The 72,089-nt window shown below is 37.8% G+C and overlaps 1 long non-coding RNA gene and 1 pseudogene across 1 annotated transcript; one reads left to right on the top strand and one right to left on the bottom strand.

The window, feature by feature from the left end:
- Nucleotides 1-12,500: 12,500 nt before the first annotated feature.
- On the bottom strand, nt 12,501-29,180 carry LOC139438208 (uncharacterized). Its single transcript, XR_011648018.1, has 2 exons — nt 29,099-29,180; nt 12,501-12,757 (listed from the first exon to the last, which is right to left on the bottom strand). It is a non-coding gene; the product is annotated as an uncharacterized lncRNA (long non-coding RNA).
- Nucleotides 29,181-38,153: 8,973 nt separating this feature from the next.
- Nucleotides 38,154-39,494, top strand: LOC101446032 (endoplasmic reticulum resident protein 44 pseudogene; annotated as a pseudogene).
- The last annotated feature ends 32,595 nt before the right edge of the window (nt 39,495-72,089 follow it).

Raw genomic sequence — 72,089 nt, 5'->3', positions numbered from 1 at the left:
TATAAATGTTTGTTGCTCTACTATCTATTTCTTGTAATTGATTATATTAAATCTAACCTGGCTTTGCACTCTCTCTTAAAATTTGTAATTTCTTTCCATCTATTATTCTATCTATTCTACAATTTTACAATAAAGGTCTTTTTAACAGCTAAAACCAGCATTGATTAAACAATTTGGATAGATCATATGATATGTGAATATAGCTCAATAAAATTGCTTAATAAAGAAATAAATAATTGTACCAGAATAGCCAGAAATAGCTGTGTTTAGCAGGGGCAACAGAGAGTTTGAGAGGGGAGAATTTCCTTGTTTTTTGTTTTGTTTTGTTTTTTGTTTATTATTATTATTGAAAATAATGAAAGTGACTTAATAATGATTGAAGTGATGAACACACAGTTATGTGATTATAGCAAATATCACTGATTATACACTTTGTATAAATTGTATGCTTTATGAATATGTATCAATAAAATTGATTTCTTTAAAAAAATAGGATGGGTTGGGGAAAATATACCAAATATAAGATACAGACTATAGTTAGTAGTAATATTTTGATGTTGCTCCTCTATAATTTGTCTCAAATGTATCACAAAAACGCAAGGTATAGGTGGAGGGGTGATGTATGGGATCCCTGTATGATATACATGTTTAGTTTATTTTGTAAGTTCAGAACTTTTCCTATACACTTATTGTTTATGTATGTTCATATATGAATGTACTTCAATAAAATATATTTTAAAAAATTCTAATTATGTAAAACCCTAAAATAGTTTCAACTCATGGTGAATTGATAAATTCACCATTATTCTAATGGATCTTAACACAGTTATTTTGATATATCAAGTGGCCAAAAAAGGCAATTGTATGAAATATCTGGAAAAACAAACTTGACCTACTGGGCAAATGCAGAATTTTCCATCCAGCACTAAAAGAAAGTACATTCTTTTAAAAAACCCATGGAAGATTCAATAAACTGATGATTTACTATGTGAAGAGCAAGACTCAGCAAATTCCAAAGACAATGCATCATATTTTCCATACATTCTAATTTCCACACAATGAGAAGTTAATAATGAAATGATTTAAAATTCCCTTACACTGAAAATTTAGCAACACAACACTAAATAATCATAATGGAAATTTAAAATATAACTTACATATATGTAGTAATGAACATAACACATTTGAAAATTATAAAAAGCAGTGAAAAGGAGGGAAATTCAAAACCTTCACTACTCATTATAAAAGAAAATAGACTGAAAATTAATAAGATAAATGTCCAACTTAAAAAGGTAGCAAAAGAATAATAGAGTATTTGCAAAAAAGGAAGCAGTTAATTATAAGAGCAAAATTAAATGAAATAGTAAAAGAGTAGAGAAATTCCTTTGTGAAACCTGAAGTTTATTATTTTAAAGAAAAAACAAAGTCAGCAGACCTTTAGCAAGACTGATTAGGAGAAGAGAGGAGCCACAAAAAATATTCTGATTGAAAAAGGGACATAATAACAGATAAAGTAGAAATTAAATAAGAATTCTTGCCACTGCAATTATAAAAATGTAGACAAAGTGGTAAAATTCTTAGAAAACATAGTTTGCCAAATATGATTTTAATGTCACAATAGTCCTATAATAATTAAAGAAATGAAAAACATAGTGTCAGATAACTTTACTGGAAAATTTTACCAAATATTCAAATATGTAATCTTAAACAAATTCTTCTGAGACTAGAAGAGTAAAACTCCCTAAATCATTTTGCAAAACCAGAAAAATCTTGATGCCAAAACCAAAATATATATATATATATATTACAGGCAAGAAAAAATGTCAGGACCCTTTTGCTCTCATGCAAAATTCTAAAATAATATATTCACAAATGAATTCCAGGATTGTATAAATACTGTACTCAGGTTGGCTTTATCTCAGATTTTTAATGCCATTTTAATTTTGGACAATCACCTTATTGACAGATTTTAAATGGACAATTATATGATCATTTAAATAGATGCAGAAACTACTTGATAAAAATCAACATAAATATTTAATAAAAACTCAGTAAATTAGGAATAGTAAGGAAATTACATAACCTGATAATATCTATTTAAAATACTACATAACAGTTACTCTACTCCAATTTTAGAAACTTTCAAACCAGAAACAAGATAAGGATGATCACTATTATCACTTCAATATTGTAATATTGATTGTAGTAAGTAAAATAAGGCAAGCAAGAGATATTAGTGAGAAAAAGTTAAGAAAGGAAGAAATAAGTGTTGCTATTTAGAGGTGATATGATTTCTTATGAAGAAAATCTTAAAGAATCTGCACACAATTTAGTAGAAATAATAAGTGAGTTTAGCAAGTTGGCTGGATGTTAGACTAATTTACAGATGTCAACCACATATGCTACATACAAATAACAAGGAACTCAAAATGTGTTCAAAGAAAGGACCATACTTACACTAGTATCATAGAATATCAAACTCTGGGAATAACAAAAGATGTGCAAAACCTTTATGGAAATAACTATAAAATGCTATTCATTTTATAATGGATTTCTAAATAAATGGAGAGATATACTTTATTCCTGGATAGAAAAACAATATTATAAAAATAACAGTTGTTACATAATTTTAACCCTAGATTCAATGGAATTCTCATCAAATCCTAATAGCAGTTCCAAATAAATTTTTAACAAATTTTAGCAAATTTAATAACCTGATTATAATATTTATAGAAAAAAAGACACATCCAAAGAAGAAGAGAAGGAAGAAAAAGCTTGCCCTAACATATTGTTAGTTGTTATAAAGCTATATTAATTAAATGTATCATTGGCAAAGGGATAGACAGATTCACCAATGGGGTACAACACAGAACCCAGAAACAGAATATATTTGTATGGGTAATTTGAACCCAGAACCCAGAAATACAACATATTTGTATGATAATTTGATGTATCATAGAGGTTTTGATCACTGGAGAAAGAACTATTCAATAGATGAAGCCCAAAATATATTTATCCACATACAATAAAAAAATAAATTTGCAAGCCTACCATACACCTTATGAAAAGGCAACTTCCCATAGTTTAAGGACTTAAAAGTCTTAAGCAAAACTTTCAAATACACACTATATGTCCACTGCAGCAAAAGAGCTCTGCTCATAATTACTCAGGGAACCGGGTTGACAAAAGCCTCATCTCGAAGAATGTTTTCATGATTATAAAAGCATGGAAAAGAAAAGATATTTAATTGTATGTTGGATCTCAAACCTTCTGCCTGGAAGTGACAACTGTCACTCAGATAAAAGAAATCACATGGCAATCCATAAATTCACTAACAGGATAGTAGTGTATAATCTTTTCACTTGAGGAATATTCAGTATTTGTGAAAATAATGTAGTTTTCTATGAATACTACATTTTTGATTATGTTAAAATTAAGAAATTTTGTTAAAATTCTGCAAAAGTTAAATAATTACAAGGAACTACTGTACTATTCCCCATGAAAAGGAACTAGGGCCCTTGGAGAAATGGCTGATTCTAGATCTTGGACAGGGAGAGTATAAGATAAGCCTGAGACTTCTAGTTACCAAAAAAGCAAGGAGGTAATCAAATTTTAATGGAGTCATGCTAAATGATAGGTTTCTTGTAACCTAATTGAAATAATTTGAAAATTTAAAAGAATATTGACAGTAATTATCACTTTAAATTGAAAAAATAAACAAGTTCATAATAACATGTTTTTTAAAAGATGGTTGGGGCTTTCTATAGGAGGTTGCTACCTAATAAGTTTGGAAGGAATAAGAGAATTTAAAAATCACCATTTTACAGCCCCTAGAGCAATAATTTAATAATTAATTGATGCTAAACCATTAAGGAAATTTGGTCCTAAAGTACCACCCCAGAGATTATTTGTTAATTACAAAGGGATAAATGTATCTTTACAATGTAGACATCTGGGCAACAGTGCTTAAACTTGGTAATCGAATTCCGTATCAACAACAGTGGGACAACCAAACTTTATGGGTTTCTGATGTGAAGCAATAAAAAGGCAGTAAGACATTCTTCAAAACATTTTGCCAAAAATGCTTGACCTAAATCTAATTATGAGGAAGCAATTAGTAAAATTCAAAATGAAGAATATTCTAAAAGACAACAGATTAGATTCTTTAAAAATTCGGTATCATGAAAAACAAATATAACAAACAAGCAACAAGGAAAACAAAAAGAGAGAACTGTTCCACATTAAAAATGACATAAAAACTTAAAAAGAAATGGTGAGATCTGAATGGATTAAAAATTAAAGAAATCAATATGGGGACATTTGGATGAATTTGAACATTGCCATTATATGAAATTATAGAATTTGAAAAATCATATTAAATGTGGTAATGGCACTGAAGCTATATAGGACAACATTTTTGTTTTTAGGAGATACATGGTGTAGTAGTTAGGAGTAAAGTATCATGATGTCAACTACTTTCAAGTGGTTTAGCAGGATAATATGTACATATATGTTAATATATGTGTCAACATGTTAACTATTGGAATATCTAGATAAAAGGTGTATGAGTGTTCACTGTAGTATTCTTTCAATGTTTCTGCAGATTTAAAAATACTAAAAATTATAATGTGGGAGGCATTGGGGATGGAATCATGTCTGCCACAATAGGCATGTTCAGGTCCCAACCCCTGGTCCTATGTGTGTGAATTCATTTGTAAATAGGACCTTTGAAGATGTTATTAGTTAAGCTGTGGCCAAACTGAATGAGGGTGGGCCTTTATCCAATATGGCTGAAGTGTTATAAATAAAGGAAATTGGACACAGAAGGGAAAGCTATGTGGAGGAAAAGAAGCCAGAAGAGAAATGGGAATGCATCACTATGTGAAATACCATATGACAGAAAAGACAAGGACCAAGGATCACCCACAGCCAAGCCCAGAACACCAGGATTTTGGGGAAGAAAGCATTGCTTTGCTGACACCTAGATTTTGGACTCCTTCTAACCTCAAAACTGTGAGGCAATAAATTCCCATTATTTAATTCAACCCATTATTTGGTATTTATTTTAGCAGCCGGGAAACTAAAACAGGGGAAATAACTTTTGTTCATTAAGAGATACCTAAAGGGAAACGGACTTTGGCCCAGTGGTTAGGGCGTCCGTCTACCATATGGGAGGTCCGCGGTTCAAACCCCGGGCCTCCTTGACCCGTGTGGAGCTGGCCATGCACAGTGCTGATACGCGCAAGGAGTGCCCTGCCACACAGGGGTGTCCCCCGCGTGAGAGCCCCACGCGCAAGGAGTGTGCCTGTGAGGAAAGCCGCCCAGCACGAAAGAAAGTGCAGCCTGCCCAGGAATGGCACCGCCCACACTTCCCGTGCCGCTGACGACAACAGAAGCGGACAAAGAAACAAGACGCAGCAAATAGACACCAAGAACAGACAACAGGGCCGGGGGGGGGGGGGGGGAATTAAATAAATAAATAAATCTTTAAAAAAAAAAAAGAGATACCTAAAGGAAAGTGAAAAATCAAGTTAAATTAAAAAAAACTGGAGGATACATTTGCATTCACACAAATGACAAAAGATAAATATAGGGTAATATAAAAATCTATAAATTGCTAAGGAAACAAAAACAACCCAACAGAAAAATGTGGGGGGGAAAGGCAAGCACTTGACTAGTGATAAAACACTTTGACTAATAAATTTGTGAATACTTGTTGTGATCAGTGAAATGCACATCAAGATCAAAGTGATATATAATTTCCCCATTTATACTGATAAAATTAAAATAAAAATGTTTGACAATATCACATGTTGGAGAGGATGAGAATCCACACTATCACTTTTAGATTATAGGTGAGAGTCTAAGTTTGTACAACTACTTTGTAAAACATTTTGGCATTATTTCATAAAATTGGACATAAACATTTCCCATGATTCAAAAATTCCAAACCTAGGTATATTTCCAAGTGAAACTCTTGTCTATTTACATTTGGAGACATATTTACAAATGTCCCAGTAACACTTTTTTTAATTCATTTTTTTTAATATTACATTCAAAAAATATGAAGTCCCATTCAACCCCACACTTTTCATAAGAGAAAAAACCTAGAAAAAAAATCCTAGCATTCATTAAGAACAGAATAGACTAATACATTGTGGTATGTTCATGTTCACACAAAAGAATACTATATAGCTGTTAAAATGAATAAATTACAATAAGACATGAAAATATGTACAGATCTCAGAAGTTTTAAGATCCCAAAAGTGAACATACAATCTGATATATATACATATATGTATATATAAATATATGGCTTTGTATCTTTGCATACAGTATTTGGGAATATATATAGATAATTTAACTCTGTATAAAACCCTGACCAAAAGGATAATGAACACAGGATTCAGATGATGTTTTTATAATTGTGGGCTGGCAAGAGGATGATTTCGGTAGGACCACATATGAAGATTTAAGTTATTAAGCCTCTATTTTTCGTGTTGAATGGTTGTTTCTCAGGTTTTTATTATATTATTAACTCAAATAAATACAAATAAATGTATACCTAATTGAATAAATAATAAGAGGGTTATGTCTTACCCAATAATAAGAGTATGTTATAAACCAAGGGTGAAGATTAATTCCCAAGCTTATGTCCCTGTAATCAAGAATTACAGTAAGTATTTTACTGTGTGAAGCCTGTATGAATTGCTATTGACAACAGGCAGTAGGAATACAGAGAAAGTTCAATGGCAAGTTTTAAAAAATACTGGGAATAAATTAAGCACTTCTGTTTCTTTCCTGTGTACCTCCTTAAATTCTGTATTGATACTTTGCTCCTTATTAATTCCATGAGGATCACTGAATATCACTTTGTCTTCTAATTTCTGCAAAAACCTACTGGCTGTGTGGGTGGATCTATTCCAGAGAGCACCGACACTAATAAACCTGGATGTTTTGAGCTGTTTGTAACAGCAATCGGGAATGGTTTGAAAACCCTGGAGCAGGAAAGAGCAAATTAAGTTTAGAAGGTATTATTACCTTTTTTTTGCCTCCAAGTACAACTCCTGGACTAAGGAGTCAGATGCTTCACCTTCCCTCCCATTTTCTTCTGTGATGGGGCAAACTTAAAGTGCATGTTTCAAAATAAGGCTTTGCCTTTTAAAAAGGTTTTTGTAGTTCTCTGGCTGGTAACATACAAAGGCAGATGTATTTCTAGAGAATACTCAACAGCAGTATAAGTAGCAATTAGAAAGGTAATTTTATTCTGGAGAATTTTCACATTTTAAAACCTACAGGGCTGAACACAGTAATAAACATATGCTTTTACTCATACTATTCCCCCACTCTACTTATTGGATTATTATTCATCTTTTTGAGGGTATTACTCATGTGTATGAGGTCTACTGGGCGTTGGTGAGGTGTCTCTGTGGACGTTAGCTGACAACAGCTCTGCTCCACATGCCTCTCATTCTCCAACACACTAGCCAGGGCATGTTCCTATAGTGATAACAGAGTCCCAAGAGGCAAGCAGAAACGTGGAAGACTCAGTGTTGGTACACTGACAAGCTGGCATGTCACATGGTCAAATCCAACATTAAAGGAGGAGGACATTTCAATATCTGGATATAGGAAGAGGAAATAATTGGGGCAAGTTTTGCAATCTACCAATGGCACTTAAGGTCTGTAAATGCAATTCTGGGTCAGTGATTTTGATCACCTCACATCCTTTTCCACCTTTATCTATAGTACTTTAGATTGGGGTTTTTCTCACTTCATCCTTTTCATATTTCTCTCACGCCTCAGGCCTGATGGAGAGAATTTTAACAGTTTGTTGGCTAGCTAGGTTGACAAATATTGGTCTATATTCCGAATTTGACAAGCGTCACATAATTTTTGTATTATTGGTCTCCTAATCTCAAATAAATATGCCTTCCTCATAATTAAAATTATATCCTTGAGACCAAGGACCATATTTTAAATATATTAAATTTACTCAGTATATAACTTACTCATCATAGGTGCTCAATAATTACTCATAGTAGTTGCTCAATAATTGGCCATCATTTAATGTATATGTTACTTCTGAGGCTAACAAAAAGTCTGCCACATCAAGGTTAAAGGTTAACCTCAAGGTTAACAACAAGCCCAGGTTAAAGGGAGTTTTCAAATAGGGGTTTCTTTAAAGGCAGGACAGAAGTGTATTGGTTAAAAATAAAAGACTAAAGCACTCAAATATTAATTTCTTTATTTCTTGATGAAACACCTTTTGAAATGACCTAGCAGAAGCTTATTATGAAGCACAGAACAGTTCAAGCAATTGATGTTATTATAAACCAGTGTTTTTCAATTCTGGCTTCATACCAGACTCTCCTGAGGTGCTTTTTAAACAATACCAATGCCTGGAGCTTGTTCCAGATCAATTAAATCAGTATCTCTGTAGGTGGAGCCTAGGCTTCGGTATTTTTAAAAGCTTCTCCAGATGATTTTAATGTGAAGCCAAGGTTGAGAACAGATCCTTTAAACTCTTCTAAAATCACTAACAAGAAAAATTGGAACGTGAGCAGTACACCTGGAAGCAACACATGCCTGTTAACTTGGATATAGCTAAACAATCCTGACAGATGAAACAGTATTCTAAATTAATTGATCTTCCTAAATCCATTAAGGGCCTTCACCTGGCAGCATTTTCAAAACACGGGTTTTGGAAATGCTGACTTTCAGTTATTAGAAAGCAGTTCGCAGATGCTAGCCAAGCAAACTTTCATTTTGACTTATATTATGATATAAAATCGATTTGATATCACTAGGATGCAGATTTCCTGATGAGTGCTGACAAAGACCAGCTGAGGCTTTAGCTAAATGATGTGTGAGAGCATGGAGGAGCAGACAATTGGAAACTAATGAGATGATAAAGGCTTTCAGGTATGTGAGTTGATCAGTAACCTGCTGAGACCCTCTCAATGTGGAAGACAACTTCCTGGCAGCAGGCCCTTTCTTCCAGCATGGCTGTGATATTCCCTTAAGCATCCCTGCTCATTTTGGAGGCGAAGCCAGAGAGGAGGAGGAGCCAGTAAGTATGGATTCCACCTCCCACTTACACTCGACTCTCAGGAACATTATTTGCTCTTGCATACAGTCGCACAGGGATGACAGCTGATATTATTTAAGAAGGGATTCTTGGACCACAGATCCAAACCCCTTGGTCACTTGGCATTGTGCCTGCTGCCCCATAAAACCAATGACCTTGATTGAAACACCACCACCACCCTCGACCCAACCCAAACTGGTAGCTCTTTGTACCTCTTACCCAAAGCAGTATAGCTGTGGTGGGGGGAAAAAAAAAAAAGAGGAGTGAGGCTGTAATTTAAAGTCAAGCAAAATCAGTTCTTCAATTCTAGGGAAAATTCAGCTGGATTTGACAGCTCCAACTTCAAAGAATTTAAAATACCTCATGATTGAGAATATATTGAATTGGAAAATATAGGCAAAATAATAAGAAAATTATAAATAAAATAATCAGAGGGTATTGAGTTATTGAAAAGTGTGAATAAATGAAAAGTCCTGTTAAGACTGGACTAAAGAAGTAATTCTCCAAACCAGCCTTAATAAGTGCTCCAGAGAACAAAGTTTCCATTGTCATACTGGTGTAGAAAATGCTGCAAACCATATTCCCTTCTTACAGTGTCACCATATAGATTATCAGAGTAAAGGCCAGGAGAAGTATTTCAGGAAAGAAGTCTAACTTTGCTTAACCCAGGGTTTTTAAAACACTCTTAGAACACTTTTGTCCTATATTATATAGGAATCTTGGGAAACACTGAACTTGTACTGTTCATGTAACTGATCACAAGCAGAAACGTTGGCCAATTAAATTAATGTAAATGAAAAATAAAGTCGTGATGATGGGTAAAATTGGATGATTTACTCTCCCTTGAAATAACAGCTTTTAGGTATGGCGATTATTTCATTGTTTTAGGTTTCACCAACCATGGGAGTATGGCTACTGAACTACACTTCTAGATTTAAATATAGGTACAGCTTTTAGAAAACCAATGGCAGAAATTCAAATATATGACATCCAGGTCACTCACCTCTGAATGCATTCCAGTTGTTCAATGTCTCTTAGCAAATATGACACTTAGAATTTTACAAGGTTTTTTCTTTAATTTCTTTCTATAAAATAGTTTCTTTTTCCCTCCTGTTCCTTTTTCCTTTCCTTCTTCCCTTTTATATTATGTTTTCTTTCCTTCTAAAAAGAACCCATTTTAAAACATCTAATTCAAATCCTTTAGGTACAAATTCCTTATTAACAGGTTCTTTTAGATTATATTTTAGTGAAAACCCATTATTTCAAAGAATAACTGTTTTTACTGTATTCGGTAATGATAGTGTTTCTGTAACATTTAGCTTACTACTAAGTGTTACTACTAGAAAGGGAAGAATTATTTAATATTGTGTATTTTCATTAATAATGTTTGAATATGAATGCAGAGTAAATTCATTTTTCTCAAAGATAACAATAAATTACTTTACAATAGAATATCTACATATCACTTCAGCAGGGCAGTTTTGATAATCAAATGCAATTTTGGAAGTTGTTTGGGGTAAGGAGAATTTAAAAAGATTTATCATTATTTTTTAATATAACAGTTTTAAAATTTTAGTTTTTCTAAATTATTATGTATGTTATATCTTATGTTTAAATCTATCATTATTATTTCATTTTCCTATTAATTGTATTAGGCGATATTCTTGGCTTCATTTTTGAAGAAGTTTTGGATCCCAGTAGGGTTACAACTGTGGCAGGGTAGCACCCAACTTGTGTGGAGTGTCAGTGATGGTGGATACATGGGAGGAAGTTCACCTGGGCATATATTTGAGGCACATAAATGTGTTCAAATGTTCATAGGGCATTTTCACAATGGGTGGAGATTCACACAATAACCAAGAAAATATTCAGTTCTCATCCTGTAGAGCTCTGCCATGTTCTCTAATGGAACAGCAACAATCCCACAAGGGCAGGAAATGACTAGTGAAGAAGGATGCTCCATTGATGGACCCATGATATTGACAATTATGCTTATGAACCTTTGCTCTTGAAATGGCAACTTAGCCTAGTGCTGTAGGGTGCCTGAGAGTTATCTCTGAGAGCCTCCATGTTGCTCAAATGTGGCCTCTCTCTAAGCCAATCTCAGCATAAAAATAAATTACCTTCCCCCCAGCATGGGACATGACTCCTGGGCATGAGCTTCTGTGGCACCAAGGGATTACTACCAAACACCAATAAGCAATGCAACTGGAAAAAGACCTTGAATAAAAGGGGGAAAAGGTGAAGACAAATGAGTTTATGTGGCTAAGAGACTTCAAAGTGAGTCGGGAGGTCATCCCACAGGAAAAGCTTATGCACATCTCAGCAGGATCTCATAGACTGCCAAAGTAGATACTACCCCAAATAGTGGGGCTCCAAAGGGCTCTGGAGACACCCAGGTCCTATGGTCATGGTATATAGCTCTAGAGTTTGGTGTGTCACCAGTGTGTCCTACTTCAGAATTTGTACTCCCACGTGCTCCCAAGTTGAACTCAGATATGACTTCTCTCCATGTGCCTCTTCTATCCCTTCTATTTGAACCTATAGATGGTGCTGGAGTTTGCGGGTGTACCTCCAAGACACTGGAATCTTTGGGTTGTCCATATGCCAGCTGGGCCCTGAGCCTCAGTGGAGCTGCAATATCTACTCTCCAGATCATTGGACTCACCCAGGACAACTAACAAGGAGGTGAGGATAGACAACCACCATACCAAGGAACCAAGAGAGTCCACAACTGCAAGCAAGAGAGTCCCATCCATCAGCCTTATGGGATGAAGGCCCCCTCTCGATTAGAGGTGGAGTAGTCATCACAATCCCAGAATCCTCAGGATTAGGGAATAAAATATGGACTAGAGTGAATCTACTCCTATTCTACTACAGAATTATTGGTATTCTAGCAATAAAAGAAATTATATCATTGATGTGGAGACAGTGGCCAGTGGAAGTGCTGAAGGCAGGGAGCAGGAAAAGAGGTGTAATATAGGGGTATTTTTGGGACTTGGAATTGTCCTGAATGACACTGCAATGAGAGATACAGGCCATTATATATCCTGCCATAACCTACAGAATTGGGTGGGAGAGAGTATAAACTACAGTGTAAACTATAATCCATGCTTAGTGGCAATGCCCCAAATTTGTTCATCAATTGCAATGAACGTTCCACACTAATGAAATGAGTTGTTAATGTGGGGAAGGGTGGGAGGTGTGGGGAGTGGAGCAATGGGAATTCCTTATACCTTTTTGTGTAACATTTTGAGTGTCTTTAAAAAATAAAAAATATATTTTAAAAAAAGGAGAGACTTACTGATGTCAGACAAAGTGGCAACACTAAATAGGCAAGCAGATATGAGGCCTTGTAAATGTCTTAGTTGGCCAGGCTGCTATGACAAACACTGTACAAAGAGTTGGCTTAAACAACAAGAATTTACTGTCTCATGGATTCTGAGGCCAGAAGTCTAAATTGAGGTATCAGAAGGGTATGTGTTTTCCTGGGAGTTTGCAGCATTCTGGTGTTGGTGGGCCATGGTCCTTGTGGTTCCTTGGTTTTCATCTCCACTTCCCATCAGATGGCCATCTCTCCCTCCTTGCGTCTGCTCTTCCAGTTTCTGTTGACTTCTGGTTTCTCACTCCTCCTTATCGCTTTCCCTGACTGTTTCCAAATTTCTTCTGCATGTAAAAGATACCATTAATATGGATTAAGGCACACTCTGATTCTGTTGTGCCACACCTTAACTAAAAATAATGAAACTATCCTATGTATAAATGGGTTCGCACTCACAGGAATGTGGATGAAGATTAAGGATATGCTTTTTGACAGGTATATAATTCAGCCTACCATAGTAGTTAAGCAAAAGTAAATGTATATGACATGTATATATAATTTCATAGGTGTGTGTATGTGTGTGTATAATTGATAAAAAACTATTTCTGGATTAATTTCTGTAAACAAAATTCATTTAATGAAAAGTATATGATGATAACAAGAACTAATACAATTGTACTTACTCTGAGCCTGATGCTGTTTCATATACTTTACATATATTAGTAATTTGCAAAATACATATTGTTCTGAATGCAGTTTTTATAGAAAGTTATAGTTATATTGGTACTTAGTTATGGTAGCACTGCAACCAACAATTATATATAGGTTCAAAATGCTGAGATACGTTTCTGCTGAAATAGCAAGAAATATGGGAATTATATTACTTGGATGGAAGATATTATGTTACGTTTTATAACCTACCCAGAAATATTATATATACAAATTACATTTGTTTTTAGAAAAATAAAAATTTTGATCTCCATAAACATTTAGAAACTTATAAAACTTATGGAACTCTGGGTTATAAAATTGCTACTGAGGAGACAAATGGGATTTAACTCATGAAGACAAAGCTATGAAAGAAAATTCATTTTAATTGCTTGTAAATGCAGTAATAAATTGAGAGAAATTTTGGCATGAATGATCAAATTCTTTGGGGGCAAGATATTTAAGTCACTGGTATTGGAATTAATGAGACTTTTCTTGGGAAGATTCTCTTTGACTTTAAGGCCCTTTATTAGAAGGCAGGTAAACAATGATTTGGATGGAAAATGTATTTGAATCAAAATTAAATGATTTGACTGAAACATTTCCCATAAGAAAACAGAAATAACTTGTTTGTTTCTGGAAAATGTATACATTAAAGAATATAGTATGTTGCTTATACTTTAAAAATTCTATAGATTCATGGAATGGGAATATTTTCAACATTTGCATAATAATCAAGTTTCTAAAAATCCTAAACATGCTCTCCTACTGATAACGAGAGTCATTTAAAGATGAACTTCCATGGAAATAATTTTTTTCCCTAGCATAAAATGAAAATAACTATTAATGCAGAAATCATTTATAAATAAATGCCTGTAGATTTTAAAAATCATAATTTTCTGATTATAATGATCCTTTATTCTGTAATGATTTGAAGAATTCCACTATTAAACTAGTGAAGTACACATGTAATTTAGAGAAGCAAAGTGTTTTTGTCTCAAGATGTTTTATTTTTAGTCCCACTTCCCAAATTCCCTGCAAATTCAATGCTAAAAGACTTTCCTCCAGACCATACCATCTTAATTTCAGTATAGATGCTTTTATTTATATGTAAAAACAAACACTTATAGAGTGGGACTGCTTCTTTTAAAGTTTCTTAGACATATTTTTAAAAAATTATTAAATAAATGCCAGCCTTCATTGGCTAGAAAAAAAACTAATAAAGAGGGAAAGAAGTTAAAAGTAGTCAATAAAATATCGACCATCATTTCTCAGATCTCCCAAATTGATGAAACAATTATAGGAACACTGAATCATTTTATAAAGTGGCATATCCTTTTGTAATTTAAAGAAAGAATCATTACATGGGAAATGAATCCTGATGTAAATCTTGTTTGTGTAGTTCTAGGGCATCATAGCTCAGTAAATCTATGTATCAGAACTATTTCTCTAAAACCCAGAGAAATGAATAAAAAATACAAACTTTAAATAAGTCAAATAATGTAATTATTGAGGAGGCGGGGCAAGATGGCGTCAGAGTAAGAGCATCCATATCATCGCTCCTACAAAAAAACCTGCTAAGTGGGGACAAAATCCTGCCTGAGTGAGCTGTTCTCGGAACCCACAAAGCAGGGGGTTGCTGACATCGATCTGGAGAGAGTGTGACAAGAGCATAGCTCAAGGTAAAACTGCGGGTTTCTGCCCATCCCCCAGGGCAAGAAGCATGGCTTTCCCTGAACTTCCCGGTTACACAGCTGGAGGAGAAAAACTTGGAGAGTGGGAAAGTTCTGGTGAAGAGTGCAGAGGAGTCCTATGAGTGAGGGTTCAATTGTCTGGGCCCCCCTTTTTTGAGCTTTGAGGAGCATACCAGTTGGATTTAAGAGAAACCAGGAAGAAGGGAGAGGCGAATCTGCTGAGGCAGCCCGATTTACCTAACCTCTGTGGGTTAGGTGTGGGAGTAGGTGGAGCCAGGCAATTAACTAATCCTGTGCAACACACCTAAGGGAGGGGGACAGTAGGAAGTGCTTGGTAGGATTCCAAGAGCACATTTAGGGTTCCTAGCAAGGTGTGGGTGCTCTCTCTCAAAGAGACTGAGAGTCATTATTTTCTGTGGTGATGTGGTTCACCACGGTCCCATTTGAATTTCAGAGGGAGCTCTCACATGGGCTTCCTGCTGCCCTGGGAGAGAGGGAAGTGAGAAAGGGAGAAAGGGGGAAGGACAGATTCCCAATCAGTTAATTCAATTGCAAAGAGTCTATCCTACCCCTGAAAGGGGACTTTTTTTTTTTTTTTTTGAGGAGCAGGATGACCCTGAAGAAGGGTTTGTTTCAGTGGAGGAGTTTCAGCCTTGAATGTGCAAGATCTCTGGCTCAGTTCACAGCTCCTCTTACAGAAGTGATCCACTGAGATATTAGCTGATACTTTGAGACAGGGATAACATAGATAATATCCTTGTATTAGCTTCCCTTGGGTCTTTTATTTTCCCTAAATAACAGCTTAAGAGGGAAGTCTGTTTTTTTTATTGTTTGGTTGACTCCTTTCTTGTGGGCTTGTGTTTTTTTTTCTCGTTATCTTGTCTTTCCTTCCTCTTTATCCCCCCACCCTTTTTTTCCCTTTCTTTTCTTTTCTTTTCTTTTTCTTTCCTTTTTTCAATTAGGTGCTGCTGGCTTGTTTATTGTTTGCTGTGCTTCCTCATCCACAACCTCCTCTTCTGTGTGTACTGATTTTGGCTACCAATGCTATCTCTTTTCCTTCCTACATTCCATCTTCTGTTGTTGCTTTTACAATCCCTCTCTTTGTTTCGCCCCCCATTTTTCTGGCTTTTTATTGCTAATATTTCTATTCTGTTTTTAATATTTTATTAAGTCTTTATGTTATTGTCTTTTCTCTTTTCCTCTCTCCTGATCACACTAGCCTTTTAATTCAAACCATATTCTCCATATTCAGTTTCCCATTTCATTGTAGGTACTCCACTTTCTTATTCCTATAACTAAACACTGCTTACATGAGTTTAATATTTATTCTCCTAGGTCTTACACAGTTCTTTACTACCAATACTACTATTATATGTTTTCTTTTCTTACCTCTTTTGCTTTTCCTGGCCCTCATCTTTCTCCTTCAAGGTAACTTAGATAATGACAAGGTAGTAGAATAAGAAGAAAAAAGTGTCAAAGAGGAAAATTAACACACACACAAAAACAGCACCTAAAAAAAACCAAGACTAGAGGGAGAAGCTAATAAACTGAATGAACCCATGAAGTTAAAATGATGACCAGACAGCAAAAAAAAAGTACATACCAAATCAATAATCAGGAAGACATGGCTCAGTCCAATGAACAAATTAAAAACCAGGAAGACAAGGAGAACATCGAACAACTAATCAAAGCTCTCTAATCAAATAGCGTGGACCAACTAAATGAAGTGGAGGAAGAGATTAAGGATATTAAGAAAACACTTGGAGAGCATTCTCAAGAAATTGCAAACATACCCGAAAAGATAACAGAAATGATGATGATGAATGGCACCATTCAAGAAATCAAAAATACACTCTCAGCAAATAACAGCAGATTTGAAGAAGCAAAGGAAAGAATTAGCAATGTGGAAGACAGTACATCTGAAATCAAACAGATTGTAGAATTGATAATAAAAAGATAGAAAAAATCTAGCAGTGACTTAGGGATTTGAATGACAACGCACAGTGCACAAACTTATGCATTATAGGCATCCCAGAAGGAAAAGAGAAGGGAAAGGGGATAGAAGGGGTGTTGGAGGAAATAATGGCTGAAAACTTCCTAAACCTATTGAAAGAGATGGATGTACATGTCCAGGAAGTGCAGCACACCCCAAACAGTATAAATCCCAATAGGCCTACCCCAAGACATATACTTGTCAAATTATCCAATGCTGAAGACAAAGAGAAAATACTGAAGGCAGCAAGAGAAAAGAGAGCTATCACATACAAGGGAAGCTCAATAAGATTAAGTGCCAGTTTCTCATCTGAAACCATGGAGGCAAGAATGCAGTAGTATGACATAGTCAAGGTACTAAAAGAAAAAATTTTCCAACAAAAGAATACTCTATCCAGCAAAGATGGCATTCAGAAATGATGGAAAGGTCAAAATATTCACAGATAAATAGAAACTAAGAGAATATGCCAATAAGAAACCTGCCCTTCAAGAAATATTAAAGAACATTCTGCAGGAGGAAAGGAAAAAACAGGAGAGACAGAATTGGAGGAAAATGTAAGAACAGCCAAAAAGACAAAAGAGAAATAAAAACAACATATGACATACACAAATTCAAAGAAAATAGGGCTAATGTAAGTAAGTCCTTTAGAGTAATACTGAATGTTCTTGGATTAAATTCACCTGTCAAGAGACTGGCAGAATGGATAAGAAAATATGACCCATTTATATGCTGTCTACAAGAAACGCACCTTAGGCCCAGGGATTCAAGGAGGTTGAAGAAGAATGGCTGGAAAACAATCTTACAAGCAAACAATAACCAAAAAAGAGCAGGAGTAGCTATACTAATATCGGACAAAGTAGACTTTAAATGCAAAACTATTTTGAGAAACAAAGATGGACACTACATATTAGTAAAGGGGTAATCTTTCAAGAAGAAAGAACAGTCTTAAACATTTATGCACCTAATCAGGGCACCTCAAAATACATGAAGCAAACACTGCAAAAACTAAGTGGAGGAATGGATGCCTCTACAATTATAGTTGGAAACTTTAATACACCATTATCACCATTAGTCAGAACATCTCAACAGGGAATCAATCAAGAAACAACGACGTTGAATAATATATTAGAGGATCTGGACCTAATAGACATATACAGAACACTACACCCAAATACAGCAAGATATACATTCTTCTCAAGCACACATGGATCATTCTCCAAGATGGAACACATGCTAGGCAACAGAGAAAGTCACAATGAACTAAGAAAGAATGAAATCATATAAAATAATTTCTCCTACCACAGTGGAATGAAGCTGGAAACCTGCAAGGTCAGAGACCCAGATTGGGCACCAAGATATGGAAGTTAACCAACACAGTCTTAGACAAACAGTGGGTCAAGGAAGAAATCTCAAAAGAAATCAGTAACTACCTTGAAACTAATGAAAATGACAACATGACATTCAAAACTTATGGGATGCAGCAAAAACTATACTGAGAGGGAAATTCATAGCCATAAATTCATACATCAAAAAAGAAGAAAGAACTAAAATTGATGACCTAATGGCAAACTTGGAGGAATTAGTAAAAAAACAACAACAAACAACTCCAAAGGAAGAAGAAAGAAAGAAATAACAAAGATCAGAGCAGAATTAAATAAAATAGAAAATAAAGCACTAGAAAAAAACAAAACCAAGAGCTGGTTCTTTAAGAAGATCAATAAAATTGACAAACCCTTAACTAGACTAACAAAGGAAAAAGAGAGAAAAGATACAAATACACAAAATAAGAAATGAGAAAGGGGATATCACATTGACCCCACAGAAACAAAGACTACCATAAGAGGATCTTTGAAAAACTGTATGCCAACAAGAAGGACAATTTCGAGGAAATGGACAAATTCCTAGAAACACGTAAGCAGCCTACACTGACGAAAGAAGAAATTGATGATCTCAACAAACCAATCACAAGTAAAGAGATAGAAACAGTCATTAAAAACCTCCCAACTAAGAAGAGCCCCAGGCCAGATGGATTCACAGGTGAATTCTACCAAAAATTCCAGAATGCACTAGCACCAACCCTGCTTAAACTCTTCCAAAAAACAGAAATGGAGGGAACATTGCCTAACTCATTCTATGATGCCAACATTACCCTAACACCAAAGCCGAACAATGACAACACAAGAAAGGGAAATTACAGACCAATCTCTCTAATGAATCTAGATGCTAAAATCCTCAAAAATACTTGCTAATCATATTCAACAACACATCAAATGAATTATATACCATGACCAAGTGGGTTTCATCCCGTGTGTGCAAGGATGGTTCACCATAAGAAAATCCATCAATGTAATACACCACATAAACTCATCAAAGGAAAAAAATCACATATTCATATCTATAGATGAAGAAAAAGCATTTGACAAAATACAGCACCCTTTCCTGATTAAAAAAACTCCAAAAGACAGGAATAGAAAGAAGCTTTTTGAACATGATCAAGGGGATATATTAAAAACCACAGCTAACATCACATATGCATGGTGAAATTCTAAAATCTTTCTAAGATCAGTAATGAGACAAGGATGCCCACTATTACTGCTCCTATTTAACATTGTGTTAGAAGTACTGGCAGCGGACTTGGCCCAGTGGTTAGGGCATCCGTCTACTACATGGGAGGTCCACGGTTCAAACCCCGGGCCTCCTTGACCCATGTGGAGCTGGCCCATGCGCAGTGCTGATGTGCACGCAAGGAGTGCCTTGCCATGAAGTGGTGTCCCCACGCGCAAGGAGTGTGCCCCGTAAGGAGAGCCACCCAGCGCGAAAGAAAGTGCAGCCTGCCCAGGAATGGTGCCACATACACGGAGAGCTGACACAGCAAGATGATGCAACCAAAAGAAAGACAGATTCCCGTGCCACTGACAACAACAGAAGCGGACAAAGAAGATGCAGCAAATAGACACAGAGAACAGACAACTGCGGTGGGGGGGAAGGGGAGAGAAATAAATTAAATCTTAAAAAAAAAGAAAAAAAAGAAGTACTTGCTTGAGCATGGAGGCAAGAAACAGATATAAAAGGCATCAAAACTGGAAAGGAAGAAGTAAAAATTTCACTATTTGCAGATGACATTATCCTGTACATAGAAAGCCCTGAGCAATATACAACAAAGCTTCTAGAACTTATAAATGAGTTCAGTAAAGTCGCAGATTATAAGATCAATGCACAAAAATCAGTAGCATTTCTGTACACCAATAATGAGCAATGCAAGGAGGAAATCAAGAAAAAAATACCATTTACAATAGTAAATTAAAAAATCAAATACGTGGGAATAAATTTAACTAAAGATGTAAAAGACTTATACACAGAAAACTACAAAACACTGTTAAAGAATGTCAAAGAAGATTTAAATAAATGGAAGAATATTCCCTGTTCATGGATAAGAAAAGTAAATATCATTAAGATGTCTATCCTACTGAAACTGATCTACAGATTTAATGCAATCCCAATAAAAATCAACACAGCATTTTTTACTGAACTGGAAAAAATAACTATGAAATTTATTGGGAAGGGAAAGAGGTGCTGAATAGCCAAAGACATATTGAAAAAGAAAAATGAAATTGGAGGAATCATACTACCTGACTTTAAAACATACTCCAAGGCTATAGTGGTCAAAATGGCATGGTATTGGCACAAGGATAGACACACTGACCAATGGAACCGAATTGAGAGATTGGATATAGATCCTTGCATATACAGTCATCTGATATTTGACAAGGCCACAAAGCCCACTCAACTAGGAGAGAATGGCCTCTTCAACAAATGGTGCTTGGAGAACTGGATATCCATATGGAAAAGAATGAGAGGATTACCATCTCACACCCTATACAAAAATCAACTCAAGATGGATCAAAGATCTAAATATAAGCGCCAAGACCATAAAGACCTTGGAAGGCAATGTAGGATAGCATCTACAGGACGTTGTAATAGGAAATGGCTTCATGAACTCCACACCCAAAGCATGAGCAGTAAAAGAAAAAATAGATAAATGGGACCTCCTCAAAATTAAAGCCTTTTGCACCTCAAAGGAGTTTATCAAGAAAGTGAAAAGACAGCCTACCCAATGGGAGAAAATATTTGGTAACCATATATCTGATAGGAACCTAATATTCAACATATATAAAGAAATCAATATCTTGAAAATAAAAAGACAAACAACCCATTCAAAAAATGGACAAGAGATTTGAATAGATGCTTCTCCAAAGAAGAAATACAGATGGCTAAAAAGCACATGGAAAGATGCTCAACATCACTAGCTATTAGGAAAATGTGAATCAAAACTACAATGATACCATCTTACACCCATTAGACTGGCAGCTCTTAAAAAAACAGAGAACTACAAGTGTTAGAGAGGATGTAGAATAATGGGAACCCTCGTACACTGCTGGTGGGGATGTAAAAGGATCCAGCCACCCTGGAGGACAGTTTGGCAGTTCCTAAAAAACTAGCTATAGATTTGCCATATGATCCAGCAATTCCACTGCCAGGTATATACCCAGAAGAACTGAAAACAAGGATACGAACTGATATATGCACACCAATGTTCATAGTGGCATTATTCACAATTGCCAAAAGTTGGAATCAACCCAAATGCCCATCAACAGATGAATGGATAAACAAAATGTGATATATATATACACAAAATGGAATACTACTCAGCTGTAAGAAGGAATACAGTACTAACACGCAGGATGGTATGCATGAATCTTGAGGACCTTAGGTTGAGTGAAGCAAGCCAGGCGTTGAAGGACAAATACTACATGACCTCTCTAATATGAATTAAGCAAATCAAGCTGTCTCAGAGAGCTAGAGACTGGACAATGGGCTTACAGGAAATAGGGGGTAGAGGAAGGTTGTGAGATGATGCCTACACGGGTGAAATCTATGATAAATTGGAGGTAAGTAGTTGTGCAGTGAAGGGATAAGATGGGGGCACAGGGATACTATTGGGTGTGATTTTGCAGGCTTGAGGGGGGCTAGGGTTGGGAGGATGGGTCAGATGGTTCATGGAATTGGGGGGAAGGTTTGGGGTGTGCGGGTGAACATGGAAGAGTGTCAGGTACATGGTTGAAACTATAATGTTGGGAAAACTTCAGAAAATATAATAAGGAAGGGTTACTTGTTTGGGGTATTTGACGGGGGGTTTTTGGCACAGGGTGCACCTGGGGCGGGCTTCTAGGGAGTGTTTGAGTGCTCATCTTGTCCTATTGTGTTATATCAGTGAGTGGAGACACATACAAATGAGGGGGAAAGTGTTGTATCCCCATCTTGGGGTGGATGGATGTTCTCAAACAGAGGAGAGGGTGTCTCTTGAGAGCATGGGTGGCTCACAATAGGGGAGGACAGACTAGAGTGTCAAGCCCTCAGCATTGTTATAAGTATCTATGAATCTTGTCCTTCAAGAGGTGAAGTTTGGTTGTCACTGTGGGCCCTGAGGGGAGGGGAGAGAGGAAGAGAATGGATGGAAGTGGGGGGCAATGGAAGTGTTCCACAAGTTCGTGCAATGATGGGTATAAGCCATGTTAAATTTCACCAAAATTTATAAAAGTATATAGTCTAAAATGTAAACCATAATGTAAACCATTATGTAACCAAAAATTTAGAAAAGTGTACAATCTAAAATATAAACCTTAATGTAAGCCATAATGGAACCATGGTTGTTAGCTATGTTTCAATATCTATACAATCAAATATAATATCCACATGTAAAATGATCATGGCTAGGGAAGTGGGAAAAGGGTTTGATGCTAGGTATATGGGAGTCTCCTATATTGTATATGTGCATTTACTGTGATCTAAAACTTTTTAGAAGACAAAATTTAAAAAAAAGGATGTAGACACTGAGGAAGTAATGAAGATTGTCTTGCTACTGTACATGCAGGGCAACACCTAATACTGTGATGAAAGGCAAACGTCAAAAAATGTTTTATGACATTTTTCATTTTTAATACCCCAATTTATTTTTCACTTTATTTTAGTTTTTTAAAATTTATTTTATATTCTATTTCTAAACTTTAAACCTGTCAGTACTATTTCATTTTCCTACTAATTGAATTTGGCAATATATTAGGCTTCACTTTTGAAGAAGTTTTGGATCACAGAGGGGTTCAACAATGGCAGGAGAGGAGCACTGGTATGGAGTGTCATTGATAGGGGATGCAAGGGTGGAAAGGAGTTCTCCAGGGTATGCATATAGGATATATAGATATGTTCAGATGTTCATTGGGTACTGTCAGCATGGATAGAGTTACACATGACCACTGAGGGAATGCTGAGTTCCCATCCTGGGGGGCTCTGTTGCATTCCCCAAAGGAACAGCAACAATCCCCCAAGTGCAAGGACAAAGGCCAGTGAAGAAGGAGGGTCCAATGATGGGCCATTGATACTGATGACTGTGTGCTCGAAATTTCAACTATGTCTAGAGCTGCAGGGTGCCTAAGAGTTACCTCCTGAAAGCCTCCATGTTGCTCAAATGTGGCCACTGTCTAAGCCAAACTCATCACGTAAATGCATTACCTGTCCCCCCAGTGTGGGACATGACTCCTGGGGATAAGATTCCCTGGCACTGAGGGATTATTACCATCACCAGCTGGTGATGCAAACAGAAAAAGACCTTGAATAAAAGGGGGTAATGGTAAAGACAAATGAGTTTTAAGGCTAAGAGACTTCAAAATGAGCCAGGAAGTCATCAGAGGGGTCACGCTTATGCCATGTCTCGGCAGGATCCCAGAGACAGCCAAAGTAGATACAACCCCAGGTATGGTGCTCCTGAGGGCTATAGAGACACACAGGTTCTACGGTCATGACAGATGGCTCTGGAGTTCATTGCCTTGTCAGTGGGCCCTACTTTGGAATTTGTGCTCCTGATTGTGATGGAGTTGGACTCAAATGTGACCTCTCTACACATGTCTCTTCTGTCACTTTTACTGAACCTGTGGTTGACGCTAGGGGTTAGTGTATACTCAGGAGACTTGAATCTCTGTACTGTCCATATGCCAGCTGGGCCTGGAGCGTCAGCAGAGTTGCAACTCCTACTCACCAGTTTGTTGGACGTACCCAGGTCAGCTGATGGGGAGCTGAGAATGGCCAACCACCACACTAGGGAACTGAGAGTGTCTACAACTGCAAGCAGGAGAATTGCATCCATCAGCCATGTGGTATCTAAGCCCACTCTTGATTTAGAGGTGGAGTGAATATCGCCATCCCAGGGTCCACAAGATGGAGGAATATAATATGGATTGGGGTGGACTTGCTGGAATTTTACTATAGAACTGGTGTGACTCTAGCAATGGAAGAAATTGTGTCATTGATGTGGAGATGGTGGCCACGGGAATTGCCGAGGGCAGAGAGAGGGAGGAAGAGGTGTGGTATGGGGCATTTTGGGGACTTGGAGTTTTCCTGAACGATATTGCAGGGACAGATGCAGGACATTGTTTATCCTGCCATAACCCACTGGATACATGGGGGAGAATGTGAACTACAATGTAAACTATGGTTCATGTGGTATGGCAGTGCTCCAGGGTGTGTTCACCAAATGCAACAAATGTGCCTTACTGATGAAAAGGGATGTTGATGTGGGAAGAGCGGGGGTGTGGGGGGTGGGGAGTGGGTTATATGAGAACTTCTTATGTTTTCTAATGTAACATTTTGTGTGGTCTATTTATCTTTAAAAAAAATTTAAAAATTTAACATTGAAAAAAAAGTTATTATATTTAAGAACCCTTCATAGAGAGAGAAAGAAAACAGAATTTTCCAGAAAGTAGCATGCCCCCCAAATTGTCTAAGTTCTCTGACTTGTCAAAAAGTGACCTTTCTTAACAAATGTGTGACTGGGGCACTGTAAACCAGATACCAAGCCAGTTTTCTTAGAAGGACTTTGTGGGCATTGGTTCACATATAAAGCCAATATATGTTCTGTAAGAGTGGCTTGTTATACATGACTGGAGGAGAATCATTTACAAATAAGATGTTCAAGGTATGGTCTTGGTTCCATGATTCCAGTTGTATCTTGGCAAAAGGGAGGACAAATCTTATTGAACTTATACAAATGAGTGCTGCTCCTGGGAAAACAAAAGGCACTCAAGTTAATTTTGAATTCTGAGAGGCCATTAAGAATCAGATACTATTAAAATGTTCCAGTTGTGTTTCAAGGAGCATAGTTTACTAAATTGAGCATTAGAAATAGTTGAAGGAGAAATAGGGCATCTTCATATTCCATTAAAATGGAACATTACAAATAATTCCAATAATGTTCCAAACATGTAACTAAGATAAGCTTTTCTTTATAAGTTCCTTTAATCCTCCGTGGTTAATTTTGTTTCCATGGGTCTTGGGTCAGCAGTTTGCTTTCATGTAGTCTGTCTGTTTCTGGCCTAAAAAGAGCCCTGGCAATCCAGACTCAGTCCACGGTACAGACTGAGAGCTGTTAGAGCGATGTCAGCAGGGAAGACTGAAGTCAAGTCTATTCTTTCAAGTATCAGTAGTTCAGAATACGTGGAGAACTTTCCATGAAGCTGGGAGATGGTCCTTCTTTGTTGAAGGCACAGATTTTAGCCTCTAGCGTATACCAGAGACTTCAGGCAAATACCAGGAAGCAGAAAACCATTTAATAAAGAGATCTACAGGCTGTGAATAATTTAACACAGTGCCAATAACATCAGAATTTTCTGCTGTGTTATAGTAAATAACTATTTCCTAAGGGTTTTATCAGTGTTTCTTCAAAGAATAAGAATGTATTGGGAAACGGACTTGGCCCAGTGGATAGGGCGTCCGTGTACCACATGGGAGGTCCGCGGTTCAAACCCTGAGCCTCCTTGACCCGTGTGGAGCTGGCCCATGCGCAGTGCTGATGCGCACAAGGAGTGCCATGCCACGCAGGGGTGTCCCCCACGTAGGGGAGCCCCATGCGCAAGGAATGCGCCCCGTAAGGAGAGCCACCCAGCGGCAGGAATGGTGCCTCCCACACTTCCCGTGAGGCTGAGGACAACAGAAGCGGACAAAGAAACAAGACGCGGCAAACAGACACAGAGAACAGACAACCGGGGGAGGGGTGGGAATTAAATAAATAAATAAATCTTTTTAAAAAAATGTATTATGGCAGCTAAGGCATTGACAAATCTGTAGGGCCTTCTCATAAAGTGTGCAATCTCTGGAATAATTATATTAATAACATTCTACCTTTAACAAACTTAACCTTAGGAAGGGCAAACATCTCTTCTGATTTGATGCTTTTTTCATGCAAGTGCAACTCTTACAAAAGTGTTGAGTTAGTTTAGAAATATGGAGCTATCAAACAAGGCTATTTCCAGCATCTCTTCTTTTATAAAGTAAAATACAATGTTTGTGATTTTCCAAGGGTTCACTGGGGAATCTAAAAGATCTCTTTAAATGTGAAGGATATCCTGAAATGTTTATTAATTTTTTTTTCTAAATTTAGGATTCTATCTTAGGGAAGTGAAATTAAAAAATAATTTTCTGATATTCAGTCAGTTGATTCAGATAGGATGGTGGGTGTCTGAGAAATAATACTTGGTTGCAGATTTAATCAAAGTGACAATAAAATATTTAAAAATAATTATATAAGAAGGTAACATGATTGTAAGTAATCTTAACTTTTTGACAAATGAGGAAATTATGCTGTTTTTGTTGTTATTTTAAATAATAATCCAAACAAAGCAGATAAAATTATGTTGGTGAGTTAGTGAATTACCTATAGAATATAAACAATAACCTTTGTTTGCTCCCTGTTAAGAGCTCTAAGACAAGTTACTTATTTTAACAGAAGAAAAAGCTAAATTCTAATCTTGTATTTTTATGATATTTGGTAGTAAAGGTTTCAAAGGTCTTTTTTTCTTATAAATAAATACATAAAAAATGAGCCAACTTTTGCAAAATTTTAAGACATTTCATTGCGATTTTTTTCCATGTTCATGTATTAGAAGCCAAGGTAGATATAAACTACATTTCTTCAAATCTTGTACAATTTTATCTATCCATTAAGATTTTGTCTTTTGATAACCTGTTTGACATTCTGGAACAAACAGAACCTTTAAAACAAAATTACTCACTTTTTCTCTTGATAAAATCATATGACATTACCTTACATACACAGGTGTATTTATTAGGTACTACTTCTCCAACCATATTAATTATACCTTTTAAGAAGATTAATTTCTACATCACAGAGAAAACTGAGAGGTTGGTAATTGAGAACTTTCTGTCAAATACAAGCATTTTAGCAGACTAGGAGAACTGATCCCCTATAGCCACACACATCACTTTTACATCTACTTAGTGTCATAAATGAACATGTGCATTAACATTATCCAAAGATGTAGCCACTGTATGACATATAAAAATAAGCAATGAGAGAATATAAACTTAAAATTATGATTAGCAATCAGTGTTTGAGTATTTAATTTTTTATCTAGGTATCCAATGATTATCCATTAATTAACTAAATTTAACACTAATCTAAATTTATGTTATGTAAGGATTTTGAAAATTTTATTTAAGCTGAAACACCACTAAATATAATCACCATTGATATAAAAAATTGTCTGAATAATGATTCAATTTAATTGAATGCAAATTAATCTTTTCCATAATTGTAAGCATTATTTTGGAGTAACATTAACTTATTTGATCAGTAAATCAATATAAAATCTACTAGTTCAAATTAACTCATCACTTCATGAGAAAAACTCAAATATAAAACAAAATAAAAGTAAAAATGCTTGTATTATACTAGCTTAATTTGTCCAAAGATTCACCTTAATTATGTGAACTTGGATTCAAAATGCTTTTGAACTAGCAATTTCTGTAAGAATTTTTTCCTAAGTATTATACATTTAGGGTATTAGAAGATCAGTTTTTAACTTTTTTTTCTGTGATGTTTTCAGAAAGATTAGATTTATAAAAGGCCATATTTATCTCTATAAACAAATCAGAACAGAACTCTTTTAAGTTTAAACAACATTATAAACCAAGTTATTAAGACCCCATGGAACTAGGAAAGCATTTCACACTGGCAAAATGAGAGGTAAAGTCCTTTTTTCGAATACAAATGCACAGACACACAGAGAGCCTATAGTTTCTGTCCTACAACTTCAGTCACAGATGGACATTAAACACAAATACTTCCCAGATCAAATCTCCAAGAGCTTTTCTCCTTCCAAATGGCCATGGGATTCTTATCTGATTTAAGTTCATAAATAGACAAATAAAAACCCAAAGAGACTAAACTGCATTCTCTATCATCTCTTACACAGCAGAGAAGAGATCTCCATCATTCATATGGCAGATAACACCAAATGGTCAGACATAAAACCAAATTCCCAACCATTGCTGCCACCAAGGGAAAATAATGTATCACCTGAGTACAAAACAGAAACAAATACAAAAACACAAAATTGATAGGGAGGGAAGAATTAAACTCAGATAACCAGAGAGACTGTCAGCAAAATCAAAGTTCTATTGCCACTTGGGATTAACTTCAGGAGTCAGAAGACAGACTAAGGCTTAACCAGCCTGTAAAGTTTACTTAGATTCATCAGATGAGTCCTCCTGAGCATCATGGTGAAACCTCTAAAATTATTCAAGTATAATTTTCAAAAAAGGTAAAATCACGAATCTAAGCCAAATAATAAATGAACAATGCCAAAGATTTAATTTAACTCACTGATTTATGAGGAAACCAGCAAGATGATTTTTTAAGAAGTCCAAAGAACATTTGAAAATCTGAATATATAGTCATTTAACAAAAAAATGGTAGAATTAGATTGGTGGATTAGATACAAAACAGTTTACTGTCCAAAAGTGCCATAAACATTTGGAGGTTATCCGTCCAACTGGAAGGAAATTATTTGCATCTCTACCAGATAAAAATCTAAAAGTTCACCTCTCTCCTACAGAGTTGGAAAATAACCCAGACAATAGAAAGTCAATCCCAGTAATTTATTTTCCCTATTTCCAAATTACAGATAATTGTTCTCAGAGTTTTCCCCTTTGTTTATACCCACTGGCTGAAAGGAGAGTTAATACAGTTTCAGCATAGATGGCGGTGATGCAGGGGGCAGAAGAACTTGAGAGCTATCTAAAGTAAAGTTCCCAAGGCTCCACATGGACTTGAAGGAACAATTTAAAATCATGAGAGGAATCCCCTCATCCAACAGTTTTTAGAGCTACCCATTTGCTGAACTAATTAAAGAATGACTGAAACATTTTATAAATTGACTTACTCTATTTTGAGCTCAAGACTAGAAATGAATCTACGATGGTTCCAGAATATCAAGTAAAGCTCAATTGTGCCATCTAACTTTCCTGAACCCAATAAAATTAGCAAAATATAATATAATCCCATTAATTACGTTTCATCATAAATTTCATGCATTGAGATGACATCAATGACATCACAATTCTATGTGTCACAAAGGCTGCTCGCTGACCAATGAGGAGCTGGGGCATGGGATAAAGTGGGCAGGGCTGAGCACTTTATGGTTAAAGGTCCAGGCCAGCTGAACTATCAAGGTGGGCCAATCAGAGACAAACCCAGCAAACACCATGAATGGGGACACAAACTGCGAGAGATCCAATGGGCAAGGGAAGCCATCTTCCTCTAGCTCTACGAGAGCACAGCTGCAACTTCCTGGGAGCCATGCAGACCGCCAATGCCCAGTGCCTGAACCCAACAACAACAGTTCTCCTCAGTGCCATTCTCAAGTACCTGAAGGCCAACATCCTGGAGCTGGTGGGCAACAAGGCCTGCAACAACCTGAGGAGGCAAGTCACCCCAGATTATGTGGACAAGAACCTGCAGCCCAGAAGGCTCTTTGGGGATGAAATCTCAGGTAGATGAGATGTCCCTACCCAGGAAGGACTGATTCCTGGGACCCAGTGCCTGGGGGAATCTACACAGTCTCATCTGGTGTCCAGACAGCTCACAGTCAAAGGCGTTCCTTGCTGCCATCAGTGAATGCTATTAAAGTAATCCATGGGAATGCTTCTGATTCCTCTCAGTGTCTGTCATTTGGAGTCAGAGATGGGTATCTGTGAGACATCCAAGGGGAGATGTCCCAAGGAGAGATAACCTATAGGTAGTTGGAGAGATCAACGGTGGTGGTCAGCATGGGGTATTCGAAGCAGGGATTTCAGAGAGAAGCACTTTCTAATGGTGATAGTGAGTGATTCTGGTGGGAATAGCTGGCTGAGGTGGCAGGGTACAGAACACTTCCTCATTGTATCTGAGGATGTCAAGGCTTTGCAAGGATGTTGACTGGGGGCCTCCTTGGTTTACTGATGTCCCCAGAGTGATGGTAGTAATTGGGGTAGGACTGAAGGCCATGAAGAGGTGCTGAAGGCTTTATTCAAACTAGGAAATGTTTAAGAGTCAGAAAGGGACAGTAATGGGGGTGGGAGTGGAGATGGTTGGCAAGAATTTAAGTAAGGCAAGGGCTTTACCTGATGATTGAGTAGTGATGAGGGGAACAATGATGTGGAAGGGGTGGGAAGGTTGGGGTGGGGGGTATATGGGGACCTCATATTTTTTTAATGTAACATTTAAAAGAAAATAAAGAATAAAAAATTTTTTAAAAAGAACTATGCAAAAAAAGAATCATCATGTTGATTTTATTTGTACCCTGCCTTATTCCAAAAACGACAAGATAGGGATTATTACCTAGTGCCTGATTCTTCTTGTGGAATATCTTTCTGTCCTCTGTGGTGGACACTGGTAAAATAAATAGGACTATTGTATTAGAGGTACCATGTGACGTAAGACATTGCATTTCAAACAGTTTTTATGGATTTTAAATATTTCTGGACTTAATTATAAATGTATTTCTTCATAAGCACAATTACCAATTGTAGCAGTGTGATATTATTGATCAATTCCAAAAAGAAATATTGGGTTATGTTTGTAAAGTGATCTTTTCCTCTGGGCATATTAGATTATATTGGATTCAGAGGTTTACTTGATTAAGTAATCAGGTAAACCTCTTGTGCAAGTAAGGCATTCAGTCCCTACCCCTTGGTGAGTGCGGACTCGCAGATAAAAGCTATGGTAAAAGACAGAGTTGTGGGTTTTTGATGTTGGAATTTTGATGTTGGAGTTTGATACTGAAGCCTTAAGCTGGAGCCCCAGGAAGTAAGCACGCAGAGGAAAAAGAAGCCAGCCCCAGGAAGGGAGGAACCCAGGAAGCCTGAACCCTTGCAGACGTCAGCAGCCATCTTGCTCCAACATGTGAAAATAGGCTTTTGTGAGGGAAATAACTTATGCTTATGGTCTGATATCTGTAAGCTCCTACCCCAAATAAATACCCTTTATAAAAACCAACCAATTTATTGCATTTTGCATCAGTACCCCTTTGGCTGACTAATATAGGGAGTATCCTATTAGCCTTTTTATAAAAGCAACAACACAAAAGCAAGCGATCAGTATTTTTATAATATAATCCATTGACCAATGATCCATCATGAAGCCTTTGAAAAACGATTGGTAGTAAACTTTGAACCATTTAAATGTGGAGCTAAGGCTAAATGATCTTTGGATAAAAATTAGAAACCAAACATGGAAAATCAGGTGTTTTGAAGGGAATATAAAAGGACGGATGGTGGGTTGAAATAAAGTGCTCAAATTTTTCATCTTTCTGGGCTGGATAATATCTAAATTTTGCATGTAGATGATCTGGAGCCTCCAGTACATTATATAAACTTCAAACGGACATCTTTACAAAAATTAAAAATGGACTCTAAATATTCCATATTACAAGTATAAATATGAGTTCGCACATATATGAGCAAATATACAAGAAACAAAATAGAGGATATAGTGAGCATGTTCATATGTCCCAGTTTTTCTGTTTTCCTCACATAATTATTAATGGTGCCTCATTTTACTCTTAATAAGATCTTGATATGAGTGATAAATTATATGGTTAACTTATACAGCAACCAATAAAAATCAAAGATAGATCTGAAAAGATAAAACAAAGAGTGCAGAAAGCACAAGGGTAGAAAAAGACTTGTAAGTCACATCTGTTAAGAAAATGACAAGCCCATATTAATACCTGGATGAAATAATTTTCTAAAACAAATATAAACTTCTAGTGTTGACACAAGAATAGCCTAATAAGTAAAAAAAAAATGTAAAAGTCATCAGATATTGGATTTGACAGCCTCACAAATAAATTATTTAAACTTTTCAAGGATATGGTAACTCTAACCTTATTTAAAAATTTCCAGAGCAAACAGAAATAAGGAAAGCACCCAAAATATTTTTAAAAGCCAGCATACATAACACATAGCAAAGATCTGATGTAGTCCAAAAAATCAGAGAAAAAGAAGTGTAGACAATTGTCTTTTATAAATAGCAGTAAAAATAAACTAAACATTATCAATAATACGCTGTAGTATACAAAAAATATATGTAACACCATGACTCTGGGGGAGGGGATTGAACATAAAGTATATATAACTGCATACTTCATTCCAGAACAATGAAAACTGAAAAGTATTTGCTTAAGGTCATCACCCATTTTTTATTTTTAAAAGTTTAGTTAAATAGGAATAAATGAGTACTTCCTTGATACAATAGGTAGTGTAGGTTTTCAACCCCAAACCAGCATCATTATTAACACTAGCAACCTTAATATTAAAGTCAAGAATACACTTTCTGTCCACAATATCATTTAACATTATTATTGAGGCATTAACTGATGAAATTACAAAATAAATAGTAAAAGGTGTAGGTATAGACTCAAACAAAATAATTAGAAACAAAACATTATTTCAGTAAGGTGGTTAGTTAAAAATTATATTAGACCATGTTAATATCTTTCTTACTTACAAATAATAGCCAATTAGAAAGTATAATAAATTGAAAATAGACTATATAGGAAAACTTGGTCAGGAAATATGCTGAATTTGTATATAGTAAAGGGTAAAATCTTACTAAGGAAAATGTAAAGTTTACAATAAATAAATGACATCTTGTTATTGGCAGACTTATTTCTGAAACTAAAAGTCAAACCTCCCCAATCCAATCTATGAATTCAATGTGATATGAATTACACTATCAAAAATAACTGTAAAGTTTATTTGTATATTTATAGATGTTGGAATAAAACCAATGAGGGACATTCAAACATTCAAAAAGAAAAGACAGGGAAAGAGAGATCAAAGAAACAAAATAGATAGTTTATAAACATTCAAGTTACCTGTAGGTATTTGTCAAATGATAAAGATGACATTAATTCACAGCAAAAAATGGTCTACTTAATAAATATCATTGGAGAAATTGGCTAATGGTTTGGGAAATTATCTCTCCCTTAATTCGAATACCATATTTACATTTGGATCAAACATTTAAACAAAAAAGAGAGCACTAATACACCCAAAGAAAACATGGGTCAATTTCATATATAATATTGGCATAAGGGATATATAATCTAGCCCATAAAACAGAAATCCATAAGGAAAAAGATTAATTTTACTATGTACAAAGTTGTAATATGCAGTGTGGATGAGGATGTGGTGAACTGTTACTCTCAAACACTATGGGTAAGAATATAAATTAGTACTCTCATTTTGAAGGGTAACTTTGCAAAATCTCAAATCTATATATACATATTTTCCCTTTTATCTAGAAATTCAATTATAATAGTTTCTCCTACAGATATACCGAAAAAAAGATACAACTACATAGATGGCCATTTAAAAGACTATTTGTAAAAGTGAACAAGGTTGAAAAAAATCTACATATACATTAGCAGTAGGCTAGTCAAATAAATAAATTATACATATACGTAGATACATAAAGTATCCAGCTATAAATAAAATGAGGCTGTCTTTAAAGAAAACAATCTCCAATTATGTTTTAAGTGAAATGGGCACATACAAAATATTTTATAGTATAATGCCATTTAATCTGGAAAAATATGCAAAAAACTTCATATTAGGTTCATTTGGGAGATGTTATCTTTATGTATTGTTTTGATTTTTAACATGTTTTTTAGTACATGGATGAATCTTCATGGATGAATCTTAAAGACATTATGTTAATAATGTAAGCAGTCACTGAAGGACCAATATTACATGACCTCACTGAAATGACTTGAGCAAATTGAGCAGATTCACAGAGTTAGAGTCCAGAAGACAGCTTTATCAGGAGACAGAAAGAGAATAGAGGGTGGTGAGCTGATGCTCAACGTAGGCAAAATCTATGATAAGGTGGAAGGGTGTGGTTGGGCAGTGGATATGGGTAATAGTGGTGCAGTGATGTGATTGGGACTGATGGTGCTGGAATGTGAGGGGGAGTATGGTGGGGAGGTTGGGTTGTATTGTCCATGGAACTGGGGGGAGGACTGGGGGAAGGAGCAGGTGAACTTTGGGTATTTGTACATAAAACTACTATAGTGGGGTTATGAAAAAGTATGGCAAATGTATATGCTGTGACCATAGTTATTGGTAATAGTCTGATGATATTATCTCATAATCTGTAATATGTTCCACAACAGCGTAGTGTGTTGGGGAAAGGTTGTTGTATGGGAATTCTACACATGTGCATGATTGTTTCATAAGTTTGCAACATCTGTATTAAAAATATATATATATTTTTACAGTTTTTTAAAAAATACACTGGCTGAAATATTCTTTTGGCAAATATGGAAGGGGAGGGTAACTGTTGCAGGCAACAGAGGTGGGGGTATATGTGGGATAGGGTGCACCTGGTACGTTTCTATGGAATATAAGTGTTTATCTTGTTATAGTTTGTTATCTCAGTGAGTGAAGACCCACAAAATAAACAAGAAAATATTAAAACTCCCACCCTGGGAAGAACTGTTAGATTTTAAATTAGAAGGGCAAGAATCTCTTGAGAACACAGACAGTGCCTAATAAAAGAAAAAGACCAATATGTCAAGCCCTCAATATTATTGCATATAACAATGAACCTTATTCTTCAAAACTGAAATTTAGTGGTTACCATAGGTTCCAATGGGAAGGGGAGGGAAGAATAGAATAGATGGAACAGAGGGCATTTGTAGGTCATTGGAATTATTCTGTTTGATCTTGCAATGACCGATACAGGTCATTTAAAACTTTCTCAAAATCTATAAAAGTGTAAGGAGTAAAATATAAACTAATGTAAACTATTGCAATATTTAGTAGCAATGCTTCAATATTTGTACATCGATTGTAACAAATGTACCATACACATGTAAAATGTAATTAATAGAAGAAAGTGGAAGAGTGGGAGAGGGTAGGATACAGGGAATCCCTATATTTTCTGTATCCTAAAGCCCTTTTGAAGATAAAGCAAAAAAAAGTAAGACAATGGAGCATTGGAAAAATTTGTCACTGCACATAAAAGACAAGAGATATACAGTGATGAAAGACACAATGAAAAAAATTATTTTTATATTTTATTTATTATTATTTTATTTTCTTATTATTTTTGGCTTTGTTTTGGGGGAAGTTTTGGACCACTGAAGGGTAATAACGGTGGGAAGGGAGGATCAATAGTGTGGGTTATTAGTGATGGGTGTGTGTGTGTAGAGGTGTGCAACTGGGGTATGCCTTCTTGGCATATGAATATGTTCAGGTGTTCACGGGGCATTGTCTTGGTGGGTGGAGACACACAATAACAGAAAGAATATTGAATTCCCACCCTGGGAAGTCATGCTACATTCTCCAATAGAACAGCAAGAACCTCTGAGTACATGGGCAGTGCCTAGCAAAGGAGGACATACCATTATGCCAGGCCCTTGATATTGATGATTATACTTATGAAACTTTTCTTGTGAAATTGGAACTTAGCTGAGTATTATATATTGCCTAAGAGTTATCCTCTGAATCCTCCTTGTTGCTAAAATGTGGCCTATCTAAGCCAAACTCAGCATGTAAATAAATGCACTCCTTTCCCCACTGGCATGGGACATGACTCTTGGGATGAGCCTCCCTGACACTGAGGGATTATTACCAAGCACCAACTAGTGATGCATTTCTAAAATGACCTTGACCAAAAGGGGGAAATATTAAATACAAATGAGTTTTCATGGCCATGAGATTTCAAAGTAAGTCAGGAGGTCATTCCAGAGGTTACACATATGCGTGTCTCAGCAGGAACTCATTGACTGCCACAGTAAACAGTGCTCAAACAGTGAGGCTCCTGGGGGCTCTAGAGACAGACACTATAGGCTGGGTAGGCACTCTCAAGAATTTGGCACCCTGTTGGTGGACATTACTTTGGAATATAGGCTTTCCAATGTAACAGAGTTAGACTCACTTATAATTTCCTTATGCATGGTTCTTTGGCTCCTTTTATTTGAACTTATAATTAGCACTATACTTGTTAACTATGTCCCAGAGACTTAAATCTCTGGTCTATTCATATGCCGGTTGAGCCCTGAGTCTCAGCCGAGTTGTAACACCTACTCTCCAGTTCATTGGACTCACCTGGGACAACTAAAAAACAGATGATGATGGCCAACGCTCATCCCCAGAAACAGTATTCACAACTGTAAGCAAGACAGTTCCATCATCTCCATGGGATCTAAGCCCCCTCTTAATCAGAAACAGAGTGGGCATCACAATCCCCAAATCCTCAAGATTGAGGAATGAACACACATAAGGGGGGGAATGCAACTATGGAGTAAAGTAGATTTATTATTCTAGCAATGGAAGCACTTGTAACATTGATATAAAGGCAGGGGCGGGAAGTGGACTTGGCCCAGTGGTTAGGGCATCCGTCTACCACATGGGAGGTCCACAGTTCAAACCCCGGGCCTCCTTGACCCGTGTGGAGCTGGCCCACGCACAGTGCTGATGCACGCAAGGAGTGCCGTGCCATGCAGGGGTGTCCCCTGCATAGGGGAGCCCCATGCGCAAGGAGTGCGCCCCATAAGGAGAGCCGCCCAGTGTGAAAAAAGTGCAAGCTGCCCAGGAATGGTGCTGCACATACGGAGAGCTGATGCAGCAAGATGATGCAACAAAAGGAGACACAGATTCCCCTGCCGCTGACAACAGAAGCAGACAAGGAAGAAGATGCAGCAAATAGACACAGAGAACAGACAATTGGGGTAGGGTGGGGGGAAGGGGAGAGAAATAAATAAATAAATAAATCTTAAAAAAAAATAAAGGCAGGGGCCACCAGAGGTTCTGAGGGGAGGGAGAGGGAAGAATAGGTGTAACATGGGGCATTTTGGGGACATTGGAATTGTCCCGCATGACATTGAAATAATGGATACAGGCCATTATACATCTTGTCAAAACCTATAATTGTACGATGCAAGGTGTAAACTATAAACTATAAACCATGGTTAGTAGCAATGCTTCAATATGTGTTCATCAATTGTAACAAATGTACCACACTAACGAAAGATGTTTTTAATGGGGGCAATTGTGGGAGGAGTAGGGGGTGGGGTATATGGTAAATATATATATATATATATATATATATATATATATATATATATATATATATATATATATATATATATTTTAGATACTAGGGTCAGGGATTTTTTTTTCCTCTCCCCTTCCCCATGCCCCCCACCCCCCAGTCCAGTTGTCTGCTCTCTGTGTCCATTCACTGTGTGTGTTCTTGTGTGTCCAATTGTATTCTTGTCAGTGGCTCCCAGAATCTGTGTCTCTTTTCGTTGTGTCATCTTGCTGCATCAGCTCTCCGTGTGTGCAGCGCCATTCTTGGGGCAGGCTGCGCTTTTTTCGCACTGGGCGGCTCTCCTTATGAGGCGCACTTCTTGTGCATGGGGCTCCCCTAAGCGGGGGACATCCCTGCATGGCATGGCACTCCTTGTGCGCATCAGCACTGCATGTTAGCCAGCTCATCTCACGGGTCCAGAGGCCCTGGGTTTGACCCTTGGACCTCCCATGTGGCAGGCGGATGCCCTATCCATTGGGTCAAATCCACTTCCCTGGGGTCAGGGACTGAATCTGAGACCTCATAAGTGGGAAGTCTGTCATCAACCACTGAGCCTCATGGACTTCCATGAGTTGTTTTTTTTGTTGTTGTTGTTGGTTTGCTTGTTATTTGTCTTTGTTTTTAGGAGGTACTGGGAACTGAACCCAAGACTTCCCATGTTGGAAGCAAGCGCATAGCTGCTTGAGCCACATCCCCTCCCCTCCCCTATATTTTTGATGTAATATTTTGGTAAATCTAAAGCTTCATTAAAAATAAATTTTTAGAAAACGTGCTCTGGGTTGAGAGGGCAAAGTGCCATCTCCACTGCTGCCAGCCTTTTCCCAGCTCACCCCAATCCAGCCCAGCCCCAGCTGCCAATGCTTATCTCCGCCACAGACCCCAGTGCTACCATCAGTCCTGCCATCTTCCTATTCTTACCAGACCTTAGAAGCTCCCTGCTGCCCCTGGAAACTTGGGTTTTTACTCCTATAACAACTGAAATAACAAGTCTTGATACAGAGACTATAGATGAAATTTTAAACAATGGTAATGTTGCTTTAGTAAATTTTTATGCCGCCTGGTGTCGTTTCAGTCAGATGTTGCATCCAATTTTTGAGGAAGCTTGCAATGTCGTTAAGGAAGACTATCCAAAAGAGAATCAAGCAGTGGTTGTCAGAGTTGATTGTGACCAGCATCTGACATAGCCCAGAGATAGAGGATAAGCACATACCAAGCCCTCAAATTGTTTCATAATGGGTTGATGATTAAGAGAGAATACAGGGGTGAGCGATCAGTGAAAGCACTTGCAGATTACATTAAACAGAAAAGTGGCCCCATTCAAGAACTTCATGACTTAGCAGAAATTACCGCTCTTAACTGCAGCAAAAGAAATATCACCAGATATTTTAAACTAAAGGATTCAACAAACTATAGAGTTTTTGAAAGAGTAACAGATATTTTACATGATGATTGTAAAGTCCTTTCTGCATTTGGGACAATTTCAAAACCAGAGAGATACAGTGGAGACAATATAATCTACAAACCAGCAGGGCATTCTGCTCCAGATATGATATACTTGGAGTCTATGACAAATTTTGACTTGACTTATAATTGGATTCAAGATAAATGTGTTCCTTTTGTCTGAGAAATAACATTTGAAATTGACAGAAGAAGGAAGAATTTTTCTCATACTCTTCCACATGAAAGAGAATACAGCAAGTTTAGAAATATTCTAGAATGAAGTAGACCACCAATTAACAAGTGAAAAAGGTAGAATAAACTTTTTGCATGCTGACTTTGACAAATTTAGACATCCTTTTTTGCACATACAGAAAATTCCAGCAGACTGCCCTGTAATTGCTATTGACAGCTTTAGGCATATGTACGTATTTGGAGACTTCAAGGATGTAGTAATTCCTGGAAAACTCAAGCAGTTCATATTTGACTTACATTCTGGAAAACTACAAAAAGAATTCCATCATAGGCCTGACCCAACTGATATAGCTCCAGGACAGTAAGTCCAAGATGTAGCAAGCAGTGCACCTGAGCGCTCCTTCCAGAAACTAGCACCCAGCGAACACAGATATACTTTATTGATGGTTCAAGATGAACTTTATAAACTTAAAAACAATTTGCAAGTCTTTCAACAGCAGCATCTACCTTATATAATAGAAATAGTAAACCTGTATTTCATAATTCTATGTGTATTTTTATTTTGAATAAACTGAAAGTTTAAAAAAATAAAGAAAAAATAAAAACGATAAGTTAATTTTGAAGCAGATATAATATTAAAATTGGAAAATATTCCATGGAAACTTAGCCAACTACTAGTAATTTGTGCCTAAATATTATATTTGTTTCTGTGGGTGATTAGCATAATAAATTAAAATATTAGGTAAAGGTTATTTCTTCTTTGTAATGCTTTTTCCTATGTGATGATGGTATTATTTTGTTTGTAGATTCAGTAATATTTAGAGACTTAAATTTTTTTCAATATACATTCAACATGGGAAGAAAGTAAAATTCAAAAATAAAATAATATGAAAGAGAATAAAAAATCCAGTCCATATATGGCAATTTAAATCAAGACCATGGTTCAGAGTTAACAAAAAGCTCAGTGATGATAAAGATAAATGAGGGGCCAGGTGGTTAAGACCAAAGGGTAATGTGGTGACCAGAGATAAGTAAAACTTATCTCAGAAGCAATAAAATACAATTAGAGTTGACTTTAGTAATATTTCAGATTTAAAAAATTAGCTCCAGTTTCTCCTACATATTTTGACAAGTAATTTATTTAAAATGGCAGAATATTTTCCATGGGACAGTTCAAGTTCCTAACTTTAATATTATATGTGATGTGATTCAAATTAGGCCTTTAATTTTGATCTTGATTTCTCTTTCAGTTCTCTGATTCCCTTTATTATCAATTATCTTCCAAATCACAAATTCAAAAATAATTACAGTTTAGCTGATTACATTTTGCCACAGAATATTTATTTGTAATATTTGATGGAATTTATCCTTTTTAAAATATTTTATTGCTGTTTTACAATGAATTTTAACTTTAAAGCAAACATCAATGATTCAATGGTTTTAGCTTACAATAAAACTTATTAAAATTTTCTATTTCTTTTGCAGATGAATAATAAAGCTAGTAAGGAGGGGGCAAGATGGCAGCAAAGTAAGGCACTCCTAGAGTCAGCTCATCCTACAGGCAGTTAGTAAACACCCAGAGCTATCTAAAGCACCTGTTTGGGAGGCCCAGGAGTCCAGAGGAGCATCCTGCAACATACTTGAAGGAATGAAAGGAAGAGACTGCCCATTTGCACTGAAGATTCATGAGTAGAGCACTCCTTGCTGTGGAGGCCAGTGCAAGTTGCCTTGAGAACTATTCCATGGCTGGAATTGGAAGCTCCATTTCCCAAAAATGGGGGAGGAGGTGACGGTTGGGCACCACCTTCAACTACTGATTAGAAAATTCACTGGCTGAAGTATAATCCTAAGAACAGCTAAAGTTCGAACCTGTCCAAGATGGAAAGAGGCTGGTAGCTGCCATTTTAACTCCAAGCCCAGCTTGAGGGGAAGCTGGGCAGATTGAAAATCACAGTGATGGTAGGGACCAGCTTCTTACAATCCAGATCAGATTGTAGCCCTAGCCCCACTTCCAGCTGAGGGGAAGCTGTGGGGACCTACACCAGACTCTCCAGGCAAGTGCACATACTTTTGACTGGCACAGACTGGGTAGTCAGACACCTGGGGCTCCACCTCCACTCCCCAATAGGATAGGAGGGGAACTTTGATTCCTTGGCCTCTCTGGGCAACTGCAAGTTCTTTTGGCCCTCACAGACTGGTTTGTTGAGTGCCTTTGATTTCATTTCCATCTCTCTCCCATAGGGTAGGAGGGGGCTGGTGTTTTTTAAGCCTCTCTTGGCAGCTGCAGGGGCTTTCAGCCCACACAAACTCTGACACATGTAGCTCCGTCCTGGCCCCCAATATGATAGGAGGGGAGCTGTCTCTCCTAAGCCTCTTTGGGCAACTGCTGCTGCTTCTGGCCTGCATAGACTGGTTTGTTGAGTGCCTGGGGCTCTGCCCCAGCCTGCCCCCCTCCCAGGACAGGAGGGGGCTGGTTTTCCTCAGCCGCTCTGGACAAGTGCAGGAGCTTTTGCCCTACATGAACTGGACTGGTGGGCACTTGTGGTTCCACTCCCACTCCCAAAAGGAAAAGAGGGGGCTGGTATTATCCCAGTCTGTCCGGGCAACTGCAGGTTCTTTTGACCCTCATGGTCTGGTTTGTTAAGCACCTTCAATACCATCCCCTCCTCCATTGGATAGGAGGAGGCTGATGTTTCTTCAGCTTCTCTGGGAACTGCAGGCACTTTCAGCCCACACAGGCTGGATTCTTGGACATCTGTACCTCCATCTCTACCCCCAAATAGGACAAGAGGGATCTGGTGTTTCCTCAGCCTCTCTGGGCATCTGCAGATGCTTTTGGCCTACACAAACTAGTTTATATGGCACCTGTGGTTACATCCTTATACCTTAAAGGGCAGATGAGCAGTACTCCCTCAACCTCTCAAAGCAACTGTAGGCACTTTTGGTCCACACAGATTAGATTGTTGGGCACTCCGTATGGTCCATCCCCACCCCTGGCAGGGTAGGTGGGGAGCTGGAGCTATGTTAGTTAACCAGGTCAAATGTGATCAGTTTTGACATGCATGGCTTAGTTTGCTGCCCACACCTGCAGCTCCATCCCCACCCAGGAAGAGGAGAAAGGAGCATGAAGCTTCATCAGTCTGTCTGGGCAACTACAGATGGTTCTGGCTTGCATGGCTTGGATTACCACACACAGCTTTGGCTTCATCCCTACTCCTGGCAAAGGAGAAATGTGGGACAAGCCTCATTGGTTACTGGGGCAATGCAGGCAACTTCAACCTCTACAGCTCACAGTACCTACTACATCTTTGGCTTGTACTATACGACCAGCAAATGAGAAAGAGCAAGAAAGCCCTAAACTAAAGAGAGAAACTGTGCCCAGAATATATACATATAGGAAGCCAGATGCCAAACACAAACAAAAAATTACAATCCATACTAAGGAACAAGAAGATATGTCCTAGTCAAAGGAACAAGATAAGCCTCCAGATGATATAAAGGAGTTGAGAGAAGTAATCAGAGAAGTTCAAACAAATCTCCTTAATAAATTCAATAAGATAGCTAAGGATATTAAGGATATTAAGAAGATACTGGATGAGCACAAAGAAGAATTTGAAAGTAGACATAGGAAAATAGTAGATCTTATGGGAATGAAAGGCACAATAAATGAAATTTAAAATGCCCTGGAGGTATATAACAGCAGATTGGAGAAGGCAGAAGAAAAGTTCAGTGAGCCTGAAGACATGGCCTCTGAAAGCAAGCATAAAGAAATGATAAAGAAAAGAATGGAGGAAATTGAACAAGACCTCAGGGAATTAAACAGTGGCAAGAGACATGCAAACATATGTGTTATGTGTGTTGAGAAGGAGAAGAGAAAGGAAAAAGGACAGAAGGAATAGTTGAGGAAATTATGGCAGAAAATTTCCCAACCCTATTGAAGGACATAGATATCCATGTCCAAGAAGCACAATGTACTCCCATCCAAATAAATCTGAATAGATGAACTCTGAGACACATACTAATCAGAATGTCAAATCCCAGAGACAAAGGGAATTCTGAGAGTAGCAAGAGAAAAGCAAAGCATCACATACAAGGGACACCCAATAAGATTAAGCGCTGATTTATCATCAGAAACTATGGCGGCAAGAGGGCAGAGGTATGATTTATTTAAGAAACTGCAAGAGAACAATTGCCAGCTAAGAATCTTATACCCAGCTAGATTTTCTTTCAAAACTGAGGGTGAGGTTAGAATATTCACAGAATAACAGAAACAGAGAGTTTGTAACCAAGAGAAGACCTTTTCAGGAAATACTAAAGGGAGTGCTACATCCTGAAAGTAAAAGACAGAGGAAAGAGGCTTGGAAGAGAGTCTAGAAATGAAGATTATACCAGTAAAATTAATTAAAAGTGTAAAAATACTGGTGAAAATAAAATATGACAGATAAAACCCAAAGGTCAAAATGGGTGAAGTAGGAACTACCTTTACAGTAATAACATTGAATGTTAATGGATTTAACTCCCCAATCAAAAGACACAGACTGGTGGAATGGATAAGAAAATATGAGCCATCTAAATGCTGTCTACAAGAGACTCACCTTAGACCCAAAGATACCAGCAGAGTGAAAGTGAAATGCTGGAAAAAGATTTTCCATGTGTGTAGTAACAAAAAAAAGAAGAAGCTGGAGTAGCTATACTTACATCAGATGAAATTAACTTTAAAAGCAAAACTTTTAAAGATGTGGAAGGACATTATATATTAATAAATGGTGCAATTCACCAGGAAGAAATATGCAACAAACCAGGATGCCCCAAATTATAAGAGGCAAACACTGGCTAAACTGAAGGGAGAAATAGATGTCTCTACAATAGTAGTTGGAGACTTCAATGCACCACTCTCAATATTGGAGAGAATATCTGAGTAGAGAATCAATAAAGAGACAACTTGAATAATATGATAAATGGACTAAAGCTAATAGACATATACAGAACATTGCTCCCCAAAATATCAGTATATACATTCTTTTCAAGTGCTCATGGATATTTCTCCAGGATTGACCATATGTTGGCTCACAAAGCAGATCTCAATGAATTCAACAGGATCAAAATTATACAAAGTACTTTCTCTGATCATAATGGAATGAAGTTGGAAATCAACAACAGGCAGGAAAAAGGAAAATTCACAAATATATGGAGATTAAACAACACACTCTTAAATAATCAGTGAGTCAAAGCAGAAATTGCTAGAGAAATCAATAAATATCTCAAGACAAATGAAAACAAGAACACAACATATTAGAACTTATGGGATGCAACAAAGGCAATGCTGAGAGGGAAATCTATATATCTCAATGCTAACATTAAAAAAGAAGAAATAACTAAAATCAATGACCTAAGTACACAGTTGGAGGAACTAGCAAAAGAACAGCAAACTATGCCCAAAGCAAGCATAAGGAATGAAATAACAAAGACCAGAGCAGAAATAAATAAAATTGAGAACAACAGCAACAACAACCAATAGAGTTAACAAAACCAAAAGTTGGTTCTTCAAGAAGATTAACAAAATCCACAAACCCTTTGTTAGACTGACAAAATAAAAAAGAGAGAAGACACAAATAAAATAAAAAAATATAAATGGGGACATTATTACTGACTCCACAGAAATAAAAAGATCATAAGACAATACTATGAACAAGTGTACACCAACAAACCAGACAATATAGATGAAATGGAAAAATTCCTAGGAATGTATGAACAACCTACACTGACCCTAGAAAAAATAGAAGACCTCAATAAAACAAAAACAAGTCAAGAGATTGAAACAGTCATCAAACAACTCCCCAAAATGAAAAACCCAGGACCAGATGGTTTCCCTGGTGAGTTCTACCAGGTTTTCAAAGAAGATTCAATACTGACCTTACCCAAACTCTTCCAAATAATTGAACAAGAAGGAACGCTAGTAAATTCACTCTATGAAGCCAACATTAACCTAATAGCAAGAAAGAAAATTACAGACCCATTTTTCTAATGAATACAGATGCAAAAATCCTCAAAACAAAATACTTGCTAATTGAATCTAACAACACATTAAGATAACTCTTCATCCTGATCAAGTGGGTTTTATACCCGGCATGCAAGGGAGATTCAACAAAGAATATCAATCAGTGTAATACACCACATTAATAAGTGAAAGAAGAAGAAATCACTTGAACCTATTAATTGATGCAGAAAAGGCATTTCACAAAATCCAGCATCTTTTCTTGATAAAAATAGTACAAAAGATGGAAATTGAAGGAAACTTTCTCAACTTAATAAAGGCCATGTATGAAAAACCCATAGCTAACATTGTACTCAATGGTGAAAGACCAAAAGCTTTCCCATTGAGATAGGGAAAATTACAAGGATGCCCACAGTCATCATTATTGTTCAATACAGTGCTAAAGGTTCTAGCTAGAGCTATTGGGCAAGAAAAAGAAATAAAAGACATCCAAATTGGAAAGGAAGAAGTAAAACTCTTGTTATTTGCAGATGATATGATCGTCTACCAAGAAAGTCCAAAAAAATCTACGAAAAAGATGCTTGAGTTAATAATCAATTTCAGCAGAGTGGCAGGATACAAGATTAATATGCAAAAATCAATAGTGTTTCTATACACTGGTAATGTGCAATCTGAGGAGGAATTCAGGGGGAAAAATCCATTTACAATAGTGACTAAATGAATCAAATATTTAGTAATAAACCTAACCGAAGATGTAAAGCAATTGTATTCAGAAAACGACAATGCATTGGAAAAAGAAATTTTTAAAAATAACCCAAATAAATGGAAGAATATTCTGTGTTTATGTATTGGAGGACTAAATATTGTTAAGGTGTCAATTCTACCCAAACTGATACACAGATGCAATGCAATCCCGATAAAATTTCCACCGGTATTTTTTAAAGAAATGGAAACACAATTGTCAAATTTATTTGGCAGGGTAAGGGACAACGAATAGCCAGAAACATCTTAAAAAGGAAAAGAAAAGTTGGAGGACTCTTACTTCCGGACATTAAATCGTATTACCTAGCTACAGTGGTAAAAACAGCATGATACTGGCATAAAGACAGACACATAGACCATTGGAACTGTATACCTATAGCCAAAAGAAAGAAAAAGGACACTTATTTCACACTTCACACAAAAATTAACTCAAAATGGATCAAAGACCTAAATATAAAAATGAGAACCATAAAGCTCATAGAAGAAAATGTAGGAAAACATCTTCAAGACCTGGTGGTAGGTGGTGAATTCTTAAATCTTACACTGAAAGCATGAGCAACAAAAGAAAACATGGATAAATGGGACCTCCTCAAGCTTAAACACTTTTGCTATTTAAAGGACTCTGTCAAGTAGGTGAGAAGGCAGCACATTCAATGGGAGAAAATATTTGGAAATCACATAACCATTAAGAGTTTGATTTCCATTCTATATAAAGACATTATACAACTCAAAATTAAAGAGCAAGCAATCCCATTAAAAATGGGCAAAAGACTTTTCTTCAAAGAGGAAATACAAATGTCGAAAAAGTACATGGAAAAATGTTCATTATTACTAGTTATTAGGGAAATGCAAATCAAAATGACAATGAGACATCACACCTGCATAGAATGGCTACAATTAAAGAAACAGAAAACATTAAGTCCTGGAGAGCATGTGGAAAAATAGGAACCTTCTTTCACTGTTGGTGGTAATGTAAAATGGTGAAGCCTCTATGGAACACAGTTTGGTGGTTCCTCAGGAAGCTAAATATAGAACTGCCATATGATCCAGGAATTCCTCTACTGGGACTATAGCCAGAAGAACCGAAAACTTTGACGCGAACAGACATTTGAACATTGATGTTCATAGTGATGTTATTCACAATTGCCAAAAGATGGAAACCATCCAAGTGTCCATCAATGAATGAATGGATAAAAAAAAGTTATATATACATATGATGGAATAGTATGCTGCTATAAGAAGCAATGAAATTTGGACATGTATAATAACATGGATGAACCTTGAGAACATTATGCTAAGTGAAATAAGCCAGACACAAAAAGACAAATATTGCATGGTCTCATTAATATGAACTAAATATGAAGAATAAACGCATGGAGTTAAAACCTAGAGCATAGGTTATTAGGAGATAAGAGGAGGGCTGAGAAGGAGTACTAAGCTTAATGTATGTAGAAGTTTTAATTAACTTGACTTTAAAATTGTGGAAATGGATAGAGTTGATAGTAAAACATTATAGTGAATAGAACTAACGCCGCTGGTTTATAAATGGGATTGTGGCTGTAAAGGGTAGGGTAGGGATGGAAATGTCAATTGAAATTTAGCTAGAGCATAATCTAGGGACTGAGTAACATAGTAAACTCAGAGGTGAATGAGAATTGTGGTTAATAGTACAAATATAAGAATGTCCTTCTATGAACTAGAACAAATGTACATCACTATTGCAAGGTGGTAAGAATGTGGAAAAGTTTGGGAAAATACAATTAATATAACTCATGGACTATAGTCAACAGCAATATTGTAATATTCTTGCATCAATGCCAAAGATGTACTGCGTTATCGGGAGTATAGAAATAACATACCAAGTGTATGCTATAGACCATAGTTAGTGGTAATATTTTGAGGATATTATCTCATAATTTGTAACAAAAGTTTCCACAACAATGTAGTGTTTTTGGTGGAAGGATGCTATATGGGAATTCCACACATGTGCATGATTTTTTTGTAAGCTCACAATTTCTCTAATAAAAATATATTAAAATAAAGCTAGTATACCAAACCAGAACAAAAAACATAACACCAATCGAAAAAAAAAAGCTAGCTAATTAAATAATAATTTCTATAAAAGCACCTCTGACATTATAGTACACTAAACACTATATCTTATTATACATCAATTTTCCCAAATTTGGGTTTTATTCAAATTCTGATTTTCCTGAATGGACATAATAATCATATATAGTTCTTATTTAACATTAGGCACATTTCAGATATGATCTTATATGATTTTCATCCAATGGAAAATTGTCAAAATGTATAGAAACACTAATCTTAATTTTTTTCTTTCATCTTAAAAAAATTGCTATAACCACACCCACATCCTATTTGGAAAGAAATTCCAAATGGTTTAGTTGATTTTCTATATTATCTAACATCAAATTTCCAATTTCTCTGTTTAGATCAAAGTCATTAGAAGCAGCTCAGATTGTTTTCTAACAAAATCGGTCCGTAACAGGATATCAATTGACTTTAGTTTTAGTTATTTCATTGGAAAGTTAAATAACACGCAACAATGAAGTGGGGGTGGCATTTTGAAAGTTATGACCATTTTTCATAGTTTTCCTTGGTGGCAACTGGGACACCCCATATTTCACTAACTATAAAATGCCCATTTTCTTCCCTACATTGTAGTATTTCACAGCTAGAGAAGTATCTCATAATAAACAGCATGTTACAGGTCATATTTATTTTCCTTTTAAGTTATTCTGAAATTAGTGCTGTAGATTTGATAAATTATGGTATATTCAGAGTGGTGCATGTATCATCTTCTCACTGTACTCTGTTAGAGTCTTATCAATAAGGAGCTCAAGATAACTTACTAATTGTAATGCCTTACACTAGCCCTTTGTTTACTATGGGTTCTAAAGAAATTGCATTTGTTATGGTTGTCTGCTTCCTTTAAATAAATAAAATGTAATAGTTTTTTGGACATAAAATAAGCTGTATCCTGTGGAATTTTGTCTAATTTCCTGAGACTTGACTATAGGAGTTCTGTTTTTTGGGGGGAGTTGGGGCGAGGGTGCTTGTTAGACCATCCTCATGATCAAGCAGATGCTAATATTTGCATCTGTTTATGCTACTAAAGCTCACAGCTCTAGGGTGTGAGTCTATCTAAATATCCCTTAGGTGTTAATATAGCCTTTGTATTCTTGAAATTAATTGACAGCTTTGAAGCAGAAGATAACAACTTTCACTTCTAATGTCTCTGTCTCCTAATTCCATCAAGGTTTAGACTGGCAATCAAATGAAAGAGACTTCATTTTTTCAACTCTTTCATTAAAAGCAGATCTTAAAGTAGCATCCTGGGTGTCTAATAATTTCTTAATTAATTACACAGACAAGGATGGAAGAGAGCGTGCCATACATGGGGGTAGATCAACTAAAGTATCAGAGTCAGAGTTATTTAGGAAACAATAATTAGACTTGTTTGATTGAAACAGATGGCTTATGTGGAGAGTAAAGGAGAGATGACATTGGAAAATGGGGTAATGGCTAGATTTAGAGGTCTGTTAAATGCAAGGTTTCTTGGATTTTATAATTCAGGGGAAAATTATGAGCTGTTAAGGGTTTCTGAGCACAGTAAAGATTAGGGAATGCCAGAAGAGAGTAGGAGTAAATTATTCTAAAAACAGGATTTAGATGGTGGTTGTTTTTTTTTAAAATATTTACTTATTTATTTTCCTCCCTTCTCCTCCTCCCACTCTGCTGTTTCTGCTGTTGTATTGTATCCTCTTCTCATTTTCTCTCCTCTAGGATTCACTGGGATTCAATCCTGGAGACCTCTGATGGGGAGAGAGGTTCTCTGTCAATTGCGCCACCTCAGTCCCTGGTTTCTGCTGTGCTTCACCTTGACTCTCCCCTTGTCTCTCTTTTGATGAGTCATCATCTTGCTGCATGACTCACTTGCGTGGGGCACTGGCTCACCATGCAGGCACTCGCACAGGCACTAGCTCACTGTGGGCACACTTTCTCTTCTTCTTTTTCACCAGGAGGCTCCAGGGATTGAACTCAGGTCCTCCCATATGGTAGGCAGAAGCTCTATCACTTGAGCTACATCCACTTCCCAGAAGGTGGTTTTAAATTTTAAATTTTGAGATGGTGATTTGAGCCCATATTTCCATTCCACTCCTTCCAAAAATTATTCAATGAAAAAATCTGCACAAAAGAAGGGAAATGTGCAATAATGCCAAAAAAAAAATGGAGTTTTCAGAAAATTTTGGAAAATGAATCAGATGGTTTCAAATTGTGGTAAGAATCATCAATATAAATAAATATCCAATTCAATACTGGAACAACAGAGGCAACCTTCCAGCAAGTATCTGCCAAGAAAGTTCTGGAGTTTCTGAACATTCTCAGAAAGTTCCTAAGTACTGGAAACTAGGGACAGGCCAATCTGTGCACCCAGCAGGGTTAAAACAAGAATATAATTTTTAAAAAGGCAATAAATGAACAAAAAACAAACTTGAAATTAGCAGAGAATTACCTTAACTACTGTTTTGCAATTCGTGAGGTGAAGGGTAAATTGGTTAAATATGATGCAAAATAAAAGCTATTGTAGGGGAAAAGATAAGGTAGGGACTCATTGTATACATTACAAAAATCTCAGAAGAATAGAACAGAGATGGTGGAGAAAATGCACTAAATAAAGAAATAACAGAAAGGAAATTTCCTAGAGTTTCCACAAGGCTAATGTATTCAGACTAATAAAACTCTTCAAGTATCTGGCAAAATTAATGAAAGAAAAAAAATCAAACACATAGACATACCAGGGTGAAATTTATGAAAGTAAAATATGAAGTAAAATTCCTACAAGCTTCCACACAAGTTATTATCAATAAAAAATAAATAAATATTTTGTTGGCAATTAAATACCAGAATACACTGGTGCAAATGTTTGGTAGAAATAGATATTTTTGACAATCAGATTAAAAGACAAGGACCTTCACCGTGGAGGATTTGATAATTTTGTGTGGTTTACAAACCTCCTGCCGCCCATTTACATATCCTAGGTAGTTCAGTGGAGTTCAAAACTTACATAAATTTGAGGGAAAGTTTGTCACCTATGAATCTGTCTTGCAGTAAAGCTATGCTTCTTCAAATGTGAGGGCAACAGGGAAACAGTCTCAGGTATTAAGAATTTCTTTACATATACTTTTATTTTTTAAAGGATGGTTAGATTACATAAATGTTACATTAAAAAATATAGGGGATTCCCATATGCCCCACTACATACCCCTCCCGCATTTTCCCACATTAACAATGTCCTTCATTAGTATGGTACATTTGTTACACCTGATGAACTCATTTTGGAGCATTGCCACTGAAAAGAGATTATAGTGTACATTGTAGTTTACACTCTCTTCTGCACAATTTTGTAAGTTATGACAAGATAGATAATGGCCTCTATCTGTCAATGCAATGTCATTCAGGACAATTCGCAAGTCCTGAGAATGGCCCCATATCACACCTATTTTTCCTCTCCCTTCCCTCAGAACCTCCGATGGCCATTGCCTCCACATCAGTGATAAAAGTTCTTCCATTACTAGAATCACAATAAGACTGAATAACAGTCTAATCTAGTCCATCATTCATTCCCCAATCCTATGGATTCTGGGAGGTGATGCCCACTCCACCTCTAATTGAGAGGGGGCTTAGATACCATGGGGCAGATGGATGGGACTATCTTGCTTGCAGTTGCAGACTCTCTCTGTTCCTTGGGATGGTCGTTGTCCTACATCATCTCCTTGTTAGTTGTCCTGGGTGAGAATAATGAACTGGAGAGAAGGTTATGCAATTCTGTTGAGATTTAGGGCCCAACTGGCACATGGAAGGTCCAAAGATTTAAGTCTGTTGGACATACATCTGTCAACTGGTATTAAGAATTAGCCCATTCATGTACCCTGCTGGAAAAAAAAATACTCACAGAAGTACTCCACCCAGTTGAGGAGTGGCTACGGCTAAATATCCCTAGCATGAGGAAGACAGAATAAATGGTAGTAACCATTCACTTGCTAAAACTTAAAAGATGAATGTCTAAATAAGTACTATATTAACTGGTTTAAGAAAAGTAATTTAAAAACCTTTTGTAAGGAACAAATTAATAATGTTAAAGGATAAAAGTCTCTTTCAAAAATGAATTATTTCAATCAAATGAAGGGGTTACAGTTTGTAAACTTCCTTTTGTCTTATGTCACCAAGGGGTAGGATACTGATATATAATATTTTTGGTAGAAGAAAATGGACATTCAAATAAGATTTATTTTTAAAAATTAAATGTAACCACTAGCAGAATATAAATAATTATGATTTCCAGAACCTCATAGCAAGGATCATTTGGTCCATACATATAAAAGAAGATCAGATGAAAATTAAAGCAGAGAAATAAATATTAAAGAACTTTGCTATCATGAACCATAAAATAAGCTGACAAATACATAATTCTAGTTATCTTTCTGGTCTCAATGCAAGTGCATATGCTTTTTTTCTGCAAGAGTGCCACTAAACTAGCAGTCAATTTTTTTTTTAGAAAAGATATTATGAACCTATAGGATCAATGACAACATGAATGGGGGGCACAGCAGCCATTTGCAAAATACTGGAAGGCAGAAAGCAGATGGAGGAGTGGTACCTGACTCAATGTAAGCAGAGCAAAGGAAATGACAACAGAACTGCCTGCAGCAAGGAAAGGGAGGCATATTTCCCTGTGGAATCCCAAGCGTTTAGAAATCCCATATACCTTTGAAGGTAGTACTGAGGAGCATGACTGACATTATGAGGGTATTTTGAAAGATGATATATCCAGAGATGTTTGACTACTGTTCCGTTTCCCTTCTTCATGTTGCAAAAGTTGGTGACTATTAATATGCTCTCTAGCCAATGGGGGTAAGGTTAGGAGTGGGGCAGTGGGAGGAGTGTTAATCTCTGAAGAAACTGAACCAGAGAGGTTCTAGTCTCAGTGGATAGATGGTTCACAGTTGAGATGTAGGGCTGAAAATATTTTGATTATGTCTAAGTCTGAACAATGAACAGTGGGACTCTCAGCCTCCTTCCTCCTTCATGTTTATACATGAGTAGCTAGGCACCTATTTACCAGGCAGAAGAATGGAATATTATTTTCTTAATTTCCCCAGAAAAAAAAATTGTAATACTGCCATTTGGGAAATCTTTTAATAAGAGCTGGGTTTGACATCTGATAAACCCAAAGTTAAGATTACCAGAAGAAAGGCTGTTGTACTGTCTCACTCTTAAATGAAATGGACAGCTCCAAGTTAGTAGGAATTTAATGAACTTCAAACTCAAAATGAAAAACCAAAAGAAAATTAGATGGAACAGACAATGTATGCGGTAAATGAAAATTGAGATTTTTAATGCCCACTGTCTTAGATTTCCAGGGCTGCTGTAACAAACTACCACAGACTAGTTGCCTTAAACACCAGAAATTTATTATGTCATGGTTCTGCAAGGCTAGAAGTCCAAGATCAAGGTGTTGGAAGGACTACAGTTCCCCTGAAGTCTGTAGGCTTCAGGCAGTGATTTGCCCACAATCCATAACTCAATCTCTGTCTCTGTCACTTTGCTGTCTTTTTCTCTTTTTCTCTTTGTCTCCGCATCAGTAGTCTGTGTCTCATTCAAATTTCCTCTCCTTGTAGGTACTCTAGTCATATTGGATTAGGGTGCAACCTGATCCAGTTTGGCTTCACCTTAATTAATAACATCTGCAGGGAAATGGACTTGGCCCAGTGGTTAGGGCGTCCGTCTACCACATGGGAGGTCCGCGGTTCAAACCCCGGGCCTCCTTGACCCGTGTGGAGCTGGCCCATGCGCAGTGCTGATGCACGCAAGGAGTGACCTGCCACGCAGGGGTGTCCCCTGCGTAGGGGAGCCCCACGCGCAAGGAGTGCGCCCCGTAAGGAGATCCGCTCAGCGCGAAAGAAAGTGCAGCCTGCCCAGGAATGGCGCCGCCCACACTTCCGGTGCCGCTGACCACAACAGAAGCGGACAAAGAAACAAGACGCAGCAAATGGACACAGAGAACAGACAACTGGGGGAGGGGGGGAATTAAATAAATAAATAAATCTTTAGAAAAAATAACATCTGCAAAGATACTATTTACAAATGAGTTCATATTCATGGGACTGGGTTTTAGGACTTGTCTTTTGGGGGAAAGCATTTCAATTGATAACACCCACCAAGAAACAATAGAAGATACGTCACCCGAGAAATAAGAGTAGAATACAATTAAAGTAAGAAAAAGTTAGAGCACAAGAAAAGTTCTTGAAAATAAAATAAGATACTCAGAATTGCAAATCCAACAGGAGGGTTGAAAGATAAAGTTAGGCGAGAGGGGGCAAGATGGCGGCTGAGTGAACATCCCTGTTAGAGTCTTCTGCAGGGAATCGGCTGGGCGGCGTTGGAGACTCTTTGGGACCGGATTGTTTCGGGATTTTTGCTGGTCCGGAGGTGTCTGGACATCGATTTGGAGGGAAGGTAACAGAGAGGATTCGTCTGTGAAATATACACGGAGATCCCAGCTACCTGTAGAGGATTCCCTTCTTGGGTAGGCGGAGACGAGGCATCTAGCCCCGCTCGGTGGGGCTGAGCCAGGCCGAGCCGGGCCGCGGTAGCGTTTGGAGCCGGGCGGGGCCGGTGCAGGCCCCGGCTGCGGGCCGCGGTAGCGCTTGGAGCCGGGCGGGGCCGGTGCAGGCCCCGGCTGCGGGCCGCGGTAGCGCTTGGAGCCGGGCGGGGCCGGTGCAGGCCCCGGCTGCGGGCCGCGGTAGCGCTTGGAGCCGGGCGGGGCCGGTGCAGGCCCCGGCTGCGGGCCGCGGTAGCGCTTGGAGCCGGGCGGGGCCGGTGCAGGCCCCGGTTGCGGGCCGCGGTAGCGTTTGGAGCCGGGCGGGCCCGGGTCAGGCCGCGGCGGGTACGGAGCCGGGCAGGGCCGGTCCAGACCGCGGTGGCGGGAGGTGGACGCCGGAGCCGGCTGGGGCGCTGTAGCGAGCGGAGCTGGGCGGAGCCAGGCCAGGCCAAGGCGGCGTGAGGAGCCGGGCAGAACCGGTCCAAGCCTCCGTTTTTGTTTTGTTTTTTTTTTTAAATTTTACTTAATTTTTTTTTTTTTTTTTTTTTTTTTTTGAGCATCTGCAGTACTGGGGAGTTCGTGGGCCCTGGGCGGCCTATTGGGGGTTTGTGGGAAGGGAGGTGCTTGCAGACCCATTTGGGCAGACAGACGGGGGGATTTTAGGGCAAAGCGGGGGGAAGTTGTTGTTTTAGATAGTGTTGCAATTGTGACACGTGTGTACCTGTATCTCTCTTCTCCCTATCCGTTCCCCACCGTTTGCCCATCCTCTTTTTCTTTCTTCCTTTCTTCTTGCCTTTCGTTTTTCTTTATTATAATTAGTTTGTTTTTTTTTTTTTGTTTTTTTTCGGTTTTCTCTTTCCCTCTTGTCCCTCATCTTCCACTTATTTTTACTTTAACTCAAGTATACAATAGGTGCTACAGGGAACACCTCACATTTGCTGGGTTTTCCCATCCTCCACTGCCTCATTTCTGTGTGAACTGATTTAGGCTACCTACACTATCCCCCTTCCCCTGCATCTTGATATCCACTATCATCTACTGTCTCTCCTATATTCCACCCCCCACCTCCCGTTCTTTGATCCACAAAGTGTCTAACTCTTAATTTCTAATACCTTTGTTCTGTTTTCTGTCTATTATCCACTCTTGAAACTATTACCTTTCTTTTCTTTGTCCCTCTCTCATGAAAACAATAGCTGTGTAGTTCATACCATATTCCTCCCAAATTCAGTCATCAACTTCATAAAAGGTACTCTACCTACAGCTATAACTCTATACAATCTACATGAATCTAACCTCCATCCTTCCAGATCTCATATTCCTGCTTTATTAACATACATCACCAATACAACTTTACACTTTTCCCTTGCTTACACAATTGCCTTTCCCCAACACTAATACTTTCCTCTAAAGTGAACTTAACCAACAACAAGTAACTAGAATAAGAAGAAAAAAGTGACAAAGAGAAGATATAACACCTGTGCAAAAATAACAACTAATTAACCTCCAAGAGCAGACAAAGAAGCTAAGGAACTGATTAAATTCGTCAAAATAAAGAGATGACCAGAAAGCAACAAAAATCTACGAACCAAACCAATAATCAGGAAAACATGGCTGAATCCAATCAACAAACCAATAATCACGAAGGGGAGCAAAACTTGGCACAAGCAATGAAAGATCTCAGAACATTTATCACCGACAAATTTGATGCAGTAATGAAAGAGGTTAACAACATGAAGACATCACTTGGAGGGGAAATTGCAGACATACGCAAAAACATAACAGATATGATGGGAATGAACACCACAGTTCAAGAAATCAAAAATACACTTGCAGCAAATATCAGCAGACTAGAAGAGACAGAGCAGAGAATTAGTGATGTGGAAGACAGTACATCAGAAATCAAACAGATAGTAGAAGGGGTCAATAAGAAGATAGAAAAAATCCAATTAGGATTTAGGGACCTGAATGACAATGCAAAACGCTCAAACATACGTATTATAGGCATTCCAGAAGGTGAAGAGAAGGGAAAGGGGTCAGAAAGAGTGTTGCAGGAAATAATGGCTGAAAACTTCCCAAATCTACTGAAAGAGACAGATGTACATATCCAAGAAGCACAGCGCACTCCACAAGTCATAAACCCCAACAGGCCCACCCCAAGACATATACTTGTCAAATTATCCAATGCTCAAGACAAAGAGAAAATCCTAAAAGCAGCAAGAGAAAAGAAAACCATCACATACAAGGGAAGCTCAATGAGATTAAGTGCTGATTTCTCTTCTGAAACCATGGAGGCAAGAAGACAGTGGTATGATATAGTCAAGGTACTAAAGGAAAAAAATTTCCAACCAAGAATACTCTATCCAGCTAAACTAGCATTCAAACATGATGGAGAGTTCAAAATATTCGCAGACAAACAGAAACTGAAAGAGTATACCAACAAGAAACCTCCCCTTCAAGAAATTCTAAAGGGAGTTCTGCAGGAAGAAAGGAAAAAACAGGAAAGGCAAAGTTGGAGGAGAGTATAAGAACAACAACAACAAAAAAAAAGACAAAAAAAAATATACAAACAAAATATGACAAACACAAATCCAATCAAAATATGGCTAACACAAATAATTCCTTGATAGTAATAACACTGAATGTCAATGGATTAAACTCACCTATCAAAAGGTTCAGACTGGGACACTGGATAAGGAAATATGACCCATCCATATGCTGTCTACAAGAGACACATCTTAGACCCAGAGACGCATGGAGATTGAAAGTGAAAGGCTGGAAAACAATCATACAAGCTAACAATAACCAAAAAAAGGCAGGAGTAGCTATATTAATATCAGACAAAATAGACTTTAAATGTGAAACAATTGTGAGAGACAAAGAAGGATACTACATTTTAGTCAAAGGGAAAATCTGTCAAGAAGATCGAACAATCATAAATATCTATGCCCCTAACAAGGGTGCCTCTAAATACGTCAGGCAAACGCTGGAAAAACTAAGTGAAAGAATAGATACATCTACAATTATAGTGGGGGATTTTAATACACCACTATCAACTCTGGACAGAACATCTCAAAAGAGAATCACCAAAGAAACAAAACATCTGAATAGTATATTAGAGGAGCTCGATCTAATAGACATATATAGATCGCTACACCCAAACACAGCAGGATATACATTTTTCTCAAGCGCACATGGATCATTCTCCAAGATAGATCATATGCTAGGCCACAAAGAAAGGCTGAACGAATTCAGAAAGATTGAAATCATACAAAACATTATCTCTGACCACAGTGGAGTCAAGCTGGAGATTTGCAAGGGAAAGAAGCCCAGATTTCACACCACGATTTGGAAATTAAACAACACACTCTTAGAAAAACAGTGGGTCAAAGAGGAAATCTCAAAAGAAATCAATGACTACCTTGAAACAAATGATAATGATAACACAACATACCAAAATTTATGGGATGCAGCAAAAGCAGTACTGAGAGGGAAGTTTATAGCCATAAATTCATATATCAAAAAAGAAGAAAGAGCAAAAATTGAAGAACTAACTGCACATTTGAAGGCACCCTTTCTTGATAAAAACACTCCAAATGATTGGAATACAAGGAAATTTTTTGAACATGATAAAGAGTATATATGAAAAACCTAAAGCCAATATTGTTTACAATGGAGAAATCCTAGACTCCTTCCCTCTAAACTCAGGAACAAGACAAGGATGCCCACTGTCGCCGCTCCTATTTAACATTGTCTTAGAAGTACTTGCTCGAGCACTGAGGCAAGAACCAGAAATAAAAGGCATTCAAATTGGAAAGGAAGAAGTCAAAATTTCATTATTTGCAGATGACATGATCCTATACATAGAAAACCCTGAGAGATCTACAACGAAGATTCTAGAACTCATAAATGAGTTTAGTAAAGTCGCAGGTTATAAGATCAATGCGCAAAAATCAGTAGCATTTCTGTACACCAATAATGAGCAAGATCAGGAGGAAATCAAGAAACAAATACCATTCACAATAGTAAATAAAAAAATCAAATACTTAGGAATAAATTTAACTAAAGAGGTAAAGAACTTATACACTGAGAACTATACAAGATTGTTCAAGGAAATCAAAGAAGACCTAAATAAATGGAAGACTATTCCTTGTTCATGGATAGGAAGACTGAACATTATTAAGATGTCTATCCTACCAAAATTGATCTACACATTCAATGCAATCCCAATAAAAATCAATGCAGCCTTCTTTAAGGAACTAGAAAAACTAACTATGAAATTTATTTGGAAAGGAAAGAGACCCCGAATAGCCAAAGACATACTGAAAAAGAAAAACGAAATTGGAGGAATCACACTACCTGACTTCAAAACATACTATAAAGCTACGGTGGTGAAAACAGCATGGTATTGGCATAAGGAGAGACATATAGACCAATGGAATCGAATTGAAAGCTCTGATATAGAACCTCACATATACAACCACATAATATTCGATAAAGCCACCAAACCCTCTCAACTGGGAGAGAGTGGCCTATTCAACAAATGGTGTCTGGAGAACTGGATAGCCATATGTAGAAGAATGAAAGAGGATTACCATCTCACACCTTATACAAAGATCAACTCAAGATGGATCAAAGACCTAAATATAAGAGCCAAGACCATAAAAACCTTAGAAAGCAGTGTAGGGAAACATCTACAGGACCTTGTAATAGGTAATGGATTTATGAATATCTCACCAAAAGCACGAGCAGCAAAAGAACTAATAGATAAATGGGACTTCCTCAAAATTAAAGCCTTCTGCACCTCAAAGGAGTTTGTCAAGAAAGTAAAAAGGGAGCCCACACAGTGGGAGAAAATATTTGGCAATCATATATCTGATAAGAAACTTATAACTTGCATATATAAAGAACTCCTACATCTTGAAAATAAAAAGATAAACAATCCATTTAAAAAATGGGAAAAAGACTTAAACAGACACTTCTCCGAAGAAGAAATACAAATGGCAAGAAAGCACATGAAAAAATGTTCCAAATCTCTAGCTATCAGGGAAATGCAAATCAAAACCACAATGAGATACCATCTTACACCCATAAGATTGGCAGCTATGAAAAAAACAGAAGAATACAAGTGCTGGAGAGGATGTGAAGGAAGGGGAACACTCATCCACTGCTGGTGGGAATGCAGAAGGATCCAACCATTCTGGAGAACAGTATGGCGGTTTCTCAAAAAACTAGCCATAGATTTGCCATATGACCCAGCAATACCACTGCTGGGAATATACCCAGCAGAACTGAAAACAAGAACACAAACCAATATATGTACACCAATGTTCATAGCAGCATTGTTCACTATTGCCAAAAGTTGGAATCAACCCAAATGCCCATCAACAGACGAGTGGATCAATAAAATGTGGTATATACACACAATGGAATACTACTCGGCTGTAAGAACAAACACACTACAAACACATGTGATAACATGGATGAATCTTGAGAACCTTATGTTGAGTGAAGCAACCCAGACATTGAAGGACAAATACTACATGACCTCAATGATATGAAATAAACAAGCTGCCCTAGATAGCAAGAGACTGAACGATAGGCTTGCAGGAAATCGGAGGGTGGAGGAAGGATATGAGCCGATGTCTGCAGGGGTGGAATTTAAGACGAGATGGTGGTAAGTATGAACACAAAGAAGAGATAAAAGGGGGGCAAGGGGTTGCCTTTGCTTGGGGCTTTGCGGGTTTGAGGGTGGCTGGGGAGGGACGGGTGGGTAACGTTGCCCAAAAGTGGGGGGAGGGAGGGGTAGCATACGAACCAGGAGAGGGTCAGGTGTTGGTGGAGAGTAAAATGCCGAGAAAATCATATCAAAATATAATAAAGAGGGTTACCTGTTTAGAATGCTCGGAGGGGAGGGTCTGATGCAGGACGGGCTCCTGGGGAATGTCTAAATGCTCATTCTGCCAGAGTGGGTGACACCATGGGGTAGAAACCCAAGTAGTGAGAGTGGGGGTGGACCCACATCCTGGGGAGGACTAATGCCATCCAATAGAGGGCACTGTATCCCTCGAGAGAAAGGGTGGCTCCCAGGGCATTGGGGCAGTTGAGCAAGTTAGGCCCTGAACACTATTCCGTCTATCTCTGGAAGTGGCTCCTCAGGAAACGGAGGTTGGCTATCACTGAGGGCACCAAGATGGAAGGGAAAATGGACGTTAAATGTGTGGAACCAAAGTAAATGGGGGGTAAGAGAGGAGTTTCTTGAGAGTACACAAGGATGGATATAAAACATGTAATATTACACCATAACATATAGGAGATGACAGACTGATAATGTAAACCATAATGTAAAACATAGGATAACTAAAAATGTAAAGAACTGTGTATCCTAAAGTATGCACCATAATGTAAACACAGATGTCACCTTGTTAGAAAGCTAATGTCTCAGACTCTGTACATCACTTTAAGTAAATATGATATGAATAGGGCGTAAGAGTATCACTATGGAAGGGAAAAGGTTTTCTGGTGGATGTGTGGGAGTGCTGTATATTATATATATACATTGCTGTGGTCTAGGACTCCTGTGAAGAAAAGCTGAATAATTAGGGGGGGGGGGGGGGAAAAAGAAAAAAAATAGGATGTGGAATTTTTTCAAGTCAACATTCTTTATCTAAGTTCTTTATCTAACTTTATCCAAGTTCTTTATCTATCCTTTAAACTCATCGCTATATGCCATTCCCTAGTAAGGGACCATGACATTATATTGGGCTTCAAATTTCGGGGAGTTCTGGATCACAGAGTGTTTCAACAATGGCAATGGAGGGATACTGGTATGGGATACCAATGACAGGTGATATATGACTGACAGGGAGCTGTACAGAACATATGTCCAGGGTGCATGGTAATGTTTGGATATACTCATAGTGGCAACAATTAAAAACCACAGTAGGGGGGGTACTGGGTTCCTGGCCAGTGGTGCTGTGTCGTGGTCCCTAGGGGAGCAGCGACAGTCTCCCAGATACAGTGGCGGGGACCGGGAGGGAGTGAGGGTTCAACAGTGAGCCCCTGATACTAATGACTATGCTTGTGAGCTGATAAACCCAAAATAAGAACAAGGCCTAGAGCAACTTTGTGCCTGGGAATTTCCTTCTGTCAGCCTTCATGTTACTCAAATGTGGCCAGTCTCGAAGCCAAACTCAGCATGTAAATGCAATGCCTTCCCCCCAGCGTGGGACATGACACCCGGGGATGAGCCTCCCTGGCAACGAGGGACCACTATCAACTACCAACTGATGATGCAACTGGAAAATGACCTTATACAGAAGGTTCAATGCGGATCAGCAGAATATCCATGTCTACATAAAATACCATGACTTTAAAATGCTGTTTGACCTAAAGTAAGGGGGAAATGGAAAGGAGAAATGAGTTTATATGGCTACGAGTTTCTAAAAAAGAGTCTGGAGGCTGGCAGAAGGTTTGCCCTCATGCACAACTGAGCAGAGTCAGAGAGACAGATAAAGCAGATACAACCCCCAGATATTGGTTCCTTTGAGGGCTAAAGAGACCCATGGGAGTTATGGTCATGGCCGATGGGGTTAACTACCAGGGCAGATGGCCCCTCTTTGGAAATGGTGTTTATGTGTGATGAATCTGGACTCAGATGGGATCTCCCTTCATAAGACTTTCATGCTAATGTGCTGGAGGTGCAGTTAATGTTGGGGTTTAAGATATATTTAGGGGATTTGAATCTCTGGACTGACAATGTGATAGCCAGATCCTGAGCCTCAACAGACTCCAGCACCTACAATCTGATTTATTGGACTTACCACACTCAGCTAAGATGGAGGTGAAGAAGGACAACCACCACACCATGGAGCCTAGAGTGATTACAACTGAAAATGGGAGGATTGCATCCAGCATCCAGGTGGAATCTGAGCCTCCTCTTGACATAAAGGTGCAATGGACACAACCAATCCAGTGTCCACATAGAAGAGGTGGCATTGGATTGGGAAAAGTGGACATAATGGACAAAGGGTATGGGGAAAGGCAGGAAGAGATGAGAGGTGGAGGCGTCTTCGGGACATGGAGCTGCCCTGGATGGTGCTTCAGAGGTAATCACCGGACATTGTAAATCCTCACAGGGCCTACATGATGGAATAGAGGAGAGTATGGGCCATGATGTGAACCAATGTATATGAGGTGCAGAGGTGCCCAAAGATGTACTTACCAAATCCAAAAAAAAAAAAAAAAAAAAAAAAAAAAAAAAAAAATAAACAATTTAGTAGTTCCAACATCCACCGAATTTAAGTACCAAAAAGAGAGAATAGAATAAACAAATTGAAGGAAATTACCAAATATTGAAAATTCCCAAAACAGAATGATGACTCTCCTGTTTAAAATGACTCATTAAGAGTCTAGAACATGAATAAAAAGCGGTACATACCATGTTAAATCATTGGGAACCTTTGGAATTCCAGGAAAGCTAAGAAAAGAAGTTATATGTAAGTTAATTGTAAATTAGTGATGTTATTAACATATGAAATAACAACAATCACAAAAACAGTGGAACTATTAGCGAATGAAATATGATTGCTGATATGAAGAATACAACAGATGTATTTGTGATGTAGAAAATTAAATGGAATTACTCTTCTTGAAAGCATGAAAGAACAAAAAGAAATCACACGAAAAATAAAAAAAATTAAAAAAATAGAATACAAAATGTAAAAAATACCAAGTACTAGAAGTACAAAGTGGAGAAAAATTTTTAAATGGGGGGGGGGGGAGGGGAGAGAGAGAGAGAGGTGAGGGGGAGGGAGAGAGAGGGAGAGAGGGAGGTGGGGGGAGAGAGGTTTGAAGAGACTGTGAAAATAAAATTGCCCAAATTAAAAGTGAAATGCTTTAGGTTGAAAAGGTTCATAAAATGCCCAAGAAAAAAGACAAGAAAACATACATCTACATATATTACAGTGAAAATGCAGTAAAAATACAGAAAGAGAGTGCAGCTGATCTTTAAAGAAATAGGAATCAGATTGTCATAACATCTTCAGATGCAAGAAGACAAGGAAATGGCATCTTTAAAGTACTAAAAGAAAGGATTTTTTACCTAGATATTTATAACCAGGCAAATTGGCATTCTTATGTGAGCATGTAATAAGTATATTATCAGATTTAAAAAGCTATAGAAGGTTTGCCACAAAAGGAACCACATTAGAGGAGAAAAAGTTTTGGAAGATGCTAAAAGCAATATAAAAGACTTATCACAGTCCCTGGTATATAATAAAATAGCTGCAAATATTCGCTGAACTAAACTGAGATGGTTATTGTTGATGGAGAAAGAGTCCTGAGCAACTGGAAAGCTATGGGACTGAAAGCATATGGACAAAATAAAAAGTACAGTCTAAATAAGGCATCTTTGCAGGTTCCTCAATGTATTCTTGTCCCCCATTCCAATATGACTTACACTGTTGATAAAAAAAAACAACTTTTTGCTACGTCAGTGATTTAGATTTTAGCCAGGACAAATGTCTATGAGATTTACAGGGAGGAATGAAAATATACCAAATGCTCAAGACACCTGTGGAGACCCAAGGCTTGGGCTCCCCCTAAGCCAATAGCATGTATTTGCCTATGCGACTTGGACATAAGTAAAAGGTTAACAATCCTCCCTGGAGGGGAAAGAATGTGTATATGGTATTGTAAACCATAATCTCCTCAGAGTGGTAAACTTCATTCCTGCGTACCTATTGATATAATCACATCACCAGACCCCATATGTGCACGTCATGGGACCCTAGCAGAAACTCTGTTCTCATCCCCCATGGAATGTCTTTGCTCTGAAAACCTTATATGACCCCTCATTTTCCCACCTTTTTGTGGTGCGTGAATTCCCCTTCATTTTCCCACCTCTTTGCAGTGTGCTAATTCCATTCTCCAGACTGCTACCACCGGAGACTCTCTCCTTTACATAAATCCAAATAAAGCTTATGTCTGACCCAGTGCCTGGTGTGTTTTCGGGTCTTGCGGCTGCCCCAACTCATGTCCTTCAGGAGTTGGGCTGGAATAACACCAAAATCTCTTTTGTACCAAGCATACGAAAACTGCCATGTATTAAAGGCACATGTTTCCATTAGTTCACAGATGAAAAGCCATTCAAGGAAATGAAATTTGTCTTTCAAAAGGGATTGATAAAGGTCTACATACATTTTCAAAGGAATGACAATCATTTGTGAAACTGCTACCACTCAAATGAGTACAAAGATAAATCCCTAAGCAGAAGGGAAAGGACCTAATTATCACATTTGCCTGCAGGTTATATTCATTCCTTCATATTATAAGAGTGTATTTTCAGCTTTCTGGGGTCTGAAATCAATTAAGATAATTCCGGATTCTTTTTCATAATGATTTATAGAGAACAATAGCTCATCCTCTGCCTCTGAATGGTGTGACTATATGAAGAAACATTCTTCCAGACCCATTAATATATGAGTGGCCTTTTTATAGTTTGTTTTTATAAACCTTGAAGATACAGTATTCATTAACCAAAATCCTTTGGTTTTATGTATAGAAATTCAAATGGAATTAACTTAAGCAAAAAGACTAACTCACGGAATTAATTATTGAAGATGATAAAAAGAGCAGGGTGTGGAATTTTCTCTGTCCCTGATTTTTGTTTCTTTTATTCTCTCAGACCACAAGGCAATGGACATGATACGCAGTAGTTCAAGCCCCACACCCTTATTAGGTTGTGTCCAAGGAATTTCTTTTACGCCACCCAACTTTAGAACACCTCTCTAAGAGAAACTCTGGTTGGATAAGCTTGGGTCACATGCCAAGCAGTACTATGGGCCAAATGCAATGTTCAGGTGAGAACCACACTATGATTAGATCAACCTGGTCTTGTGCTTATTCCTGTCGTGAGTTGTCACAGATTAGATTCACCGGAAAGCAGTTTCTGAGAGGCAGAGTTTATTAGAAAGTACTCTTAAAACCATTATCTGTGGGAGAGCTTAGAAAGGATTAGACAGTGGGAGACATTGGACCAAGATGCAGTCGATGAAAAGTCTGTGTTCCAGAAGAAGAAATGGAAGTGAGATGTTCTGAAGAGTTGTTCTGAATTGCAGGAGGGGCTCAGGTTTTTTTTCTTTTTTCTTTTACTTCTGAATCACTAGTCATTAGACCAGAGTTGCTTCAGGGAAGGGACGTGACCTTGGGCGTGTGATTCTCTTCAGCTAGAGTAAGCTCTGGAAGGGAACTCAGCTCTAAGCAGTCAGCTGCCAATACTCCTAAGGGCTGGGGAAATGAGTTCTTCAGTACTAGAGGAGGCATGGTGATCTGGCAAGAACACTGCAGCATACACTAAGGAATGCATGGTGTTTTGCTAGAAGGATGAGAGGTAGAAGAGGGGCTGAGGAGACTAAAACAAAAGCCACCAAAAATCACAATGTAATTGCTGCTGCCTTGACTGGCTGATAAAACCCATTTCATAGGTTCTAGTGAAAAGAGAACTTGGCTGGGAGTCAGAAGACACAGGTTCCCCGGGAAAATGAATTAACCTTTCTGAGCTTTGGCTTCTTTTTCTTTAAAGAGAATAAAAACATAGGTAACATAGCACAACACTGTAAAAAATAAACATATGCTATAACTGTCTGGGTTATGTGGAGTATGATATATTGCTGATGCTAATATTCAATTTATAAATATCATTTATTATTAGTATAGGAATGCTAATTAACAGCTGCTTGTTTTGGTAGCATACCTGGCTCCTTTAGGATAATTGTGAAAAAAAAACTACTTTCTGCTTAATATTGAATATGGGCAGATTAAGTGTTAATATTTGAGGCGGCGGACTTGGCTCAGTGGTTAGGGCGACTGTCTACCACATGGGAGGTCCGTGGTTCAAACCCCGGGCCTCCTTGACCCATGTGGAGCTGGCCCATGTGCAGTGCTGATGTGCACAAGGAGTGCCCTGCCATGTAGGGGTGTCCCCCGCATAGGGGAGACCCAAGTGCAAGGAGTGCGCCCCGTAAGGAGAGCCGCCCAGCACAAAAGAAAGTGCAGCCTGCCCAGGAATGGTGCCACACACATGGAAAGCTGACACAAGATGACGCAACAAAAAGAAACACAGATTCCCGTGCCGCTCACAACAGAAGTGGACAAAGAAGAAGACGCAGCAAATAGACACAGGACAACTGGGCTGGGGGAGGGGGAGGGGAGAGAAATAAATAAATAAATAAATAAATTTTAAAAGAAGTGTTAATATTTGAGCTGAAAAGTACTTAGCATACCTCTAGTGAGAAGAAGCACAAATTAAAGAGTTCGAGAGTTAGGCAAAACATGCCTATAGCCCTTTCAGAAAAGTATTCTCTCTGTTAGGTGCTAGGCACAATGATCAGAAGCCAAGGCTTTTCCTTTTGATGTTATTTTGGGGTCCTCTTAAAGTTCTTTGTATTTTATCACAATTAATTCACACCATATCAGTTTGAATATTCATTTTTCAGCATTCACATCCACTACAATTGGCAAATTCCATAAATTTGTCTGCTGTTTGAATTAGGATCTCCTTCCATTTGTATGAAACTTACCTCTGCCTTGCTTCGAAGAGCTTCCTTGCTCTATTGCTGAAGAATGTGATGAATAAGTCACATTATTTTTATATCATTTTTATGCTGTTATAGGTTTCAGTACATCTCCTTTTAGTCTACATCTCTCCAAACTGAAGGGTTTTAATTTAAAATCTTTTCAACTTTTCTTTTAGCACTGCCCTTCTATAATTTTAATGTTCGTGAGTTCAATTGTATCCTTCAGGTGTGGCAACTAGAGGCAGACTAATAATAAAAATACCACTACCTTATATTTATATTATAATTAATAAAGCACATTTACAATATTTCATTAGACTCTAAAGTGATGTGATCAGTATGCAGAGACAAATCCTGCTTTTAAACTGACTCATGAAATTCTGAAGTGGCTTGCTCAAGTTCGGCTAGTAGGTAGGGAAATGAGTTTAAATCTAAATCCACAAAGTCAGTTGGGCATAAGAGAATGAGGTTCTTTATTTCTTTAAACCAATTATTTGTGACTCTGGTCCCATACATCTGGGAATGTGGGAAGTTCAATAATGTCTGAAATTAAATTTCTCCATGATAGTCAGGCTTCCACAAAAATTTCCAGTGCCTTACACTATACCAAAGGAGCATTGCCTGGCCACACTTAGCACCAATAAGATGTCTATAATCCAGGGAAATATTGTCCTTTTAGTCCTGAAGCTCTGCTGTTTCCATGCTATGTACCAGGAAGAGAAATACCTTGCAGGAAACTTCTTTGTACCCTGAAACATGAACCTGTCCTCAAGACTGGCTATATAACTTGCAGGGCCCATTGAAACATGTAAAGGCAGGGTGCTTGTTTGAAAGTTATTAAGAATTTGAAGACAGCCATAGCAGAGCCTTCAGTCGAGTATGTGGCCCTTTTAAGTGCAGTGTCCTGTGCAGCTGCAGAGGTTGTACACTTGTGAGGCCACCCCTGTTTGTTCTTGAGGCAAGTATGCTCGAAAGTAGCTGGTAACCTCCTAGGAATCAAGGAGGGGAAAAGCAAAGAGGAAATATTTACATGAATACCTCAACAAATTACTCTGCCTCATTTTCCCCCATTTAAATCTTTGTTTCCTCAAAAGGACATGCCATATCATGGCATTCCCATCATCCTTGGCCTCTGTTTCCTTGGGCAATATATTAGTTTTCTGTTGCTGCTATAACAAATGACGAGAAACTCAGTGTTTTAAAACATCACAGACTTATCATCTTAAAGTTCTGGAGGTTAGAAATGTAAAACAGATCTTGAAGGGGGTACATTCCTTTGAGAGGTTCCAGGAGAAAATCATTCCTTGTTTTTTCTAGCTAGAGGCTGCGTTTTTTAGTGTGTCTGTCATTCCAATCTCTGCTTCCTTTGTCCCATCTCCTTTTCTGACTCTGACCTTCCTTCTTCCCTCTCTCCCCTTGTAATTACATGGAACCCACCTGGATAATCCAGAATAATCTTCCCATCTCAAGATCTTTAATGTAATCACACATGCAAAATCCCTTTTGCCATGTAAAATAACATATTCATAGGTTCTGTGGAATAGAATGTGGAAATCTCTGGGAGCCATCATTCTGCCTATCAAAGACAGGTAAGGCAAATATTTCCCCCATACTACCCAGTGGCTGAATTGGTGAGCTACTGTACTGGTGAATCTCTTTTCTCTAAAACTCAGTGATTCCCACTAAAGAGTTCATTTTTTCCACCCCCTACAGGTTCCCACACAAAGCATGTCTCAGCTGCAGGTAAAACTGTGCTTAAAACAGGTAATGTGGGTAGCTCTTCCATTCTGAAGTCTTACCTGTACCTTCATTGTCGTCAAATACATCACCCTGCCACCACCTCTGTGTTCTATGAAGTGAGATGTAGGGACTCAGAGTCTCTCATAGGTATGCGGGACCTATCCCTTGCCAGAGGTCCAGGACCAGGAGAACACTCTATTCCCAACTGCTTCCTGGATGACTAGTAGTGGCTTAGTGCAGACTCTACTGCAATCAGAAACTGGTTATCTTTGATTTCTCCAAGTTCATGGTTTGATTTCTCTAAGTTCACTCAAGTGGACCTTAGATTCCACATTATTACCTGCAGTTCTCTTTATGAGGCAGTTGGATAGTCCATCTTTTTTACAAGCAAATAAACAAGAGGAGCATTTGTATTTCCCAGGAGATTGAACTGTAAACATATAAATTTGGAGGCTGGATAGTATTTTCTTTAGTCTTTATGAGACTTGGTTTATCCTTCAAATCACTGTCTCATACAAATTATCTAGTCCATGGCACTAATGTGCCTAAATGAGAGCGGGTTATTGGCAGCCTAGACAATGGTGATTTTATCTTGTTTTCTAGAAGACTGCTAGTCTGGGCTTTCAGCTGCTGTAATTCTTGACCTGTCCCATCTGCCAGGGCCTGGGCTGAAATCTACCTTCCATGCTTGGCTTCCCTGGATCCATGGAAGCCTTTTTCTTTTCATGTATTAGCATCAGAACTTGCAAAAAGTTTTCAGGCAAGGTTCAATTCTGTGTCTGCCTGGATATGTTCTAGAAGGATGACATCCAGACTTTCTGAGTCTTAAGTTCCCAAAGGTCAGTGTCTTCTGAACCAGAGTCTTCCATTTTTGTTTGATTGCACTCTTGTATTCTCCTGCTTTCTGGAAAGTATTTAGCAAATTTACTAAATGTATTCTCGGATTTGAATGTCTGGTAACCTACTATAACATTAATGTAATCTATTCATAGTATCTATAGCATTGTTTGTTTTGAGAATGTCTATTGCCTATACATATTTGGAGGCCACAGGTACGTGCCATTTGGCACCATCAAATACAGTGTGTTTCAGGCAAAACCCAAATGTCTTTCCCCCCCAGAGAAACAGGTGCATCATCAGTAGAAAACACCTTTAAATTCTGGTGGGTTATTTCCATCACTGGCAAAAGAGATTTACCTATATTCTTTTATTGTTTTGGCCCAGGCCTTGGCTTTTTAAAATTGTTTTGATATCCCAGTCCTACTCTGGCAGCAATGTCCATTCTGCAACTCTCTACTTCTAGAAAGAGCTCTTTTGTTTTTGTATAGTTTTTTTTTTATTAGTTTGAAATAGAAACCTTCAGTTTCACCATTCATTTGCCTCATTTCTAGGTATCCTCTGGGAAATCATGGAGAAATGAATCTCTTCAGCAAATTCAAACAAAGCTGCATTTTCCCCCTCTCTCATCCTTCTGACAAATGCATTACATGTTGTCAGAGGTTATAAAGCAATATTTAGTACTCTTTCAAATTTATTCTCATTAGAAGTCACTCAATCTTGCACATTTGAAGGATTTCTGACAGTGCATGGTTTTTTATCTATGTGCCATTTTTTAAAACATGGTCATGATTTTTGTCTCAAAATGAATTAGCTCCAATTCTAGGCGTTAAGATTGGTCCATGGTGCATGTAAGTGCAGCACAAGCAGTCTTAGTGACCCTAAATGAGGTTCATGTATAGGATGTGGAGGTGTCTCAATCCACAAACTCAGGAGCATACAAAATAGCAAATTCCTTTATATCCATTGCATCAACAAAAATGCAACCTAGTTAAGCCTCCATCTCATCACTGTTGAGAGGGAAATTCAGTCTCAGTCATTATTGCTCTTCTCCCTCCAACAGAGATGTTTAATAGTCTTTGGCCCTTAAACAGCAACTGGCAGATGTAATCAGTCTCCTTTCTTTACATAGCTTACTTCTGTGATGCTCATGTTCAGACCCCACAAGCTACCTCAGTTCCAACAGCTCTGCAGCTTTCCTGCCTTGCTTGGTGCACATTTTTCCCAAAGACTTTATTTCAGATTAGAAAGCATAGTTCAACTTCCTCAATAAAGATCAGAAAAAAACAGTATCAATTTCATTGAGAAGACTACATTATGTTATTTTTCCTCCAACAGCATTACTATTTCCCCTGACTCTTTTAGCAGAACATAACTTCAATGAGGCACTGCATACTTAGTTTCACAGCACCCTTTTCATCCCAACTTGACCCTCACTCTTGTTATTTCTTCATTATCCTGATACCCCAGATACTGGCAGTCTGGTTTTATCTGCTAAAAGAGAATGCTCAGCTACCCTTAGGAGAACAAGGGCTTACACAAGGAACATCAACTGGTACCAGACCCCACAGAAGGACATCTTACTGGAAAATGTATTGCATGCAAAAGCATACCCATTTGGGAGCAGTGTAGCACAGGTGAGAGCCTGTTTCACATGTATGAGGTACCGGGGGTTCAATCTCTGGTACCTCCTAAAAAAATACATCCATTCCATGTGAAAAGTTAGGGTTTGATCCATGGGGTCCTTTGATCAAATTTTTTAAAAAAATCTCAGTTGTTATCTGGGTCTCCTTTTGTCTATTTCTTATCACTCCATTCTTGCCATTGGCCAGCTCTGGTCCTTGATTCTCTGAGAACAATCATGACAACCCCCTCAAAGGTACTAGGAAGTAGCAGGGCATTCCACTGACAAATCTTAGGAAATGTTTAATCTAGCTCAAAGGAGACAGAAGGATAATGGGGAGGGTATTTCCTGCACTCTAAAACAACTACTTTAATTGCTCCAAGACTGTCAACGCCCAAGATTAGAGTCATCATATAAAGCTGAACCTGGGACATGTGTAGTGGAAAGCTATTTGTGGTTCAGCACCTAGTTTCTCTCCTTCTGTGAACCACATCCTGAATTTCTTTGGAAGCCAGCAGTAGGTGGGAGCCCTTATTAGCATAGACCAATCAACATGTTCTATTTCCCTGGCTACAGGGATTGATTTAGGGCAGAACACATAACTAATGAGATACTAGAAGACAAAGTTGTCCTTTTTTGTTTTTGAAGGAAAAATACTGTATGTATGATGGGGGTTGGCTAGAGGAGGGAGAAGAAGCTAAGGGAACAGAACATCTGACATTTTAGCAGGATTTTTGCTATGAGAAAAGAGAGCTTGACTCTGGTGGGGATAGCAGGCAGGAAGATTTGTTCCTCAGGACCTCTTTTTCCCTGTCTAAATTAATATCCCAGCTCCAGACTTTTGAACTACTGAATTCACAGCAGCTTCTGAAATCTGGTACCAATGGTGTACTGAAGAGAGCTTTCACGAGTTCATGAAAGCCCAGCACACCAGCTCATTGGGCACAACTCTCCCCAACTCCAAGTTTGGTGATGTCATGTTGGTAGCTTGATATCAAA

Source organism: Dasypus novemcinctus, chromosome X (assembly GCF_030445035.2).
Source record: "Dasypus novemcinctus isolate mDasNov1 chromosome X, mDasNov1.1.hap2, whole genome shotgun sequence".
Classification (NCBI taxonomy): Eukaryota; Metazoa; Chordata; class Mammalia; order Cingulata; family Dasypodidae; genus Dasypus; species Dasypus novemcinctus.
Note: the sequence above shows the minus strand (reverse complement) of the source record. Positions and strands in the feature narration are given on the sequence as shown.